This window comes from Gossypium hirsutum, chromosome A11 (assembly GCF_007990345.1).
Source record: "Gossypium hirsutum isolate 1008001.06 chromosome A11, Gossypium_hirsutum_v2.1, whole genome shotgun sequence".
NCBI classification, from domain to species: domain Eukaryota; kingdom Viridiplantae; phylum Streptophyta; class Magnoliopsida; order Malvales; family Malvaceae; genus Gossypium; species Gossypium hirsutum.
In genome coordinates, this window is record NC_053434.1 from 20,121,831 (window position 1) to 20,193,919 (window position 72,089).

Below are 72,089 nucleotides of genomic sequence, written 5' to 3' on the forward strand. Positions count from 1 at the left end.
GTCGTAGTCATAGTCTACGAAATTCTCATGGGTACAAGTACCTTCCAGTCAGATAGTACAATTACATTCAGTCACAGTCTACGAAATTCTCATGGGTACAAGTGCCTTCCAGTCAGATAGTACAATCACATTCAGTGACAATGTTAGTAATTCTCAATCTTTTACAAGTTTCACTTAGTCAAATAGATCAATCAGATACATATGAATGTAGTTGAGTTAAAGACACCCATCCATCCAACTAATACACCTCTCCAGCCCCCATCTCTCCTCAATAGAGCTATTAAGCTCATCCAACCAATCACTCCTTATAGGACCTCGAAAAGCCCCTCTAACCCTACACTCTAAATGATGTCATCTCAGGTTGCCCGGCAACTATGGACATCAGCATTGTCCTTGACCCTCAGGGAATTGGGACTGCCCAGGACCCTCTGGGTATTGGGGCTAACAGTATGTAGATAAATTGCCAGTCACGTATATTACACAGCAAAGCTAGTGTATAAGCTCTACTGTGCAATGCGGTAATCTGCGGTACAGACATGCAGTATAAAATGCCAGATTAGATAGTGGAACGTAGCGTGGCTAACATACATGTGGTATAGTGCAATGTGGTAATCCACTATACCTATAGGTTACAGTAAGACTGCCAGTTCAGTCAATGGTACATCGCGATGCTGACGTATGTATTATACGGTACAGTGCAATAGTCCGCAGTACAGTCAAATTGTCCACAACCCTCAGAGTATTGGGACGGCCCATAACCCTCTAGGTATTAGGGGTTAATAACCAACAGATCAGCTGCCAGTTCAATTCAGTCAATCTTCCATCTCTTCAAAATCCCACCAAAAATAGTTTATATATATGTATGTATATATGCAAATGTATGTATGCAGATGTACCAATTCAGAATTCAATTCCGAACAGTAATTCACAACCAATCAATTAGTTACAGAAGTATATACACCTATACACTCAGATTCAGTACCTAACATATCATACATCCAATCACAACGAAAACATAAACCGAAGTCAGAACAGAGTCATATCCACCCTCAGTAAGCTTAGCTTAGTCGAGGGTTGGAATACACAAAGTTGCAATTATACTTACATTTGACCTAAAATCATTATCTGGCAAGATAGCGCCACACGCCCGTGTGCTCTGACCGTGTGGAGCAACCCAGGCCGTGTGGGGGCCAAACGCCCATGTGAAAGGTAGCACAACACGCCCTTGTGAAGTAGGGACGTGACCATGTGAACAGGCCGTGTAACTCATTACCCAAAATCGCTAAACTAAGGTACAGAAAAGACACGATCGTGTGAGGGTCTCACATACCCGTGTGCTCTGAAGCACACGCCCGTGTAGAATCCTTAATCCCTAAATCAGCCATACAGCCATGTGGCTAGGTCGTGTGACTCCAAATCTCAAATCCTTAATTTCCAAACTCACATGCCCGTGTGCCCAAGGGATACAGCCATGTGAAAATCGAAAACTTTCTCCAAATCGACCACACAGCCGTGTGACACCCAATTTGGCCCGGAACCCTAATTCCTAAATCCTCAGAGTCGTATGCCTCGGCACACTCCTGTGTGGCTGTTAGAGAGGCTACGAAACCACCTCAAATCAGCCCTGAAACTGCCTTTTAAGCCACCATAACAATCCCTAACCTTTGCCTTATCAACATATATCAAAAGGCGATGATTCTCCTCACCTTCATCAACTAAAAACCCAAAATCAATGAGTTATCCTATAGTCAAGACAAGCCGAATAGAGAGTTTGCAATTTAAATAAACAAATAGAAATAGCATAGTTACAGTTCAAATCCCACACCTGTTTGCGATCGGAGAAGACGATAGAGGCGCGAGATTCCCGAATCACCAATAACTCGTTTCCATAGGAAATAATGAGAAAAAAAGTAATAAAAAAAAGGAAAAACCAAAGAGGGAGAGAGAGAACGTATAACTAAAAAATAAAATAAAATAAAACTTCTTAAAAATAATAATAATAATTCAATAAATAATAAATTATTATTATTATTAACCAAAAGCAAAACCAACTAATAAGATTCTCCCATAATGCGCTCCAAAGGGCTTGAACCCAAAACCTTGAACTTAACTAACACTCACACCACCACCAAACCAGTAGGTCCATTATTGTCACTAAAATACACCACTACTCACATAAGTACAGCCTCCTCTCTAACCCTATGCTTAATATCTGAAAACTTCTAGGCCCAAAATTCGGGGCGTTACATTTATAGTGTTCCAATAACTATAAATGAATGAGTGTAATTAATCAAGAGATAAATCTTTTGATCATTGGTCAAAAGTTATATCATTTTATTTTTTGAAAAATAATTATAACAATTCAAATAATATTATTTGAAAATCTGGTATCAGAGCCAATGAGGAGCAAGTATTTCTAAGTTTTAAAAATATTCAATTTGTTTTTTTATATTTTTGAGTTTTGGTTTAACTGTCTTCATTAATGTATTATTATTTTGCTGAGTATTGATACACAGTCCAGTTAGCCATAGGTTAGGGGTGTCAAGGACAAAATATCCCTGTAGGTAACTATAATAATCTGGAAACCCTGATAGTAGAATCTTCTTGTAGGAAGTAAGAAAACAAAAAATATTTCCCTTCCTTAGAAGAACCAACTCTTTTGCAAGCTTTATTTCCAATCGATCCCAAGAGTCCAACCAAACCTCAAACAATACTGTTAATGAACAAGAATAACATTATGAAAATATTCCCCAATGTTTGATAATTGGACTCTTCCAAGAGTTCCAACAAACCAAGTTTACACGAAAACAACTTTTGAAAATTTAAATACTTTTTGCAGTTACGTTATAAAAACAAAATAAATGAGTTTACCTACTCAAAAAGAATATGAAACAATCCAATTATCAGATAAAGTCATCATTAATAAACTCAAAGAACAAAAATTCAAATACGTCCATTTTAGACTAGTCCAAGTTTGTTTCAAACCTCTTACTGTTGAAGCCACTAAAAATACCTTAATTTTAATTATCTTAAGAGACCAAAGACACATCATGTTTAATGACTTATTATTAGGAACTATAGAAACAAGACTATGTATTGGCCCAATACATTTGAATTGTTATCTAAATTTTATGGCTTCTTTGACGGACAAAAATATTTTACAATCTTTGACCCTCCAAATACATACCCATAACTACAAAATGCTTCCTGGCTCGAAAATACTAACTTTATTCTATAGACTCCACTTCAAAGCTATCTATTCTATAGTTAATATAACACCCCAAACCCAGCCTAGACATTATAGCCGAATCTGGCGATGTCACATTGGGTGTTTTTCGTAAAGTGTTATATCGATGAAAACTCGTACTATATATTTAACCTATTTGTGTGTTCCTGAATCACGTCATTCATTTCAAAACTTGTGTCACTAACCAAAAAGTATTTACTTTAAAATCGTTATTCATTTCCAAAAAAATATCATTTTATAGTGGAAGCTTTTTAAAACAGTTGCATACTTGTGTTTACTTTGTTAAAACATTGTTTCTTTTGAAAACCCGCGTCATTTCCTACTTCTAGTAGTTATAAATCAAAGCAATTAAAAATTCCAAAATAAAATCCAAAGAGGCCTTATTACAGTAAAATTACCCAAATTAAAATTACTTCTAAAAGTTAAGCAAATATGATAGTAAATGCGGTTGTGTGGCCGCCTTTGAGTCCTTCGCAGCATCGATCCGCCTAAGCCTGGGGATTACCTGTATAGATAAACAGATAGGTGAGTTTACAAAAACTCAGTATGTAATCCCATATAAGCAACAGTCAAAAAACAAGCATAGTCTGGGCCTATGCCCTTTTTAGCAACAGTCTCAATATCAGTTTGGGCTTTAGCCCATCTCAATACAGAAACAATCATATGTTTAGGCCTTGGCCTATTACAGTAACAATAAATAGTGTAGTAACAGTAATCAGTGTAGTAACAGTTTAAACAGTATACAAATCCTACCCATCCAGCCTCTACACTCCATCTCCGTCCAACCCTACATTCCATGTGGGGATATAATCAACCTACCCATCCCTACACTCCAAAATTAGCACCGGTTGCGGCACTAAACAGTAATATGCAGCTGGGTTGCCAGTAATTTAGGCTCGAAGCCTTTCAGTACACTTCTTCCGATCAGTATAAACCCATCGCCATACAATGCATCATACAGTCATGTCATGTTATATCATAAAATCATACATATATCCATTACAGTTTAAATAACATGCTAAAATACGATCATACATGCACATATATATACATCACATAGGAAAAACAATCATCTTACCATATAAGAGCAAAATAGTCATTTTACCACATAAGGGCAAAACAGTCATTTTACCATATAAGGGCAAAATAGTCATTTTACCACATAAGGGCAAAAACAGCCATTTTACCATATAAGGACAAAATAGTCATTTTACCAATTAAGGGTCTAGGTATGTTTACCGACCCAACAGAAGGTTCACAATTGTCTCAGGTGACCCGTACAACCTTAACAATCAAACAGTGAAAATAGGCCCAAGGCCCATATTACGGGCCCACGTGGGCCCACACGCTCGTGTGGCCTACATAGCCCAGATATGGCCTTAACCGTTTGGATTACATAGCTTGGCCCAATATTTTTCACACGTCTGTGTGGTTTACCTGTTTGGGGCCCACACGACCCATTTCAGCCTATTGTGGCCCCAAAACGGCCTCAGGCCATAAAATCGCTCATGGCGGGCCTTAGCAATCTTACGCCCATGTCTAGGCATTTTTTTTACCATACGAGTGAGCGTAAGCTCGTGTTGCATCGACAGTCACTTATTTCGGTTTTTGCCGATTTACGAGTAGGATAGTGTTTTTACACACCTTGATGCGGAAGTGTGCGAATAGACCACAAGCGCTTCAATCCTAAATTCAACATAATACACCATTATTCCCTTAACAACAGGATTTAACAATCCCTTTCTACAACACTTATCAAAGAGGTTCTAATCACCTACCTTGGTCGATCGACTGAATATCTCACACTTAATCTATTACAAGCGATTGTCTACAAACCCCTTTAGAGATATCCTGCAATACAACTGAGACTTAATAACCTAATCCATTTATTAATCAACCAAAAGTTTGCACCAACACTTACCGAATGCCCCAAACTCAGAATAGGAGAAACAGCAATCGGCCCATACCCCAACGAAACCCAAAAACACACGATTCAACAGGGCAAGGGCTAGCACAACCACACCCCTGAGATGAAGTATATGGCTAACATAGAAGATGAAGAGAGAAGAGAGTCGAGAGAAAGAAAGGAGAGGAAGAGAGGAGGAAAAAAGAATCAAGTACAATAAGGGTAAAAAAAATAGAGGAAATCGATAAATCAAAAGTAACAATCGGTACCAACAATAATGAACAGTCGACAGAGGATTGTGGGAAATGGGAATCCAAAACAAAATTGAGAACTACCAGTTAAGGTTCGGCTAGAGGACCGAGCCAAACACCAATTACACTTCGGCAGTAAAAGAGATCTTGAGAAAAACGAAAGCTATAAATTGGAAAGGAAGAAAGGAAGAAACAACAGAGAAGCACATAGTCACCAAAATTTCCAGAGAAAAAGAAAAGAAAACCAACTAAAGCCGAATTGCCAAAAAAGATTTCGGCTACAGGGGAACAAAGGGGTTTTGCCGTCAGAATTTTGGAAAACTGGGAAGAGGATGCCGAAATTTTGAGAAGGCAGAATTCAAGTCTGGCTCAAACACATCCCACTTCCTCATACTCTCCACCAAATCGACACAACTCTCCTACTAAACTCAAATCCCTTTCTCTTTCTTCCCAAAACGTGATAACATCCTATATCCCACTATTTCCTCCTACAAATTCGGCACTACAATTCGCCATTTAGCACTAATTCTTCTCCAACCACAAATCCCCCACAATTTTCTCCTAAAATCCCTCCATCAATATCTCCTCAATCACCAATTCAAACTCCACTCAACTCAGCAGAGTTTTGGTCAACCTCAACTACTCACTCAGCAAGAGCAGCAAAATAAAACACTTCACTGCCTTCACCGAGATTCGAACCTCAGCCCTCTAGCATAGGTAACATACCATTTACCCCCTAGACCAGCATGCTTTTTATGTCATGCTTCACCCATTTTTATTTAAAAGCCTACTGACTAGAGACAGGGTTTATTCCTTAGAAACAAAATTTTTGTACATACCTAGGTTTGAACCCAAGACTTCTCAGACACTCCCCAGAACACTTAACCACTGAAACAGATATGTACACTTGTGTCATTTTCTTGCACAATTAAACATTTATGTGTAGCCTCATAACTGTTCCCATGCTCAAGACCTAATACTTGTAGGCCCAAATTCAGGGTGTTATAGTTAATACCAGAGCTTTACTTCAAAACCTAAAAGGAGAAACCCTCTTAATAGAAACAGATGCTTTAAGATCTCACACCACAATCCTAAGAATAATACAATGGCATGAAATAAACCTTCTTAATAGGTGGAAACTTGAGGGTGCTATAAACCCTGTGGCACCAACTCCAATAAGAAACACTTCATTAAGTGAAATTTCTCAACACCAAGATGGCACAGTTGAATTAATATTCAACAAGCCATGAAGAATCCCTCCAACATATTCCTTCGAAATAGGAAGTACTAGCACAACTTTAGGAGGTTAAAATTAGAAGAACAGTCAAATCCAGAAACACAAACTGAGGATTTTAAGACAGCTAGAGCCTCTGTCTCTTTTATCCCAACAACATTTAGAACCAATTTACAAGGAATAGATAATTCCTCAAATATAGCTCAACCTATCTATGCCAAATAGGAACAGAGTCCCCAAAATTCACATAATATGTTACCAACATATTCATCAATAACTAATAATGCAAGATAATAAGAAAATTCAGAAATATTTGTTTTAGAAAAAAAATTTGAGATAAATAAGGAATGGTGTAGAAAACACTTCTATTCTAACAAAAATAAGCAAAAAAGAGAAGATTAGTTTAAAAATTATAATGATAAAAAAGAAATCATTCTTCAAGAATATTATGAATTTATGAATACCCATAAAATTCATATAAATTTCTTTGAATGGTTTGAAAAGAATATGTTAATACAATAAAACATAATACTAGATGGCAGACTATAAAGGAAAAGTTGAATCTCAACATCCCCCTTTAATGGATGTTCAATATCTTCACAAAAATACTGGAATAAATGTAAATCATTTAAAAATGAAAGCTCCTGATGCAGGATAATAAATCTCATCAAAAAATAATAAAATGATAGTAGAACAAAACAACTATACAAATATCAATCTTCATACAATAGGAAAATAATTAGATTATATTGAGAATTTGGTAGAAAGTCAACTGATTAGGAAAAAACCAGTAAAAGAGGTAACAGAAAAAAGTTCTAAAGAACCAATATTTACACTTTATGAGATTCCAAAACCTTTCCAAAAATCCCAAAATGATTTCTTAACAGAAATCCAAAATAGACTTGATACTTTGGAAAGTTACAAGTCTGAATTAATTGCACCTGGAACCCCAATGCAAGCCTAACATTCAGTAAATACATTACACCAATCCTCCCAATCTGACTCTGACCAGTCACATGAACAACAAATTAACAAGATGGCTTGGACAGAACTAAAAAGATTATATTATCCAAAAACCACTACACCTGATCTTAATATAGAAGAAAAACCTATTTTCAAAAATAAATATAATGCTAATACAATTTATGAATGGAATACAGACGGAATGTATGAATATAATATTCTTAGTTTATTACAACAAATGACAATGGTTTCAAATGTTTATAAAACCTAAAACCAAAATGGATTAATTAGTGATCATGCTGTAGCCAATCTTTTAGTTACTGGATTTATTGGTCAATTAAAAGGATGGTGGGACCATGCACTCACTAAAACCCAACAAGAAGAAATCTTAAAAGCAATAAAAAAGGATGATTAAGAAAGAATTATTTTAGATGAACAAGGAAGAAAAATCCAAGATGCAGTAGCAACTTTAATTTTATCAATCTCTAAACACTTTATAGGAGATCCTTCTCATCTTAAAGATAGAAATTCAGAATTATTATCAAATTTAAAATGCAAAAAATTAACCAATTTTAAATGGTATAAAGATGTATTTATGACTAGAGTTATGCAAAGATGTGATAACCAGCAACCATTTTAGAAAGAAAAGTTTCTATCAGGACTTCTTACTTTACTAGGAGAAAAAGTTAGAAATCAAATAAGAGAAAATTACAGAGGTATTATTCCATATGAAAAACTTACATATGGTGAACTAATTAGTTTCACCCAAAAAGAAGGATTAAAAATTTGCCAAGATTTAAAATTACAAAAACAACTTAAGATATAAAGATATCAATGTAGAAAGGAATTAGGATAATTCTATCACCAATTTGACATTAGGAATGAATATTCTTCTTCAAAAATATGTTCCCCTGTAAAACCAAAAAATAGGAGAAAGAATATTTCAAAATATTATTAAAAACCCAAATATAGAAAATATAGAAAAGAAAAGAAACAACGAAAAACAAAAAATAAAATAGATAAAATAATAAAATGTTATAGATGTGGAAAACCAGGACACATCTCAAAATATTGCAAAATTAAAAGAAAAATTAAGAATTTAAATCTAAATGAAGAAATAAAACAAAAATTAAATGAGATTCTCTTAGAAACAACTTCTTCTGAAAATAATACATCTACCAAAACAAATGAATTACAAATAGACGAATTACATACAACATCCCAATCTTCTGATGATGAAAATGAACCCTCAATTAATATGTTAACCAAAGACCAAAAATTTATGATTGAAGTTATTGATAAAATTCAAGACGCAGAACTTAAAAGAGAATACCTTTTGAAATTAAAATACTCATTAAAAGATAAACCAAAAAAAGAAAAAAAATTATTTCTAGTCAATCAATATACAAGATATAATATTTCATAAATATGAAAAAATAAAATCCAGACAAATTACAAATTCTGAATTACAGTTAGAAATAAAACAAATTAAATTAGAACTTTCTCAGCTTAAAATGGAACAACAAGAAATGAAAAAACAAACGCAAACCTTAAAACATAAAATTGCAGAAAATAGTTCGTCAAAAACTGAACCCGAACCTGAAGAAAACACACAGGAATATGTGATGGTTCTAACTGAAATATCTATCCAAAGATATTTAATAAAAATAAATATTGTCATAAATAATAAATTTCAATTAGAAACAATAGCCCTTTTTGATACAGGAGCAGACCAAAACTGTATTAGAGAAGAGATAATTCCAATAAAATATTATGACTAAACATCAGAATCTCTTAAAGCTGCAAATGGTAAAAAAACTAAAAATTACTTATAAAATCCCCAATGCAGAAATATGCAACAAAGGTATAAAATATCAAACATGTTTTTTAATGGTAAAAGATATTACCCAAAACTTCATATTAGTAACCCCATTCATATCCTTATTCAAACCATATAAAGTAACAAATAATTCTATCTCACCAAAGTTTTAAACACTAAAGCAGAATTTCCTTTGTAGAAAAACCAAAAATAAGAAATCTAAACTTATTAAAATCTTTATCCATCCATAATGGGCAAATCAATACTTTAATTAATCATAAACAGAAACAAATCTCTTTTCTAAAAGAAGAAATATGTTTTAAAAAATTGACTGAACAATTGGAAAAAAAGAGAAGTACAAAAAAGGATAAATCAAATCAAAGAAGAAATAGAATCAACAATTTGTTCTGACATTCCTAATGTTTTTTGGAATAGGAAAAAACACGAAGTAACATTACCATGTGAAAATAATTTTGATGAAAGACAAATACCCACAAAAGCAAGACCAATACAAATGAACAAAGTAATGGAAGAATTTATTGAAAAAATTTTCATACAATGAACATTCAAATCATATTCACATCAATAACATACATTTCAAGAATTTAAAAATATAATTCAAGTTATATGAACTTACCTCGATACTTGTTCATATACAAAAATCTAATAATCCTGAACTTTTTTTTCCTCGATCTAGCTTCATATTTGAATATTCTGGATCTAAATAAATAAATTTAATCATCAATTTATACATTTCATCTTCATATGTAACATTCTCTACAATTCCACTATTATTTATAGTTCATTCAAAGCTGTCTACTTGAGTCATAGTCACTAAATTATTTATATTTTAAGCTACAAAACTCCAAATTAAGATCTACTAATTTTCTTTGAAACTAGACTCACGTATCTTCTTACCATAAAATTTTTAGAATTTTTTGTTTAATCAATAAGTACAGTTTATTCTTTAAATTCACCCCCCCTGTTCTGCTATCTGATAGTTCCGACCCTTCTTCACTAAAAATTAATTATCTCCTCATACAAGATTCTAATAATCTTCCTATTTTCTTCTATTGAAAAAATACTCATTCATAATTCTAAACATATAAATTTAAGCCCCTAATTATTTTTCTTAAATTTTGATGATTTTTCAAAGTCAAAATAGGGGAACCCGAATTCATTCTAACCTTATCTCACAAAATTTATTATATCTCATGATTTATAATTCCATTGCTTACACTGTTTCTTCTATGAGAAATTAGACTCAATAAGATTTAATTAAATATTTTTTTCATCCTCTAATTCGATTTCCAAAATTTATGGTGATTTTTCAAAGTTAGTCTACTGCTGCTGTCCAAAACTGTTTTAGTGCAAGATGTTTATTACCATTTTTCCCCTAAGCTTTTAATAAATGATAATTTCGTCTCTATTCAATTAACCTCTCAATTAACACTTTATTCTATCACTTTAAACTACATTATAACCTTTGGGAATCAGAATTTTAGCACTAGACTTTAATTCTAAATTTTTTAACAATTAGGTCCTAAAAATCAATTTCTATTGAAATTACCTAATAAAATCATCTCATAAACAAATTAAAAGCTTCAACTTCATGCTATTTCATCATAAACTTACAGCACTCAACCATGGTGACTTTCAAATTCATCCATGAAATCAAAAACTAATGAATTTAATAGTAGGACCTAGTTGTAAATGACTTAAAAACACAAAAATTATAAGAAAAAGGCAAGGATTAACTCCCTTGGTGTGAAAAATTTATGAAATAACAGCTTAAAGAACCCCTCCTATGGTGTTTTGTCAGATGATAATGAAGAGAAATCACAAGAAATCTAGATATTTCCATACTAGTCCTAATTTTATTTAGTTAATTATGCAATATTTCAATTTTGCCCTTAAATCATCTATTTTCTTGTTGATTTCATGCCCTTGCCATCCAGCTCAAATAAATTTTCAGTCTAATTGCCTTTTAAATCTTTTCTCATTAGACACTTAAGCTATTTAATCATTCCAGCCACTTTTACACCTTTTCCAATTTAGTCCTTTTCATTTAATTAACTACCCAAACATAAAAATTTTCTAACGAAATTTTAATACCACATTACTAACATTTCATAAATATTTATAAAAATATTCCCGACTCGGTTTTACGAGGTCGAGGTCTCGATACATTGTTTTTACCCAATTTCTTCAATAATTTCTTTTTCTAACTAACCACTAAATCGGTAAAATTTTTCTATCGATATTTTCATACGATTTTCCTATCATATCAATATTCATGCTAAAATATTAAAATAGATTTATCTTTAAATCGGATTTGTGGCTATGAAACCGCTATTTCGATAACCTTGAATTTAGGCCATTACAGTTACAAAAACTTTGTGATGCAAATATTTTCTCAAAATTTGACATGAAATCTAGATTTTGGCAAATCCAAATAAAAGAAGAAGAAAGATATAAAACGGCATTTACTGTACCATTTGGACAATATGAATGGAATGTAATGCCTTTTGGATTAAAAAATGGTCTATTCGAATTTCAAAGAATAATGAATGATATTTTTTTTACCAATATTTTCAATTCACAATAGTATACATCGATGATATATTAGTGTTTTCAGAAAATTTAGAAAAATACTTCAAACATTTATCCATCTTTATAAAATTCATAAAAAATAATGGTTTAAAATAGTTTCTAAATCCAAGATAAGTTTGTTCCAAACCAAAGTAAGGTTTTTAGGTCATTACATTACCCAAGGAACCATTACCCCAATAAAAAGGTCCACGGAGTTTGCAAGCAAATTCCCAGACCAAATCCTTGATAAAGTCCAATTACAAAGATTCTTAGGAAACCTCAATTATGTCATAGACTTTTATCCAAGTCTTAGCAAATTATGTAAATCATTATATGATAGGCTCAAAAAGAATACACAACCTTGGACAAATGGCAACACCAATATTATCACCCAAATTAAAAAACAAATCATTAAGCTTCATTGTTTATATTTAACTGATCCAAATGCCCCCAAGATTGTAGAAACAGATGCTTCTGAAATAGGATATAGTGGGATCCTAAAACAAGTTAAAGGGGGAAAAGACCAAATATGTCCAGTTTACTTCCAGACATTGGAATCCAACTCAGCAAAATTATAGTACTATTAAAAAAGAAATTTTATTAATTGTTTTATGCATTACAAAATTCCAAATTGATTTATTAAATCAAAAATTTCTTTTACGAATTGGTTGCAAATCAGAAAATAAGTTTTACAAAAGGATGTTCAAAATATTGCCTTAAAACAGATTTTTGCAAGATGGTAGACAATTTTGAACATATTTGATTTTGATATTGAATACATCAAAGGAGAAACTAATTCTTTGCCTGATTTTCTCACTGGAGAGTTTCTTCACAAATGCCACCCAAACTCCAAGACAAAGTGTAACACCCCTTACTTGAGACCGTCGCCGGAGTCAAGCACGAGGCGTTACCAGACTTATCTTACTTGTTCGGGGCATAAAAATTTACTTTTAAAAAAAATTAATTCGCTCACAATCATCAAATATATTACTAAAAAGGGCCCTTGAGGCCCTAAAATATGCAATTGGAATGGTTCGGGACCAAACCAGGAACATTAAAAATTTTTCAATTACTTACACAAATCAAAACAATTTATTTCACTATTCATAATAAAACTGTTCATTTGCGTAATAGTCACTGAATTAATTATAACTCGAGTTACGAAACTTGAAATTAAATTCGTAAATTTTCCCTAAAACTAGACTCATATATCTTCTTACCATAATTTTTCCAGAATTTTTGGTTTGGTCAATTAGTACAGTTTATTCATTAAAGTTTCCCCTATTTTGCAGTTCAGCGAACCTGGTCTCTCTTCACTAAAAATCAATTATCTCATTATATAGAAATCAGATAATGTTTCTGTTTGTTTCTAATGAAAATAACTCACCAAGGAATCTAGAAATATAAATTTGACTTATGATTCTTTTTGTACAATTTCTAGTGATTTTCCAAATTTGGAACAAGAGATCACGAAGCCACTCTGAACCAGTCTTACAGAAATTTAAATATCTCAGAATATAGACCTCTTTTGCTTACTTTGTTTCTTTCTTATAAAAATAGACTCAATAACCTTTAATTCTATATCTTATTCACCATTTAATTCTATTTCTACAATTTTTAGTGATTTTTAAAATCCACGTCACTGCTGTTGTTTCCTAACTGTTCCATGGCCAACTCTTACTCTTTCATAGTTTCTTTGCATCAAACCTCATTTAGGCATACATAATACCAAAACATGTTCTTATTTAGCTATATCATAAGCTAATCATTACCAAGTATTCACATGCCCTTCTTTAATCATATCATAAGGACATACATACAAAATAACCAAGTCTCTATACATGCCATAACTTAAAGTATTTCTAGTCACAAAATACCGAGATAACTCGTTGATAGTGTGAGGCGATCTCCGACGTCCTTACGGTTTTCCGAGTTGGCTTTGCGATACTATAAAAAAGAAAGAAAAGAAAGGAAGTAAGCATAAAGCTTAATAAGTTTGCATGTAAATAAATAATAACATTCTAAATGAATTATCAAGATAACCTGAATCTTTCAAACATGGACTTATCTTACCTTCCCTTTGGCACACTCTTTGAATTTTTCGTTGAACCATTTGGAATACTAAGGATACATGGGTACCTTTCTTTTTTTAAACTTACCATTGTCATGTCTTGACATGGTCTTACGTGGTATCCTTGCCTTATGAACTCACCATGCCATGCCTTGGCATAGTCTTACATGGGATCTTTGTCTTATAGTAGTTTATCAATGTCATGTCTTGAAATGGTCTTAAATGATTTCCTTGCCTTGTAAAACTTACCAATTCCATGCCTTGGCATGGTCTTACTTGGTATCCTTAAACCCTAATGTTATGACATTTGTATCCTACGCATTCTTAAGGTTCAATCGGGACTTTTAAGTATCATTTCTCCGTCAATTCTTACTTAAATCATCAAGGAATAAATTTACAAAATAAATATATATATAGATGCTAAAAATAACATCATTAATTATAAATAACAAAACATTGCATTTATTTACCGCAAACTTACCTCGATCAAAATACGATCAAATATTTTGATTTAATCCACAACCTTTTTCTTTCCTCAGTCTAACCCTGAATTTCGTTCTTCTTGATCTATAATAGCAAATATAACTTATTTAATATTCACATTTATCAAAACATTCCTTAACTCTAACTTTAGAAAAATTATAATTTTACCCCTAAACTTTTACATATTTACACTTTTTTCCCAAGGCTCGGAAATGAAACTTTATCCCTAATTCTTATGTTTTATGACATGCTGGTCATTTATTTACCTATGGCAACATCAAATTCCCACTCTAACATGTACTTATGACCATTAGGTATTTTTACCGATTATGTCATTTTACTCGTTTTCGCTTAAAATTGCTTAGCTCAAGTCATTTAACATAATTTCAAGTTTCATATTCTACCATAAAATATCAAAATAAACACATTTCATGTAACATCCTGATTTTTGGGCCTAGTCGGAACTGTGGTTTTGGGACCAAAAATCTGATGAGGAAAAATTCATTTTTGTTATATTTTTATGGTCTACGATTTCACGGAATGATTTTTTGAAAATTTCGTTCAAAAATTTCGACGTTTGGACACTCAATTTGGTCAAAAGGACTAAATTGTAAAAAGTGCAAAACTTGAGTTCTACATGTTAGAAGTGTCTAATTGTTATGAGTTTTTAAATTAAAGGTCCTTAAATGGTAATTAGACCATTTTGAAGTTTGTGGACAAAAATGGACATGGTATGATAGGTTTTTAAAAGTTTTTTCATTGAGGGCATTTTAGTAAATTGGTAATTAAAATGAATTAAAAATGCCAAAATAAGTCAAATTTGCTCATCTTCTTCCTCATGGCCAAATTTTCATGAAAAACACCATGGCTAGGGTTTTCAAGCATTCCAAGCTCATTTGTAAGTGATCCCGAGCCCCGTTTTTAATGTTCTTTACATTTTTGAAGTCCCGGTAACATGTTCTAGCTATTTCTACCATTATTTTGAGCTAGGATTTGTGTTTAAAAATTTACCCATGAATGATATGCATGTATTTTGATGGTTAATGGTAGAATATGAAGCTTGAAATTGTGTTAAACAACTTTTGCTAAGTGATTTTACGTGAAAACGAGTAAAACGACATAATCGGTAAAAATACCTAATGTTCATAAGTACATGTTAGAGTGAGAATTTGATGTTACCATAGAAGGGGAAAATGGTCAGCATGTCATAAAACATAAGAAAATAGGATGAAGTTTAATTTCCGAACCTTGGGGCAAAAGTGCAAATATGCAAAAGTTTAGGGGTCAAAATGAAAATTTGTAAAAATATGACTTTTGGACCCGTATGAATAATTTGACTAATTATTAGGCTAAATGTGATATTATAGATGAAGGAAATCGAGATTCGGGCTTAAATCGGGAAAATACAAGGTTATGGACTAAAATGGTAAATTGCCGTTTCTGGATCGATGTAAGTTCGTGTGTTAATAATAATGCAATACCGTGCATGAATTGTAATTCTCTATTGATATGGCATAAATTGTATGAGTTAATATGTTTAAGAGAAGTTGATGGATGGTATGTATGATATGGAAAAATGTAATGCTTGTTGTGACATGTGAAATTGAATGGCAAATTATTGTTACATGAATTGAGTGTTAAATTACTATTACCTGGGTTGTATGAATTGCTACACGGTTGTACCTGATGAGATTTAAACAAGTTTGTACGTAAATAATTTATCGATTCTTTTTATTTTATTATATTTTGTTATCATATGAAATGTGGCTGCCTATAGAATGACTATTTGTTGTAAATTGCAAATTGAAAAAGGACTATGAATAAATTTGTAACATGTTGGAAAGTGAGGAATTTCTCGGTTGAGCCTTCGGAATAGAAACGATACGAATGATTTTATTGTGAGGTCGCATGTGTAGTACTAAGTGCAGGCTACTATACGTACCCAATAACTTCGATCACGTATGTAATACTAAGTGCAGGCTACTACGTGTATCAGATGGTTAGGTCAAGTGTGTAGTACTAAGTGCAGGCTACTACGTGTACCGGATAATTGGTCGCATGTTTAGTACTAAGTGCAGGCTACTATGGGTACCAGATAGCTTTGGCTATAAGTGTGAAAATATGTGCAGGCATCTGAGTATCAGTTATTATTCTGAAGAGTTCAACGGGAAAATCGATTAAGTAAAAAATACATATGAACATGATTATATGATGAATAAGTGCAAGTATATGTTTAAGAAAAATTTGAGCAATATGATCGATATTTGAGCGAACTTCGATAAGACAAAATGGATAAAGTGAAATTATGTAAGAGTGAATTTTAGTAGTAAAATAGTGTTGGACAGCAGCAATTGTGTGAATTTGAAAATTTACCAAAAATTGTGTAAGTTGAATTAAATTTCAAATAAATTATGGAATTAAATGTTAATGAGTCTATTTTCATATAAAGGAAACAGGGGGAGCAAAAGAGTTGTATATTATGTGATATTCTAATTTTTGTGAGACAGTGTCAGAATGAATTCGAGATCCCCTGTTCTGACTTGGAAAATTTTTTTAAAATTGTAGAAAACTAATTATGGGTTGTAATCTATATTATTAGAATCTTTGATGAGTCTATTTTTAATAGAAACAAACGGGAACATTATCCGAGTCTTTTACTATGAGTTAAAGAAATTTTAGTGAAGAAAGGTCGAAGCTGTTAAACAGAAAAATAGGGGAGATTTTGAATAATAAACTGTACTTATTGACGAGACCAAAAATTTTGAAAATTTTATGGTGGAAAGATATATGAGTCTAGTTTCTGGGAAAATTTACAGATCTTAATTTTGAGTTCCATAACTCTAGATATAAATAATTTAGTGACTATTACTCAAGAAAGTAGCTTAACCAGAACATGTGTAAATGTACAATTGGGTTAGTTTTACTGTGGAAAGCATGTTAGTAAATTGCTTGTTATTATTTCAAGTGAGCTTACTAAGCATAAAGCTTACCCCCTCCTTTCCATTTCTTTTAGTGTTGTCAGGTTAAGGTTAGCTCAGGGTTGGAGATCGTCGGAGGCAGCATCACACTATCAAGCCAACACCTTGACAGTATATACACATATGCTAGAATTATCAAGTGAGTGGCATGTACAGGGACCTAGTTTTATAACATGTATTATTATAATTTGGCCAAATATATTGGTCTTTAGTGAGCTAATGATTCTGACTTATAAATCTAGCTATTTATGTTATGTTTGATATTGGTGATGTGCATATGCATGGTTGGTAATAAGTTGTTTAAGTTGTTTAATTAATGAATTAAGTCCGTTAATACCTCGTGTTCGACTCTGGAAACGGTCTCAGGTACGGGGCGTTACATTTCACCTATGAGTATTTTTTCAAATATGAACCCTAGGTTAAATTATTGCTAAAATAAGCTAAGTCAAGTAACCTAGACTTAAAAAATGTAAAGAACATTAAAAACGGGGCTTGGAATCACTTACTATAAAGCTTGGAAGCTTGACAAAACCCTAGCTATGAAGAACCCTTGAAATTTCAGCCTAATGAATAAGATGGGCACATTTTGTCTTTTTCTCTTTTTTAATCTTTTAATTACCAAATGACTAAAATACCCTTCATTAAAACTTTAGATATTTTTATCTATGTATGTCCTTTTGTTTCCATGAAAACCTAATGGTCTAATTACCATTTAAGGACCTCTACTTCAATTTAATTCTTTAGCATCTAAAACTCATATTTATCAACTTTTGCAATTAAGCCCTAGTAGGCAAATTAAGCATGCTATCTATAAAATTTTCCATCGATACTCTAACACATGCATCTAATCACTCGGTAAATTATAAAAATTAATCAGAAAAAATTTTGCTATCTCGAATTCGTGGTTTCGTAACCACTGTTCCATTAAATCCTTATTTTGGGATGTTACACAAAGGAAAAGGAAAAATAGGAGAGTTATCCAAAACTCAAATTTCCTCAAAACCAATTAAGTCATGGTGTGAAATTTTCCATGAAGAAGAAAATGAAAGATCATCATCCTCATCAAAATCCTCCAAAAACACAATCGTTCAAAATGCACAAGATTGGTTCTCAAATCAAAAAATGGATTGAGTCCCTTTCTCAATCTCTAGAAGTGGCATTGGCCTTTTCTCAAATGAAAGAGAAAACTCCTCTCAAGCAAATTGCTGGTGAAGCAGCAAAGATTTCAAAAAATAAAGAGATTGTTTTACACAAATCAAAATCTCTCAAAAATATTTTAAAAGAGACATCTCTCCAAGATGTTTTTCTAAAAGAAATAGCAGTGTCTTCACAGACTGCTACACAAAAATCCTCATAATATTTTCCAAACAAATATTTTGAAAAAATTCTTGTTATGGAGGAAGAATTTTCAGAAAAATCAACACATATACTTTCAAAAGAACTTTCCAATGGATGGCATTTCAAGCCATTGGATTCTCAAAAACCCCAACAGTATTCTAAAAACATACTAATTCAAACTGGATCAATACTGTTCAAACACTACACAGACCCAAAAGATCCAAATTTTATTACCCATTCACCAGCCCAAATATTAAAAATTCTTCAACCAAGGGATTGGAGTGAAAATCCAAATTCTCCAAAGAAATTTCCAACCAAATTTACCACCAAAATTGACCACCACCCATATTTCACATATTGGAATTTCCAAATGGCATGGTAAAACGCCTTCTTAATGAAAAACCAACATATGAGACATTCTTGGCTCATATGTTTCAAATAAGGCACCCAATTCAAATTCCCAAACTGGTTCCAAGAATGGTGGAATTGGTATGGACCATCATCCTTCGAGATCCTACCAGAAAAAAATCAAAATTTATGGCCTAAATTCTTTGACAAATTTCAACCTGAACTAGACCAAAAACATATTTACAAAACAATCCATTTTTTTCTCAAAATTGCGCATTTCTTGGATTGTTTCTTGGAATTATTCCTATGAGCAAGATCAATGTACTGGAATTCCATTACTAGTTCGAAACTACAAAACTAAATGGTGGGACAAGTTTAATGATGAAAAATATGATTCAAAATATTTGGATAATTTTTTCAACAAGAATCCGAGATTATGTAAGTCCACAACCCCAGATCAAATCACAGCAAAATTCCTTCAAGCAAAATCGACAGCTAGTGCGATGTTAGCTCAAGCCAAGACAAAGAAGGAATACAGAAAACTCATGGCTGAAATGCTCAGCTCAATGGATTCTGAATCCGAAGATGAGAAATCTTCAGCGTCTTCAATCAAAACGGTGGATCTTGTAGGCGATACCACCTCAGTAACCATTACCAGGACCAAGAAAAATTATGCAAAAGAAAGAAATGAATGAAAAGGAACAGGAAATATTCTCTGGCGTAAACAGTAAATATTCCCTACAAGAAAAGATAAGTGAATAGGAAATATTCTCTAGCGTAAATAGTAAATATTCCCTGGCAAGAACAGTAAGATTCCCTGGCACATGAATAATGAATATTCTCTATAGTTTGTATTTTTGTAACCAGAGAATATATTCTCTAAAAAGTTTCAATTATGTAATGATATAAGGGATTAAATTTCCCGATTCAAATGATGTAAAGAGACAATAGCCCTCTATAAAAGACTATTAGATTTAGAATGAAAGGCACGACTTGAAATACCCATTTCAGAGATCAAAAATCGTTTCTCCAAATTTTTAATTTTTCAAAATTTAAGTTTTAAATTATTTTCCTGTTCAAGATTTATCAAATTTTCAATTTCAACTTACAAATTACGATTACGATTATCACATTTCAAATTCTATCCTCAGATCCTCAGGATAATCTAGTATCATTGGCTATAATATTATTTGAATAGTTATAATATTAAATGAATAATTATATATTTTTAAGACATTATTATTCAGAAAGACACCTATTGAAAGATGTCTCTATGAATAGATATGAAAATTCCTATAAATAGGAATGAGATTTCATTTGGAAATCACACCAACAAGTTCTAAAACTTATTTCTATCCTTCCTCATTTTCTAATATTATTAGATTGTTCTATAAAGAGTTACTGCAGAAATTCTTTATAAAAATTGGGTTTCTTGTGATTCATTGCTCAGTGCTTAGTGGATTATTCTCGTCAGTGCAAAACGCAAATAACCATTGTTTTCATTGTATCATCGAGGTTAATTTGCTTGAAATTCTTTTGCACACTGAATATAGGTGGGGGCGAATATAACCTTAAAGATAGTGGCTTGATACACGTTTTGGAGTCTTATCCTATTTCTTTATTTTCTATTCGAGTTCTATTCTTGTGTTTGGGATTTTCCTCACTAGAGATTTGTGCTAACATGTTTTACAATTTATGTTCGGATTTGTAACTACACCCAGACATTTGTTTGTTTGTATTATACCTTAAATATGAATATTTAAGCAACAATACCAAAGTGCAATAGCAACAATCTTTGTCCTCCTCTGTTGCTACAAACAATGATACCAAAATGCATAATGTTAACAATTTAAGCAATATAATAAATAAATTCGTTGATAGTCAAACACGATTTCATACCATCATTTCTTTTACATCATACGCTTTATGATTTTAATAATCCAAAGTCTCAAGCCCATGAGGCTGTACCCAAACAAACTAAAACTAACGCCAAAGAAGTTGACTTGAATATGGTGGAGGAAGGAAGCCCATATTTTCCTATTCTAAACAACCCTTTCATGAATGGTCGAAAGCATAGCACCACCCATAGGCTACACAAAACCTCACCGAGCCCTACCCCTGATCCTTGCGCATCTTTATGAACTAATGGTCGCAACCCTAAGCAAAGGGAAAGCAGTGCCGTGAGGTGCACCAGCAAAAGGGTCGTGCCCGGTACAAAAATCGGTGACTCATCGAATGTAAACTTTGCGGTGCCGTTTATTTCATCGTCATCTTCATCTTCGGAAGCTTCGTCATTTTTTTGCGTAACATCGAAAACTGTATCAGACAAACCTAAGAGTTTAAGAACGATAGTTAGAACTCCAAATAGATACGCCGAAGTCGCTGTAATTCTTGCCATTCTCATGTTATTCCACCATGCTCGGAAAGACAGGTCTACTTTCAAGTATTCCCTGAGCGTCAGCATGTTGTAAGTCACAAAAATGGCCACTGGAATTAATATAGCCGGGTCCTGGACCTGCATTAATCGTCAATATCTTGTTAATGATGAATTGCTGGAAACACACAAACATAGTATCCAACAGATTTTATCCTCACCTTGGGTAAGAAATGCGAGTTAGCAATGATGCAATATGCAGGCAGAGCAGCATAGCATAGCTCAGGAACAGAGGTAAGCCCCCAAGAAAGCAAATAGATGTAGAATAAGTACAACCTGAACTGGAGGTTTCCGGTCAAGGTGAAAACTATGGGGTTGCTTTTGCTAACAAGGATTTCAAGCAGGCCAGTTGCCCACCTTTTCTGTTGAGTCATCGCTGCTGGGCCACCGGTTGGCGCACATCCTAAAAAGGCCGGTGGGTCTAGGAAATGGAAGTTGGATTTCCACCCTTTCTTATGAATATTTAAGCCAGTTAAGACATCTTCTGTCATGGATCCATATATCCATCCAAACTGAAATGTAAAAAGTAATCAAATTAATACACAAAGTTGATGCTCAAATGTAAATATTTTCTTAGGGTTTTTTCGAATAACCTTTGTTCCCCAGCTGGAACCAAATTCATAGTCGCAAGCTGCAACTTGGAACGATGCCTCGAGATAATCTGAAATGCTTTTTCGAATCCCCTTTTCGCCTTTCAGTGCATGAGTTGCTGATTCCAGAAACTCTTCTGATTTCCCGAACTCTTTCATCGCTTCATAATCTGCTTTTTTTTTGTGTGTGATAAAACAGAATAAGCCATTATGCATGTTCTTTATAATTTTAATTACCATCGGAGTTTTAAGGCTTTTTTAGTAATATATATATATTGAAACTTCTTCAAGAGAAGATCGATAATGGTTCGGAACCTATTTCATTTCAGAGTATTCGTAAATAGAAAATATATTGCTAATTAAAAAGATTTGTTGGTAGTTAGCGATTAGTTTTAAAGTTTGTCTCACGCAGTCGATCGAACCACCAACTGATCGTGCACGAGTTTTATCTTTTACCTTCGTCGAGAGCTGTACAATTTGTGGAAGAAAAGTACTTCGAGGGAACTTTAACTTATGACATGTAGTCACGACATGCCATAGGTGAAGGGTTCAAACTCCACCAAGAGTGAGACGCTCATGTCCCCTTAGTGGGTGGTTATGCACCCACGGATTGCCCATTGCCTCGAGGTGTTTCCCCTTCCGTGAACTGTATATGACTTTCAATGTAGGCGAGGGACAAAATCCTAGCATGACCTAAGGACAATTCCTTCGATTGTTGGAGGTCCAATCGATTACTCGACAAATGATACTTCGAAGACTTCTCTCGAAAAAGTTGCTCTCCCCTCGCTTTTTATTTTTGAGGGAGGTCAACTCCTTTAAGAAAAGTCTTCAAAATATTGTTCATCGTACATGAATGCATGACCCATTGCCTTGAGGTGATCCCCTCCGTACACCATACACGATTTTCGACAGAGATGGGAACAAAATCCTGACATAACTTGAGAATAATACCTTTGATTGTTGGAAGTCCAACCAACTACCTAACAAACAACAGTTTAAAACTTCACCCAAACAAGTTACCTTTCAACATGATTAAAACAAAAATATCTCTACAAATAAATGTTGGTCTAAGGTTCTTTGTAAATAAATTTTGTCTATTTTATTAATTTTTAGTTTAAAATAACGAATTATTCTATAAATAATTATAATTTTGTTTTAAATTCAAAACTCAAAGTAAGTTTAGAAAGGAAGAAGTACAACAGCAAATTTGCAAAATTAAAAATTAAAAATTAAAAATACTGTGAGACTATTTAGATCTTAATTTTAAAAAAAAATGTGAGTGAAAAAATTAGGTAAAAATATGCTTATAAAATATTATAGAAAAAAAATTTATGAAAAGCTTTGGTTGAAATAATAAAATTTTGAGAACTTATTTTATGTTCAAATATTAACATTATGTAGTTGTTCGAATATGTAGTTGTATTTACATGTTATTTGTACTTGTAAAACTTTTTCCTTTAAAAAAAATAAAAGAAGCTCTAACATTTATGGTTTTTTTTTAAATTATTTTAGATGTAAATTATATAATTTTTATTTTATACAAAAATAAAAAACAATTGTTAATTTTTAAATAATTTATTAACTAAATTGATATCAAATTAATATGTGACACCAACTAAAAAAATAAAAGAAAATTTATTTACAATTTTATAAAATTTAAAAGAATTTCATAAATTTTGTGATTAATAATTTAAAGAATTAACAACAAAACTATACTCAAAAGTAACTCTCTCTTTTTTTTTGACAGATACTCGAAGTAACTTTCATGTGAGCATAATAGGGAAACAATATCAGTTGTATTGTAAGTCCAAAAAGTTTAAAATTTAAATATGTATAATGTATGTGAGCATAATATGAAATAACATAGGATTGAATTAAAAAAAGGAATATTACCGTTTATTGATGCAGCGTTATCAGGCCATACACCATAGATGACTTTTCGTCTATGGAAACATCCTGTTCCGGCATATGGAGGTCCTTGGAGTCCTGCTATTCCACGCCCTATATACTAGTACATATATGCAAAGTTCTCCAGTAATGACAAAAACAAAGTATATATGCATGTAAATGTAAAAGCAAAAGTAAAAGTAATGATGACTTACTTCCATCAAAACCACCATCTGGTTGCCATAGGGATCGTCCTTAGTGGCATTGTAGAAACATTGAGGATACTGGATAAATCCCATGTCCCTTTCGCTCTCACGCCCAACAAGCTGACACAATGCTTGACGAACCACTTGTGGATTGTTCACAAACATATCACAGTCTACGTTCAGCATGAGCGGCGCATTCGTCATCAACCCTGACACTCTACTCTGTTTTTCACATTATTATCAATTCAATCCCATTAAAATAAGTAAGATATATATATATTTTTTAATTTTTAATCCCACTTGACTGTTTTTAGTCAAGGAAAATAAATTCTTTTATATAATAATTAAGATTAAGATTTTATGAGGTATAAAATAATCATCTACAAAAATTATCATTAAAACCAATCATTAAGAATATATATATATATGATAGTTTAGGAGATTTTACTTAAACCGCCGTCTCTAAATAACGTTATTAAAGATTTTTCTCACATAATAATTTCAATTAGAGATAAATCTCAAAAAAAAAATTAATGTGTTATTTTATATATCAATTTTGATTTTGTATAATTTTATAAATAAAATTTTAATTTGATCTAATTTTTATAAATTGTTAACATAATTATTGATATAACGTAATTTTATGTTTATACATTACACATATAAATAATTATATTAATCTAATATAAAATAAATCGAGATATTTATTTATTTAAATGTGTGTCACTGGATCAAAATTAAAGTTTAATTGTACATTTAAATCATAATCAAAATTTCATATTAAAATTTATGTATTAAATTGCACACTAAATCAAAATCAAAATATAATTTTGAATTTGTTTATAATATTCCTAAATAATTTCAAGAAGAAATTAAATGAAATATGAGTTCATATTTGTTCTTTGAAATATGTCTAGAAATTTGGTGTTTTATTTTTTCGATTTTAAAATTTAAGTTGTATTGTTATTTTTGTTTACTAAATTTGTTGAAAAAACTCGTTTGTTAGCTTTAATTTTAATAAAATAATTTTAAATCAAAATATCTCTAACATTTTATTTTTCTTATTTTTAGGAAATGGAATATTCTGGACGAAAGTATTTGGGAAGAATGGTCCGACCGAAAGTGTGTGTATTAAAAGAATTACCAGAACGTTCATAGCCCCAGCTTTGAAATGATGTCGATATTTTGGCCGTTTCTCTCTGGAAATATAAACCAAATGCGGCACGTCTTCCTCACAATTCTCGCCTATTATCTACAACACCACAATTCTTAACCATATTATATTTTGTTTCCATTTTAATCATAAAAATATACAACATTTGCCTCTGTTGAAACATAAATGAGTTACCTTTATTATGGTTGGATGGTTGCCGGTTTCAATGTTGGCGAAAACAGCAAAGTCGTGAGTTAGATTACATGGAGCTGATTTTCGGCTTGCTTCCTTTATTTTAAGGCAGAGGTGTTCATACTCGACCTACACCAAATAAAATTGTTGATACAATTTATCAACAGAAATGGAGAGATGGGAAGAGAAATGTCAAGGTAGGACGAGGGTGAAGAAGCAGAGAGATTAGGACCCCCAAATGGTCTGAAGTCTTGTCTTTTTTCATCATGCCAGGTCCGACTCGGGTCGGATCCCGGGTCTGATTATTATATAATAAAAATATAATAATCGTATAACAAAAATATATAAATCCTCTCCCAATTTTGGAATTACGTACGTACCTTAATCTTTTCCCACTCCTCTTTGAATTCGAAATTGGGAGCGGATATGGATATAGGATCCTCCAAGAAGTATCTAAAGGGAGCTCTAACTTGTACTTTGTACTTCTTACAAAACGGAACCCAAAGCTTAGCAAACTTGGAAGATTCCACCAGAGAATAAAAGGTGAGAGCGGAGCAACCGTCGTCGGATACATAGCAAGCTAGCTTGTCCGCTGGATAGTCGACAGCCAGTAAAGAGAGAACGGTGTTGACGGTCATAATAGGCGGTTCTCGCACCGGATCTGCGGTAGTAACGAACATGTCTACCGTGGGAAGCTCCGGAAACCTGACAACAAATTATATGAACTACGTTTATGAGCCACTTATAAGCAATAATACATAATTAATCTTTGGCTGGTTTGTTTGCAATACCTTGGTTCAAGGTTCTGTGGGTAGGTTTTGATATCCACAGGACTCCATTTGGCGTTAACAATGAGAAACCAATAGAAAGTGAACCATGACTCGCATAAGAAAGCAAGGAGCCAGACAAATCCATGGGTTTTAAGAGACAGGAGACGATAGAAGAGGAGGGAAATGAGAAGGAAGAAGAGTGTGGTATCGAGTGCTCTTTGGATAGTGTTTTTACGAGCATTTTTGTGATACAAGGGGAAGGGGATTTCATTCGCCATTCATATACCTACAAGCACTTATGGGTGTTATCTGCTCGCTTCCTACCTTTCTTCTCCTGTTATAAACTGAGTGAGGCCGGCCAAGCTTGGATATGCTTTTCTTTTTTAATTTGTTTTGTCCTTAATTTAATAATATAAATCTGACTTTATCTATAAAATATATAAAAACATTAATAAAATATTTGTCATGTGTGAAATTATAAAGTAAAAATTAAAGGTTAAAATATATTATAAGTGTATATTTGAAACTTGATATTTCTACTTTTATTTTTTAAAATTTTCGTCCCTCTATTTTTTTATATAAAAATTAAGTCTAATTATTATCACCTTTAAAATTATTCTAGTAAATTCTCTAGTGTTACATTTTAAAATTTAAAAAAATATTTTAAAATTCAAAAAATAAACTTGATAGTCATATACTAATAAAAATAGCGTTCAAAATATTAATTAAGATTTTTTTTCTTAAAAACACTCATTCAAATTTGTCATGATAAATTTTTTTTTTCTATTGAGTAACGTTCTTAAGAAAAGTTAACATCAACTTTTTAAATGAAATAGCTAACAATAGTAACTTTTGAGACTAACTAATGACATTAAAAAAGTAAATGAATCAAATTATGTCAATAATAGATTAAATCACGAATTTCAACATAGTTTAAGGGCCAATATTGAAATTTGACTATTATCTTATAATGTTATTTTTCTTAAAAAAAACAAACTTAAAAGAAATGAGAAGTCTTGTGTCAATCTCTAAAATTTTAGGTCATTCAAATTGTCGAAACCATTTTTAAATCGAGTTTTGGAAAATGGGAATCGACTTTAAAAAACGAAAACGGGAGTCGCCACCATTCTTTTTAGGTGTGATTGGATCACCTTTAAAACATTTTGTTTTAAAATCATTAGTTTTGGTCTACGAAATAAAAGAGCGGGTTTGGGAGTCGGTTACGTACGATGAAGGATTAGCACCCTCGTAACGCCCAAAAATTGGTACCTATTTAATTATCAAATGTCTTTAAGGTCGGAAATTTAAGAATTTTAAGATACAATCCTCTTCAAAACATTTTGATTTTGAAAGTTGGGATTCACTTGTATCAAAATATTGACACTAGGTTAGCATTTTGGAAATCCCTATCTCGAAAACAACAAAACGCTATATCTAGTAAGTTAGGACACAACGCTTTGAAATTTCCAAGACAATTGCTCGTATTTTGAAAATCTTTAAAAACTTAGAAGGATACCTGACTATTCGAACTCAACGAGAAAAGTTGCAACCTAATAAGTTAGGGCACTACTTTTCTCGATGCTTCCAAATACCAAGCATTGCCTTTTTATTTTTTGAGAACTTTGAAGTCTCTTTTTTAAAACCGATGCATAAAGGAGCATATTAACATAACATATGAGATAACATATAATTCAACATAAAACATAATACAAAATACATATTTAAAAAGAATAGGTAAAAATTCCTAAACACATAATTCAACGTATATTTAAACACAAATGATGTATGATATACAAAATATATAAAAGAAAAAATAGTAATATAATATCAATGTACATGTTCATAAAATATAACATCAAATAATAATTATAAATTAACATTTAATACATAAATGATATACAAACTATATAAATGAATTAGTATATATAAAAATATATAAAATAAAGTGAGTAATTGTTAACGAAATATACTTATAATACAAATATGATATTTAATAATAATTTTTAAAATAGTATTTAATATACAATACATAATATGTAATAACAAAAAAAATCACAAAAGAATAATAATTATATATAAAATAAAAATATATTGGTTTGAAAAAAAATAATATATAAAATAAAAAGTATGTAAAAGAATTTATAAAAGAATTATATAATATATAAAAATATCAATTTAAAATGAAATAACACATAAGAAATAAATAAATAAATAATATGTGAAATATGTATACAATATGAGTTACAAATATAATTTAATAATAATTTACAAATTTTAAAATTATAAATAATATAATGGATAATATAAAACATAAATAATATAATAGATAATATATGATATAACATATAATATAAAAAAAGGTAATATATAATAAAAATATAATAAAATATAATATAAATATATGTGATAACATTTTTTATATAAATATATAAATAGTACTTTTTAATAATGACATATATATAGTTTTTTTTAAATAAATAAATTATATATATAAAATAACAAAATTTAAAATAATAAAGAAAAGGCTAAAATTAAATTTAAATAAAATTATAAAGCTAATTTGCAAAAGAATAAAAATTCTGGGCCTGATTTGCAAGAATTAAAAAACGACAAAGGACTCACTGGGCAATTACCCCTAATTCTAAAAAACGACGTCGTTTCCCAGAATAAATTTTACTGGCCATTGGGATTAAATTGAATTAAACAGAAAAAGTCAGGACCAATTTGAATAAACATAAAATGAAATTGTAAATATTAAAAAAAAGAAGGATCAATTGGGCAATTTGCCCATTTATCAAAAACACGCGGATCTTCCCCAGGTTATCGGGTCAACGCGCGGATCCTCTGTTGAAACGACGTCGTTTAAATGCTTATTGAATTAAACCGAAACGACGTCGCATTAAAGGGGCTATATAAGTCAAATTTGAGCCCAAAATTCATTTGAAACCCGAGTTTTAAAAAAAAAAAGTTTAAAAACCCTCTGAAATAGGGGAGAGGAGAGGCCCTCCAGGCTCTGGCCTCCGTAGGCTACGCTCCGGTCATCAGTCCTACACGCGCCCACGCGCCATCGTACACGGTGGACTGAGGGTCTAAAACATTCGTCCTTCCACAGGTAACTCTTTTTCTTTTGAACATCAACAGTTTTTGCTAAAACAATTCATATACATGTGTTCAAAAATAAAGAACAAGATACACGATTAAATCACCTTTTTAGAAACTGTTTGTATTTCTCTGAATGAATATATGTAAGTATGTTTTCTATTCTGTCAAAATCCGGTCCCTTTATATTGTTTTGATTTGGGCTTTTATAGCCACTGTTTCTATTACATTTTGGGAAAGAAATTTTTTCTTTCCATATCTATTTCGTTCGTTTGCTGCTGCTTCTTTCCTTCTTTTGCAGGTAACGCCGAAAAATCCGGTGGTGATAGAGGCTCGACGATGGTGGTGACGAACCAGGTACTGACTGCGCACTGACTTTCGGCGCTGATGAAGGGTTGCTGGAACAATGGGAACTGAAGTGGCGTGACTCTTGAGCTGATTGCGATGCTGCGGCGCGAGGGTTTCCCAGTAAACTCTAAGTCTCCTGATTCTTCAAGTTTGGCCTTTGTTGGGCTACTGCTTATTGGGTTTGGGTGTAAACGGGTTTTGGGTAGTTTTGCTGGGTTAAGGGTTAATGGGTTAGTGGGCTATAGTATTGGGTATAAGGTTTAAACAAGTTAATTTTGGGCCTGCGGGCTGTTGTAAATGGACTGTTTTATAAAATAAACATTCATTTATTATTATTACTTTTTAAGGCCCGGGCATTTTTGGGCTATTACAGCTGCCCCTCTTTGCTGATTACTGTGTAACAGGAATCGAGCAAAGACTCATAGAAAAACCAAATTTGACCGGTCTTATCATGGTTCTCAATCTGCTCAATGTAAACTCAAGATTGTCATGTTGATATCTTCGATCTGCCCTCCGCCGAACACAGAGACGCCAAATCTGCTTCTTCGATTTGTTCTCTGACAATACAGAGATGCCAAATCATCTTAGATTTTCTCCAGCATAAGCACGCGAAAACCAAATTAGCTATGTCTTCGATTTGTTCCTTGTAAGCACAAGGATGCCAAATCATCTTGGATCTACTTCAGTATAAACATCTGAAGGTGAGATCTGCTATGTATCTGCTCCCCGTTGAAGTGGAGATGCCAGAATTCGATTTGTTCTCTGACAATACAGAGATGCCAAATCATCTTAGATTTGCTTCATCGTAAACACGTGAAATCCAAATCAGCTACGTCTTCGACTCGCTCCTTGTAAGCACAAGGATGCCAAACCATCTTGGATCTGCTTCAGTATAAACATCTAAAGGCCAGATCTGCTATACTGCGGCCTATTACCCTACTATTTGGGGGATTAAGGCGCGTCGTCTTTGATAACCTGTAGAATGATTATGCCTGATAATTAGGATGCTATGATCGAAGTGAATCGAATGTTCCTAATGTTATAAAGCAAAATGTTGTGAACATGACCCCTATCTTAGACGTCACCACTCATTCCTTCATTTGTCTTTTCAAAGTATTATTCTTACTTAGCCTGTAGGCTTGTACCCTTCCTCCAATGCTACGATCCACTGAGGATGTCTGTAAGAATTGAATCGTTGGTTTTGTCCATTTTCCTTTTGGACTGGAAGAAAGAAATTCCTCGAGTTCCTTCATCCCTTACTTACGTGAATTTCTCGAACAATTGTCATGTTTTAGTTTCTTGTATTATCTAGAAATTCTAGAGTAATGCGTAAAACTTCGTCTCTGAACATATTTAATTCATCTATCATTATTTTAATGCAACATACTTAAAGAATAATGGAAGATGAATAAACTTTTAAGAATAATTGTATTTGAATGAATTATCAAAAAAGATACAAAGAAAATTAATCTGAAAGCCTATCTTTAAGAAGAAATAGAATCTAAAGATAGCAGACAGGATAAAAGTTAGAGGCCCAAGATATCGCCACTTGAGTGTCCCTACACCAGCTCCATGAAGTCTTTCTTGAGCTCAACATGTGTTTTAAAAGATCCAAAGTACTTTGTTGATGCCCCAATATGTAACATGCTTCTTTATTAAATCAAATATAACGAGATTACTGTGAACTCTTCAAAATTTGAGCTGCCCTTTCAGGTTTTCAACTCAAAACCCCTTTGGTCATAAGGTGCCCTTTGCGGGTTTTCACCTTGGCCTCTCTGTTTTTTTAAACCTCAAGGCGCCCTTTGCGGGTTTTCACCTTGGATTCTCTTCTCCTTTAGACAAAGTATTTTTTAACTGAGTCTGAGTTCACTGGATTGGGTAAACTTTTCCCATACATTTCTGTTAAGATCAATGCACCGCCAGAGAAAGCTTTTTTCACGACATACGGCCCCTCCCAATTCGGCATCTATTTCCCCCTAAAGTCTTTTTGAATAGTAAGGATCTTTTTCAGTACAAGGTCTCCCTCATGGAATTCTCTTGGTCGAACTTTCTTATCATAAGCTCGCATCATTCACTTCTGATACATCTGACTATGTCGAATGGCTCTTAGCCTTTTCTCCTCAATCAAATTCAACTGATCATATTGCGATTGAACCCATTCAGCTTCATCTAACCTTATCTCCGTCAAAATTCGAAGAGAAGGTATTTCTACTTCAATAGGTAACACTGCTTCCATCCCATAAACTAACGAGAATGGGGTTGCCCCAGTAGAGGTTCTGACAGATGTTCAATAGGCCAGAAGTGCAAACGATAACTTCTCATGCCAATCTCTATAGGTCTTAGTCATCTTCCCCACTATTTTCTTAAAGTTCTTGTTGGCGGCCTCCACTGCCCCATTTATTTTTGGGCGATAAGGAGAAGAATTGTAATGCTTGATCTTGAACTGGTCACAAACCTCTGCTATCGTTTTGTTGTCCAAGTTCAATGCATTGTCGGATATGATCTTTTCAGGCATTCCATACCGACAAATGATCTCTTTATTTAAGAATCGACTCACAACTGACATAGTAACATTCGCGTAAGAAGTGGCCTCTACCCATTTTTGTAAAGTAGTCAATTACCACGAATATAAACCGATGTCTATTCGAAGCTTTCGGTGATATTGGTCCAATGACATCCATGCCCTACATGGAAAAGGGCCATGGAGAAGTTATAACATGCAAAGGTGAAGGTGGTACATGAATTTTGTCCCCATAAATCTGACACTTATGGCATTTCTTGGTATAGTTGATACAGTCCCCTTCCATAGTGGCCCAATAATAACCAAACCTCATGATTTGCCTTGCCATCGTGAACCCATTTTCATGCATCCCACATACACCTTCATGAACTTTTTCTAAAATAAGCTTAGCTTCCACAGCATCGATGCATCTCAAAAGTACTTGGTCTTTCCTTCTCTTGTACAGGATATCCCCGTCCAAGACATAGTCGCAAGCTAACCTTCTCAAAGTTCGTTTTTCATTTTCATTGGCCTGTTCAGGGTATTTACGATCTCTTACATATCGTAATATATCCTGATACCAAGGGTTATCATCCTTTTCTTCCTTCTCAATGTTGCAACAATGAGTTGGAGCCTCGTAAATGCTCATTTGAACTGGTCTCATCTCTTCCTCTTTATTCGCCTTGATCATTGAGGCCAAGGTTGCTAAAGCATCTGTCATCTGATTATTGTCTCGTGGGAGATAATTGAAGGTGATGTCATCAAACTCCTCAAGTAACCCCAAAACTACCTTTTGATAATTGATCAATTTAGGGTCCCTTGCCTCCCATTCACCTCTAAACTGATAAACTACCAACGCAGAATCTCCATATACTTCTAGGGTTTTTATACCTCGCTCTATAGCTGCTTGAAGTCCCATGATGCATGGTTCATACTCAGCCATATTGTTCGTGCAATCAAAGTCCAACTTGCACGTGAAAGGGTAATGATCGCCATTCGGGGATACCAAAACTGCCCCAATTCCATTTCTGACTGCATTAGAAGCCCCATCAAAATTTAGCTTCCAAGGAGAATCTTCGGACGTTGCTATACACATTAACTCCTAATTTGGAAAATCAAAGTTCAATGGCTCATAATCCTCTAGAGCCCTACTGGCCAAGAAGTCTGCTGCCGTACTTCCTTTTATAGCCTTCTGACTTATGTAGACTATATCAAACTCTGAAAGTAAAATTTGCCATCTCGCCATTCTCCCATTTAGAGCCGTTGACTCCATCATGTATTTCAATGGATCAAGCTTTGAGATGAGCCAAGTAGTATGGTATAGTATGTACTGTCTTAATCTCCGAGTTGCACAGCACAACTTTTCAATCGGTGAATATCTCATTTCACAGTCAGTGAATTTCTTACTGAGATAATAAATTGCCTTCTCCCTTTTCCCTGACTCGTCATGCTGACCAAGCACACATCCCATAGAATTACTGAACACTGACAAGTACAGTATTAATGGTTTGTCTGGGCTTGGTGGAGATAATACCGGAGCATTCAACAAATACTGCTTGACCTTTTCAAAAGCATTCTGACACTCCTCATCCCAAGTACCTTGATTGTGCTTTCTGAGGAAGCGAAAGATAGGATCGCATTTCTCGGTCAGTTGTGAAATGAACCGAGCGATGTAATTCAACCTTCCTAAGAATCCTCGAACTTCCTTCTAAGTACGTAGTGGAGGTAAATCTTGTATTACCCTGACTTTATCTGAATCCACTTCTATTCCTTTTTCACTGACTACGAAACCCAATAGTTTTCCCGATCTAGCTCTAAAGGTACACTTTGCTAGATTGAGCTTCAATTAAAATTTTCTCAATCTCAAGAACAATCTTCTCAATACTTCAATATACTCTTTCTCTGTTCGCGACTTGGCAATCATATCATCAACATATACCTCAATATCCTTATGCATCATGTCGTGGAATAAGTTTACCATGGCTCGTTGGTATGTTGCCCCTGCGTTCTTCAGTCCAAATGGCATTACTTTGTAACAAAAGGTGCCCCACAAGGTTATGAAGGTGGTTTTATCCATGTCCTCTGGATACATCTTTATCTGATTGTATCTTGATAAACCATCCATGAAGGAAAACAACGAATATCCTGCTGTTTTGTCTACCAAAGTGTCAATGTGCGGCAAAGGAAAGTTGTCTTTTGGGCTAGCTTTATTCAAATCTCTGTAATCAACACACATTCGTACCTTCCCATCCTTCTTAGGAACAAGCACAATGTTAGCTACCCATTTGGAGTACTTCACTTCTTGCAAGAATCCTGCATCGAACTGCTTCTTGACTTCATCCTTTATTTTCAGAACAATATCTAGCCGTATTCTCCGCAACTTCTGTTGGACTGGCTTACAATCCTGTCTTATCAGAAGACGATGTACTACAATGTCAGTACTCAATCCGGGCATATCCTGATATGACCAGGCGAAGATATCTTTGAACTCTCGAAGCAATTCGACCAGACTATGCCTTGTGTCCTCAGTAATCAGTGTTCCAATTTTCAACTCCTTCCCCTCCTCTAGGGCTATATTCTCTATTGCCTCTTTCTCATGTGGCATGATTTGTTTCTCCTCCTGCTTTACCATTCTTAACAGATCAAGTGATATGTTACAATCTTGAACATCCTCAAAATCCTGAGGTTCCTCTAAACACATGTCTTGCTCGCAAGAGAAATCAGGAGTTGCAGTATCAGTGCTCATATCATTGATATCTAGGGACCTGTGGGGGTATGAAAGAGTATACAATGAATGAATAAATCTAAGAATGGTTGTTTATGTGCTATGAATAAAAGAATAAGAATTGCCACAATTTAAAGGAATATTGGTTGGTAAAAAATGAAACAACACTCGTTTAAATTGATAAAAGTTATGTTTTATTTAAATAATAATAGATGAACATAAGCCTATTTTCACAAATGTAATCTTACTACTCCTAGGCCCTAGAGTAACAGACATGCTTCGAGAATTACTCTGAAAAATTCCTAAAGACTACAGGAAGATCCTCCGCAGTCCAATTGTTCAGAGAGCTCCCCGGTTCGTAAGGGCGAATGCCCTCGAGGCTTCCTTGCTCCACTCCCTCATCGTGTACAGTATTAATTTGATGACTTTCCTCTACCAGTAATCCACCTGACTTAAAGGATTTGGATATAGGTGGGAATTTCATCGGTTTCCACTCCACTTCTCCTCCGTTCAAACACGCCTTTCTTCTCGCTTGACGCTTCTCAATCTCTTGCCTCTTGTGCTTATGGTCTGGCTTGAAACCCAAACCAAAGCGATCTTTCTTCTCAATCATTTTTGGGATCTGATCCCCTTATTGTAACTGTCTTCCTAGTCCTTTTCCTGGCAATGCTCCCTTCCTCATCATCATTTGCAGGGCCATCCTTGTGGCTCTAGACATTTTGGGTACCGGTACCTCACTTCCTTCCAAAATGAAGGTTGCATTAATAATTTCTAAAGAGCGAAAAGAACACTCAATAGCCTCTTCATTTGCCTCGACATAAGGGGCCTTGCTAGTGACTGTTGCTATAATGTCCTCTTCCGTATTGATGGTTATTAATCGCTCGTCTGTCACTAACTTCAATTTTTGGTGCAATGAGGAGGGCACCGCTCCTGCCGAGTGTATCCATGGTCTTCCCAATAAAAAATTATAGGAGGGCTTGATGTCCATCACCAAGAAATCAATTTCATATGTATTTGGCCTAATTTCCAAAGGGATGTCGATTCGTCCCATCACTTTCCTTCCAGTTCCATCAAAAGCTCTTACCACGTTGTGACATGTTTTCATATATGAACTGTCAATGGGTAATCTGTTCAATGTGGATAATAGAAGGACGTTTAAAGCAGACCTATTATCAACGAGTACGCTTGGCAGCGTGTATCCTTTGCATCGAGTAGTTATGTGCAAGGCTTTGGTTGACCCTATTCCCCCAGGTGGAATTTCATCGTCATTGAAGTAGATGAAATTGTCAGCACTGATATTATTTACCAATCGGTCCAACTTGTTAACGGATATGTCGTGGGTGGCATATGTTTTGTTAAGTACCTTCAACAATGCATCCCGATACACCTCAGTACTCAAAAGTAAGGTTAATACTGATATACGTGCCGGCTGCCTACGCAACTGATCAACCACATTGTACTCGCTATGCTTAAGAAATTTTAGAAACTCCTTAGCTTCATTTTCTTTTACCGGCTCCTTGATAGGCACTTCAACTTCTTTCTTCTTTTCAATGTCAACATCCTTTGTTTTCGTGGGCTCCACTCTGATGCCCCCCATCATAACGCTTCCCACTTCGGGTATGATAACCTTCATTTTGCTCGCTCCTAGATGTACTGGCTATGCTCTCTCCCTCAGGTACTGTTACACTGCAGTCATAGCTCCATGGCACCCTCTTGTCATCCTTGTAAGGGAAAGAAGTGGGTTAATGGATGATGACCTTGGGCCCGATTCGCGCTCCCACTTCATTTTTCCCCGGTAAGGAAATAATAATTCTTGGTCGACTGGTTCCTTGTTGTTCATTTTCCAGCACGCATATTTGTCTTTCACAAGAACTACCTTAAAAAATCTGTAGCTCTTTGTTAAACATAAGGCCTTGCACCATGGCCTTGAACTTCTCACAATTTTGGATCATATGACCCATCTTTCTATGGAATTCACAATAATTCTCTATTCCTCTTCTACCTTTCCTAGAGGTCAACATACCTCTCTTTACCATCTCCTCCCATATTGCTTTCATGGGTGTCTTCACCTCAGCAATATCTTCCTTGATTTTTCCTTCCCTGGTTTCATCAATGGCATTCACTCCTTGATTGCCTTGATTGCCCCATTTTGATAAGCCCTTCCACGACTTTCTTGAATTTGGTGCAATTTTCAATCGAATGCATCGGTATTCCCGCGTGATATTCGTATTTAGCATTTGCATCATACCATTTGGGGTACTGTGGTTGTAGTAGTTTCAAGTGAAATGGAGCAATGGCATATGCATCGTATAAGCTTTGATAAAGCTCATGATACGTCACAGGGATAGGCGTGAATTGCATCCTCTCCGAATTCTGTCTTGTACCCGATTCCTGACTTCGAGTACTTTGTTGCTCGACCGCAGCTGCTTTGGGTTGACCAACTGTGATGGTCCTCGAGTTGAGGCTATTCATATTATTCACCTCGTTGTCCTTTCTCCTTGGGGCCGATCTTTTAGCCATTTCCCCCTCAATTTTACTGCCCCTTACAGCGTTCTCAATCATCTCTTCTACCATAACTATATCTGCGAAACTTTTTGTGGTGTTTACAATCATGTGAGTGATGAATGGAGCCTTCAGAGTGTTGATAAATAACATGGTAGTCTTCTTTTCTAATAGTGGTGGTTATACTTGCATTGCCACCTCCCTCTATCGTTGTGCATATTGCCTAAAACTTTCATTAGGCTTTTTCTCCATGTTTTGAAGTGTGATCCTGTCTAGCATCATATCAGTCACATGGTTGTACTGTTGCATGAAGGCTTGCGCTAGATCTCTCCATGAATCGATTCTTGCGAGGCTCAACTGATTGTACCATCTAGCCGCTGCTCCCACTAAGCTGTCTTGAAAAAAATGGATCAATAATTGATTATTGTTCACATGCCCAGTCATTCTCCTACAAAATAATGTTATGTGTGCCTCTGGGCAAGTAGTCCCGTTGTACTTTTCAAACTCTGGCATCTTAAATTTATGAGGAAGCACTAAATCTGGGACCAAACTTAAGTCTTTGGCATCAATCCCATGATGATTACTAGCGCCTTCCAAAACCCTAAACTTCTCCTCCAACCACTTGCAACGATCCTCCAATTGTTTCGCGGATCCGGTTGCCATTCTTTCCTTCTCCATCAGATCCAGATCAGGAGTGATAGGGTTGATCAGGTTATCACCCAAATTATTTCCCAACCCAGATGGGAAATTCACGGGGATTCCAGCATCAACTGGCCCGTGTTGAGACCTCATAGTGACAGATGGCCTTCTAGGAGGTGCCTCAGTTTGCAGTGGTATATGAGGCAGAGTAAAGCCCGGAAGAGGACCTTCATTCTCCTCTTCAGTGATTGCCATAGGAGCTTTTCCTTTATCATTGGCCCTCAACAGCTGAGCCATTTCAGCCATCATATTCCTCTGAGCCTCTAGCATTTGCTCCCTCATTTCATTCTGCATTTTGGCCAACTGCTCTTGCAATTGGTCTTGCATATCCTTTTGTAATTGCTCGAACCTTTGATCCATACTCTTAGTTTTAGTGCGAGTGCCGTAGGGATGTGTGATTTCCAGATTTTCTTTTCTACCTTCGGAAGTAAACTTTAACTAATTAGGGTCTTTCTATAACTTTGAATGCAAACGATGCGATGAAATGCTATGAGATGCAAATGCATGAATGCAAAAGGATATCGATTCTGGTTCAACTTCATTTAGAAAACTTTATTTAGAAAAATAATATCTTTACATATAAGAGGATTACCAATACGCTTTCGCCTTAATGCCCAAAGTTTTAACTCTATCTAATAAAAGGGCTAACTCTCGGCCTATATCCGACGACAATGAATACATCAGACTCAATACATCAGCTCGTATTGCCAAGTCTTGTACATATTCAGCAACCTCTCGAATTTGGGCTACGACTTCACCAATGACATGATCCCTTTCTCTGACCTGTCCTCTAGACTGATGAAGCTCTCCCTTTAGATAATCTTCTCGCGCCTTGAGCTGCTTAACCCGAAGTTTACCATCATGTAATGCCATTTCCAAATCCTCAACCTTACTTTTTAACTCCTTTAACTCAACCGTAGAATTATGGTTTTGATGCCAACGAAGGGATCTTCCAAGCTCAGTTACCTTGGTCTTCAACCCTTTATTCTCTTCCTCTAATGCCGAATTCTGCAACTGCATTTCTTGGAACTTCCTCTCCCAATACTCGGCTCTAGCCTTTTCCTCTTGGACCTCTTTCTGCAACTGATCTGAAGATCCTCCTACCCTCGCTCTCCTTAAGGATATTTGTGCCTTTTTGTAATGCTCATTTAGATCATCTCGATCTTCCTCTTTTCTTTCCTCTCTTTCTCGACCTCCATCTTTTGAACGTCGATGTCCAAGCTCAAGTACATTTTCTCTTCTTCGAGCTTTGCTACCCTCTTCTCGAACTCCAAGTTCTTTCTCTCGAACTCTTGCTTCATAATTTCTAACTCTGAGGGCATTACTTGCAAATATTCCTCTATCGGTCGAGCTCCTTCCACGCTTGGCTTAGGGATATTATCATTAACCCTTCTGTCTCTCTATTCGACGTATTCTGGTGTCGTAGCAGGGCTAATAGCTACTACTTTCAACCGACAAGTCTTTTTCCAAGCACTAGAAACTTCGCTAACCTTCCTCTTGTAATCGGCTCCTCTATATACAAACTCACTTTGAGCTAAACCCTGAGTCGCTGGTACGAACTGTCTCAATCCATGCTGCCTCAGCACGAGCAAAGGGGCATAACCAATGGCACCCCTAATTCCCAACAGAGGGACCCAATTAAAACTGCCGCATCGGTAAAGAATCTCACCAGGAATCATCCACGGAGCCCTCCACTCAACATCTTTCAACTGAAGGTTCTGAAGTAGCGCTATCCAATTCTCTCTGGAACATCAACTCTCCTAGTTGAAGCTACTATGTCCTTCAACGGTGAATAATCCTCGAAGAAGACCCGACAAACCACTCTATCTATCAATCGAAAATGACTGTAGAACCAAGCTAAAGTAACTGAGCACAACCAACAAACCTGCCTGCACCAGCCCTCTTACATGCGTCTAAGGACCTGAAGTCTCCGCCAAAATCGTAGGGACGGAAGTGACCATTTTTCTGAGTCGATGAAAAAGATCCGTGGTTGCCTCGTCTACATATCCCAAAGCCCTAGGAAAAACCATCAGTCTATACAAACTTAAAGCAAAAACATCTACCTTCTTCGTCTCATCCGGGTGTGTCAGAATCAGATCTTTCAATGCGTCCCACAAAATGCACTTGCACTCACCCTTCTCTTTAATTCTGGCCGTGATCCACTACTTGCTCATCCCTGTAATAGTCATCAATTTCTTCCAAAAGGTAGGGACACAAGCAGCTCGAGAATAGATCCTATCATTCTGAAACCTGGGACAACGAAGTAAGATAGTGTACTCCTCCACAGTAGGTACCAAGTCTACTTCCCCAAAAGTGAAACAACTGTATGCCGGGTTCCAAAACTGAGCAAGGGCTCGGAATAAGTGCTCGTCTGCCTGAACATCGAGCAAGAAAGGTAAGTCTTCGTAATTATCGTAGAATAACTGCTTGGTCTTTTTACCCCACTGATCCCAAATTTCCTTAAGCTCTTGGAGATTATTCTGTGTGACACTAATACGAGTGTAATCTGACAGCTCCGACACATATTCCACAGCTATACTATCTCCCTTTTCTAGTTGAGTTTGCTCAGACCATCTATGGACGTTGGCATTGCCCTCCACTCTATCAAGAAGTCCGTTCTCCATAATAAAACTTCCTAACTTAGAAACTGACCGTGAATCGATACCTTTTAAATGCAAAACGACATGCACAAAACAAAAGAAAAGAAATAGTTAGTATCACATGATATCATAAATCTCAACAATAATTTATAAGGGTAATATCTAAAGTTTTATTCTAACTAAGTTGGGCTCTTACGGTTTTTCTATATGAGGTCGGTTCTAAAGTTTGAGGTACCCGAACCAACAGATTCCTCGATTCTCACCCATTATAGGCTCATTTGAAACGAGTTCAGTTCAGGGGAATACATTTCTCTATGGCTACACGGAGATGAAAATCTCACGAAACCATAGGTACGGATGTATCCCGGAAGTGATCCACTATCCTGCACAGAGGCGAAAACCTCACGAAGGCGTAGTTTCTCACTCCCACTTAAGGGTGTAACCACAACGGTCATGCAAATGCAATGCGAATCAGAATATATAACATATGCAATAATACAAACACATGTAATGCAAAGAGGATTGAATTTTAAAATTTTTCAAATTTTCGACATTAAGACAAAAGGTAATCAACTATACGGCTTGACTCTCTTATTAATCCCCAGTGGAGTCGCCAAGCTGTCGAAACCATTTTTAAATCGAGTTTTGGAAAATGGGAATCGACTTTAAAAAATGAAAACGAGAGTCGCCACCAATCTTTTTAGGTGTGATTGGATCACCTTTAAAATATTTTATTTTAAAATCATTAGTTTTGGTCTACGAAATAAAACAGTGGGTTCGGGAGTCGGTTACGTACGAGGAAGGATTAGCACCCTCGTAACGCCCAAAAATTGGTACCTAATTAATTATCAAATGTCTTTAAGGTCGGAAATTTAAGAATTTTAAGATACAATCCTCTTTAAAACATTTTGATTTTGAAAGTTGAGGTTCACTTGTATCAAAATATTGACACTAAGTTAGCATTTTGGAAATCCCTATCTCGAAAACAACAAAACGCCATATCCAGTAAGTTAGGACACAACGCTTTGAAATTTCCAAGACAATTGCTCGTATTTTGAAAATCTATAAAAACTTAGAAGGGTACCTGACTATTCGACTCAACGAGAAAAGTTGCAACCCAATAAGTTAGGGCACTACTTTTCTCGATGCTTCGAAATATCAAGCATTGCCTTTTTATTTTTTGAGAACTTTGAAGTCTCTTTTTTAAAACCGATGCATAAAGGAGCATATTAACATAACATACGAGATAACATATAATTCAACATAAAACATAATACATATTTAAAAAGAATAGATAAAAATTCCTAAACACATAATTCAACATATATTTAAACACAAATGATATATGATATACAAAATATATAAAAGAAAAAATAGTAATATAATATCAATGTACATGTTCATAAAATATAACATCAAATAATAATTATAAATTAACATTTAATAAATAAATGATATACAAAATATATAAAAGAATTAGTATATATAAAAATATATAAAATAAAGTAGTAATTGTTAACGAAGTATATTTAATAATAATTTTTAAAATAGTATTTAATATACAATACATAATATGTAATAACAAAAAAAAATTCACAAAAGAATAATAATTATATATAAAATAAAAATATATTGGTTTGAAAAAAAATAATATATAAAATAAAAAGTATGTAAAAGAATTTATAAAAGAATTATATAATATATAAAAATATCAATTTAAAATGAAATAACACATAATAAATAAATAATTAATTAATATGTGAAATATGTATATAATATGAGTTACAAATATAATTTAATAATAATTTACAAATTTACAAATTATAAATAATATAATGGATAATATAAAACATAAATAATATAATAGATAATATATGATATAACATATAATATAAAAAAAATAATAGGTAATATATAATAAAATATATAATAAAATATAATATAAATATATGTGATAAATTTTTTTATATAAATATATAAATAGTATTTTTTAATAATGCCATATATATAATTTTTTTAAAATAAAAAAATTATATATATAAAATAAAAAAATTTAAAATAATAAAGAAAGGGCTAAAATTAAATTTAAATAAAATTATAAAGCTAATTTGCAAAAGAATAAAAATTTTGGGCCTGATTTGCAAGAATTAAAAAACGACAAAGGACTCACTGGGCAATTAGCCCTAATCCTAAAAAACGACATCGTTTCCCAGAATAAAGTCTACTGGCCATTGGGATTAAATTGAATTAAACAGAAAAAGTCAAGGCCAATTTGAATAAACATAAAATGAAATTGTAAATATTAAAAAAATGAAGGATCAATTGGGCAATTTGCCCATTTATCAAAAACACGTGGATCCTCTCCGGGTTATCAGGTCAATGAGCGGATCCTCTGTTGAAACGACGTTGTTTAAATGCTTATTGAATTAAACCGAAACGACGTCGCATTAAAGGGGCTATATAAGTCAAATTTCAGCCCAAAATTCATTTGAAACCCGAGTTTTTTTAAAAAAAAAAGTTTAAAAACCCTCTGAAAAAGGGGAGAGGAGAGGCCTTCCAGGCTCTGGCCTCCGTAGGCCACGCTCCGGTCATCAGTCCTACACGCGCCCACGCGCCATCGTACACGGTGGTCTGAGGGTCTAAAACCTTCATCCTTCCACAGGTAACTCTTTTTCTTTTGAACATCAACAGTTTTTTCTAAAACAATTCATATACATGCGTTCAAAAATAAAGAACAAGATACACGATTAAATCACCTTTTTAGAAACTGTTTGTATTTCTCTGAATGAATATATGTAAGTGAGTTTTCTATTCTGTCAAAATCCGGTCCCTTTACATTGTTTTGATGTGGGCTTTTATAGCCACTGTTTCTATTACATTTTGGGAAAGAAATCTTTTCTTTCCATATCTATTTCGTTCGTTTGCTGCTGCTTCTTTCCTTCTTTTGCAGGTAATGTCGAAAAATCCGATGATGGAGGCTCGACGATGGTGGTGACGAACCAGGTACTGACTGCGTACTGACTTTTGGGCTGATTGCGATGCTGCGGCGTGAGGGTTTCCCAGGAAACCCTAAGTCTCCTGATTCTTCAAGTTTGGCCTTTGTTGGGCTACTGCTTATTGGGTTTGGGTGTAAACGGGTTTTGGGTAGTTTTGCTGGGTTAAGGGTTAATGGGTTAGTGGGCTATAATATTGGGTATAAGGTTTAAACAAGTTAATTTTGGGCCTGCGGGCTGTTGTAAATGGACTGTTTTATAAAATAAACATTCATTTATTATTATTACTTTTTAAGGCCCGGGCAGATTTGGGCTATTACACAAATGATATATAATCATATAATATTTTAATAAAAAATTAACGATATTAACTATTTAAACTAATTAATAATATTATAAAAATATAAAGACTAAATTATGTTAGAATTTAAAATATACAAGTTAAATTTCAAATTTAAATATAATAGAATTCAATTATTTATTCAAATGTTAAAAAAGAAAAAAAAAGTGGACACGTAACAGGTGTACAACATGGACACTATTTTTATATAGGTATATAAATAGGAACAATATATATTTCTCAAAAAACGAAAAAAGTCATGTATAAACACATCTTTACTTGGATACAAGAGGTAAACTCAAAATCTACTTGAAAAGATTGAAAACAGGACTCAAAATTTAATTGAAAAGAGGTAGTTAAATCAATCTAAACTCAAAATCTACTTAAAAATTGAAGACTAACGTATCAAAGAGTATAAATTTTCAAATTTAGAATATATGAATTCGAAGTACTTGAAAATTAAAATGGATCTAACTTTAAACAATGCTCTAACTTAACAAAAAAATTCCAAACATTAAAAAACTCAAATCTAATATTAATCTAAACTTCAACCCTAAATTAATATTTAAAAAATTAATCAAAATTTAGTAAAAATTAAATTGATTCAGGGTGGTGCAGAGCCGGAATGGTTGTATCCAACAACCCATGAAAGTGGTAGCGATTTTCAAGATTACACATCTATAGTGGAGCGAGATAGGTGATGTAGCAAAACATGCCAACTTTGGAGTGGTAGTGATCTCGCAACATCCACCCTATTCTACTTCATTGTCATCCCCAATTTTATTCAAATTATTTTTGCTTTTGTTTTTTGATTACTCTTATATTTAGAGTTATTTTAGTATAGGTTTTATAGTATTTTAAGAGGTAATTTTAGCATTTAGATTAGTTTTTATTTCATTCTATAATTTTTTGAATTAATTATACTTTATTTGAATTTTGCTTGTTTTTATCATTTTTAGTGTTAGTTCACTTGCTATTTCTTTTTCTCTATTGTAAATAGGGGTAAGCAAAACTCGATTCTATTCGAAAAAATTAAAAAAAATTTAAAATTCCGAGTTAATTGAATTGAATTATTCGAATTATTTGAGTCAACTAGAATAAGTAATTTGAGTTTCAAGTTCGAATTAAGTTAAATTTTACAATTTGAATAATTTGAATAACAGATTGGTGTAAATACTCTTTTGGTCCATGTCAAGTTTGAAAATGAGCAAATTGGTCTCTCTCAATAAAAATTATAAAAAATTCAAAACAAACATTAAAATTCAAAAAATTTATAAAAAATTTCAAAATTTATATTTTTAAAAAACATATATAAATGTAACATCCCAAAAACTGGGTTAGAAGAAATTGAGTTAACGAAACCAAAAGTGGTTATATCTTGATTTTGAGTTAGGATTTTGAAAATTTTGTAAAACAATTTGATTTGATTCAGTGGTTAAGTGTTTTGAATATGTGCTTGAGGTATTGTGTTCAAATCTCTTCTTTGGAATTTTTGTTAATTTTGTCTTAACCTCTATCCCTGATCGTCTGGTATAAGTAATATTTTCGACCAATTAATGTTAACAATAAGTCTAATGGTTTAGTGGTTAAGTTTTTGTGCACTCTTTACTCTCGTGTTCTAGTCCTTCCGAAAGCCATAAGAAAAATATTTTTAATGGTACCGTGTGAAATTGTTTTATTTTATTCTAGTTGTTTTCTTCTAAAATAACTAAACTCCTTTTCAAAACTTCTTTTTTTAAAGCGTTTGTTCTTTTTCTTCTTCCATTTGTTCTTTTTCTTCTTCTTCTTCTTTTTGCTCTTTTTCTTTTTTCTTTCTAATAACTCCGCAACTGACTTTGTCTAAGAGATTGCATCTTTCGTTGTTTTGACAGAAAGGTTAACAACATAAGTTTGTTGTCAAATTTTTGCTAATGTTCACTCTCCTTCATTATTTGTTAAAATTGAAATTATTTTGCTTGTTTTGTCCAATTTTGTTTTTGAAGGTTCAGTTGGTTCTCTTTCTTAGGTGAGGGGATTGCATATCAAGATTCTTTACTGATTTAAGTACTTGTATTGCAGGATATGAGCGAGGGTAAGCGTTCAAGTTTCAATTTGGGGTTTGTGTCGAATTTCTAAGTTGCCCTACACACCTGTGTGCCAAGCCGTATGATAGGTCGTGTAACTCACTGACTTGTATACAAAGGAACTCTCATATAACACACGACCGTGTCGCCAGGCTGTGTGCTCCACACGGCTAAGTCACATGTTCGTGTCTCAAGCTGTATGGACCCAAATTTGCCTAAAATCAATCCATTTCCTATACCATTTCATGCATGAACATTTAGGTCTTTTGTGCACATTTTCAAGGCACCAAAACCCTATTAAAACATACATATATTGCCATTCCAAAAGTCCTAACTTAACTAACCAATATGCCATCCAAAGGTACCTCAAACGCAATCATCAACACTTACCTAAACATGTCAATTTTACCAAATTTCAACGATCAAATTCTAGGTCAATACTATCTAAAACATTCCATAACTTGACATAATCATACCAATTCAAAACATACCATATAAGCCATTCAAAACATGCATCATAAGATAACCAAAATGACACCATCTAGCATGACATCAAATAATGCCAACAAAGTTAACTTACACATGCCAATTCACCAACTAACCATTTAATTACAATTCAACCTATACATGTCATTATAACATTGGCCAAAACATTCAAAAACTACTGATATTTATGCTGGATAGTATGATAGATCTTCAACGAGCTTCTAAACTGATCGAGCTTCCGATAATCTATAAAACATAGGAAAGAAACTACGTAAGCAATTAATGCTTAGTAAGCTCGTATAACTTAAACACAACTTACCATTTCATTTGCATAATGTAAATAGCATAAGTGTAATACCAACTAAAACCATAAGTTTGGCATAATGTGTAATGACCCGATAGTTACGGGTATCAGAAAGTCTATTTTTGGGTCTTCATTTTTGTAAAACGAATTCATAAATATTTCTTAAAAATATTTACGGAGTTAGTAGTGTGGTTGATTAAGTTTTGGTTAGATGAATTAGCTTGAATTATTGGTAATTAGGTATAAGTACTGGATTGTATATAGGGTAAAAGTTAAAATATAGAATAGAGAAAAGTGAAGGGACTAAATAAGCGATTAAGCCAAAAGTTGACAAGTGGATGGTGATGATGAAGACATGTGTAAAATTTATATATATTTATTAAATACTTACTTAACATTTAAGCATAAGTATTTATACATATTATTTCATATTATATTATATTATATTAGTTTATATTAGTTTATATTAGTTTAATAATAATAAAACAAATAAAGAAAGAAAAAGAAGGCCAAATTGAAACGAAAAACAGAAAAGAAAAAGAAGGAAAGAAAGAAAAGAAAGAAAGAAGGAGAAATTAGGGTTTAAGGTTCAAAGTTTAATTGGTAAGCCAATTTAGTCATTTTCTTGTAATTTTTATGTTTTTGAAATTCAAGTATTAAATACTACTTAACCTATGTTAAAATTCTTGAAATTATTGTTCGTGTTGAATAATTTGTGTAACACCCCAAACCCGGCCGGGACGTTATGGCCAGATCGGGCGATGTCACATGGTAGTGTGTTTGAAAACCGTAACTTTGCTTACAATAATTTTCGTTTAGAAACTTTTTATTATTACTCATTAGTTCGAAAATCGTGATATTTTATCAGTCGAAAGTTTTCAAAATGTTTCTTCAATGCGGAAGCTTTTAAAACGGTTTGCATACTTGTGAGTATCTTGTTAAAACGTTCATTTCTTTTGAAAACCCGAGTTTTCCTAATAGTTGCAGTTATAAACCATAACCAATAAAAATCTCAAATCAAAATAAAAATCTGTAGAGGCCATATTTACAAAAAAAATACCCAAATAAAATCTAAAAGCGTAAATAAGTGCAAAACAGTGTAAAAGAAGTCGTGTGGCCACCATCGAGTCCTCCGCTGCACCGATCCGTCAAATCTAGGGGTTACCTATATAGATTAAATCGAAAGGGTAAGTTTACTTCAACTCAATGAGTAATCCCCATGCAAATAAACAGGCAAACACAGTCTAGGCTTAAGCCCTTTTCCAGTATCGGTATCACTCCGGTTTGGGCCTTATCCCGTCTCAGTACAGAATCAATCATGCAGTAAGGCCTTAGCCCATTATAGTAATAGTAGCAGTATCAGATATGGAGTCACAAAACCCTACCCAACCAGCCTCTACACAGCATCTCCATCCAACCCTATACTCCATGTGGGGATATAATCAACCCACCCATCTCTACACTCCAAATAGTACCGAATTCAGCACTAGACAGTAATATGCAACTGTGTTGCCAGTAATTTAGGCTCGAAGCCTTTCAGTACACTTCTTCCGATCAATACAACCCATCCCCATGCAATGCATCATACAGTAATGTCATGCCAAATCATGGTATCTTGCATATATTTAGTACAGTATTAATAGCATTCTCAGTTTACATCATACATATATACACATATCATATATGGATACTTCAGTCATTCAGTTATTTCATTCAGTTAGGGGTTTAGGTAAGTTTACTGACCCTACAAAAAGTTCACAGTCATCTCAGGCGACCCGTGCAACCTTAGCTACAAATCAGTGGAAATGGGCTCACACGCCTATGTTATATGTTTGTATGGACTTACACACTCGTACGACCCTCACGACCCAAATTAGCCTTGACCGCGTGGATCACATTTCCTGGCCCAAAATCTCACACGCCCGTGTAATTTACCCATGTGGACCCACACGCCTGTGTGGCCCATACAGCCCAATAGGTCGAGCCCGTGTGTCGCACACGGCCTCGCCAGACCATTACACGGCAGTGTTATACGCCCGTATCATACGCGCACGGCTTGGTTTGTCGAACACACACCCGTGTTTCGTCACTCGGCCTACCACACAAACGAGCACACGCCCGTGTGGCGTCGATAGAGAGCTTTTTCTGCGTTTCAGTTACACACCTGGTTCAATTTCGATGCATAAACACTCTCGAGTACTCTAGAACCTATACTCAACAATAGAAAGCCCAATTTCAGTCACTTATTCCAAATTGCTACGAACAGACAATTCTTAAAAACCATCGACAACCTTACCTCCCTTAAGCAACCCTAATTTCGCATAACCATAGCATTAATTGAGATCCACCAACCCCTTAATTTGTGCCTAAATAGCAAAAGAACTCACTTATCACTTACCGAATAACACACGAAAAGTAGAGACATGAAACAACGACGGAAACAAGGTAAAGATTGAGTCTGGAAAATAAGAAAATAGTGTGAAAACAGGAAAAAAATGGCAACAATAGGGAATTTTGGCTACAGCAAAAAGAAAAAATGAAAGACAAGGCATCAGTCCAATTGAACGGTACACCATTATGTAGCAGCTTAATCAAGGGTGTCGCAATTAACGAAAACCCTTATACAAAACGTCGATAATACCCTGCCAATCCTAGAAAACTTCTAATCTTAGATATAGTCTTAGGCTGCTTCTAATCTAAGACAGCCTCAATCTTTCGAGAATCGACTCTAATCCCCTTAGTAGAAGCCACATGTCCTAGAAACACTACTTCACGTAACCAGAACTCACATTTACTGAACTTAGCGTACAGTTGGTTCTCTCACAGAATCTGTAGAACCACTCTGAAATTTTCATCATGTTCATTATCAGTCTTCGAATATACTAGTATGTCATCAAAAAATACCACCATGAACCGATCTAGATAGGCTGAAACACTCGATTCATCAGATTCATAAAAGCTGCTGATGCATTAGTCTGTCCAAATGGCATTACTAAGGACTCGTAGTGTCCATAACGAGTTCTAAAAGCCGTCTTATGCACATCAGTCTCCTTAAATCTCAACTTGTGATACCCTGATCGGGTATCAATCTCAGAGAAAACTGAAGCTCCTCGGAACTGGTCGAATAGATCATCAATCCTCGGTGGGGGTACTTATTATTTATGGTCAACTTGTTCAATTGTCAGTAATTAATACACATATGCATAGATCCATCCTTCTCTTTCATGAATAGAACCGGTGCTCCCCACGGAGATACACTAGAATGGATGAACCCACGATCCAATAATTCTTGAATCTGAGCCTTAAGCTCCACGAGCAACTTTGGTGCCATTCTATAAGGGGCGATGGACACTAGGACTGTACTAGGAAGAAGCTCAATTCCAAATTCTACTTAACAATTCAAAGGTAAACTAGGTAGCTCTTTAGGAAAAACGTCTGGAAAGTCCTTAACCGTTCTGATATCTTTAACCAAAGAATCTTTAGAATCTAAAACTTACGAACCAACTTTTCTGCCCTCAATACAAAAATTACATTCGACAAGTAGTTTTGATGTTCCCTAATTACGAATACCTCATTATCCTCCTCAGTTCTCAATACAACCCTTTTTGTGGCACAATCCAAGCTCACTCTGTGTTTTACTAACCAGTCTATCTCCAGTATCAGGTCAAATTCTCCAAATTACAGTTCTATCAGATCAGCCGGAAAAATAACCCGTTGAACCTCTAGAGGAACGTCTCTAAATAACTTATCTACCCTTACTGATTGTACCAACGGAGTCAGTACAGTCACCTCACTTGCAGTACTCTTAACCAAGATATCCAAGTTCTCAGACACAGTACAAGCTATATAGGAGTGAGTGGATCCTATATCTATCAGTATAGTATAAGGTATATTATAAATAAAGAACATACCATAACGTCCGGAGTATCTCCATCCTCTCGGCGATATGCAATATAAACTAGAGTCGGCTGCCTCACCTCAATATGCCCAGCACCTATGCCCAGTGCTCTCTGACTACTGTCCAAACCATTCCCACCTCTGGCCTAACCACGGCTTTTCGATGGCTGCTGAAATACTCTCGGTGGTGGTGCAGTATCAGTACTCGAAACTTGCATCTGATCGAACCCTTGTGGACACTCTCTAATATGGTGCTCTAATAAACCGCACCTCAAACAAGCCCCAGTTCTTTTTCAACACTCGTCCTGGTGGCATTTACCACAGTCAGTACATGGCAGTTGTCCAGTAGCGGTAATAGAAGCCCCAACTCTGACCAGCCCATCCACTCTAGCATTTTTCTTAGGCCTCTGAACGGAATTCGAGGGCTCCGAATCCCTCTTGCTCCCACCTCTCTCTCGATTCTGGCGCTCAGTGCGCTTCACTTTCTTAGTGATCTTCACTTTATCAACCAGTGCAGCAAAGTCTTGCTCTCTCTGTGGAGCTATCAAAACTCTCAGATTATCCCTAAGGCTATCCTCGAGGTGAACACATCGCTTATACTCAATCGCCATTATACCTCGCGCATAGTGGTTCAGTCTAAAAAATTCGGCCTCATACCCGGCCACTAATCTATCCCCCTAAGTCAAACTCAAGAACTCTCTCCTACGGGCATCCACATAACAAGCCCCCACATATTTCCCCTAAAAAGAGATCTTAAAGAACTCATAGGTCAGTCGATCGGGATGAGTGCCATCCTTAGCAGTGAGCCATTACTGATATGCCTTATCACAAAGCAACAATATAACACCCTTTAATTTTTGCTCGGGGGTGCAGTCTAAATCGTCCATAATTCTCTCTGTGGCTTCAATATAGTATTCAACCACATTAGAGGTGACTCCAGCAATACCCCTAAAAAGCTCAGCTTCGTTAGACCGTAGTCGTTCCGTAACTGACCCTCGCCTCCAGCTCCAGTATTGGGCTCAGCGACCTCTCTAGAATCCGTAGCATGGCTTGGGACAGAGCGTAGTCCCCAGCCACTTAATCATGAGACCTAACCCCAAACCTAGTCTTTGTAACAGGTGACACTGGTGTTTTGCTAGTGCCTAAATTTGGCATACCGCCTAGTGATGAGGACTCAGCTTGAGCCCCTCTACGGTCTCTACCACGACTTCTTGTAACTTTTTCGTGAGTACCTCGTGTGCTCATTATCTTATCGTGTTTATCTGTGTTAATAATTTTATGTATCAGTTTACAATTTCAGTAATTATTAACAAAATTTTTATACAGAATAGTATTAATAATTTGGAGTTTGTTTTTGTACAACGCAGTGTCTATCAGTTTAACTACAGTCTGAATGTACACTATTTTAGGTGTTTTCAGTACAGACTATCTATAGTAGTCTATGCATATACTACCTGTAGCAGTTTCAGGATATACTATCAAAAACAGTTTCAGAAAATTTAATGGATCAGAGCCGAAAACTCGATGTACCACACTTCCAGTAACAACATTTAGAAATCAGTTCTCAGAAAATCACATCTTAAAAACCCACATCCACAGCTGAGTTTTGTAACCTAGCTCTGATACCATTAAATGTAACACCCCAAACCCGATCGGGATGTTATGGCCGGATCGGGCGATGTCACATGGTAGGGTGTTTGAAAATCGTAACTTTGCTTAAAATAATTTCCGTTTAGAAACTTTTTATTATTACTCATTAATTTTAAAATCGTGATATTTTATCAGTCGAAAGTTTTCAAAACATTTCTTCAATACGAAAGCTTTTAAAACGGTTTGCATATTTGTGAGTATCTTGTTAAAACATTCGTTTCTTTTGAAAACTGGAGTTTTCTTAATACTAGCAGTTATAAACCGTAACCAATAAAAATCCTAAATCAAAATAAAAATCCGTAGAGGCCATATTTACAATAAAACACCCAAATAAAATCTAAAAGCGTAAATAAGTGTGAAACAGTGTAAAAGAGGTCGTGTGGCCACCATCGAGTCCTCCGTTGCACCGATTTGTCAAATCTGGGGATTATCTGTACAGATTAAACCGAAAGGGTGAGTTTACATAAACTCAGTGAGTAATCCCCATGCAAATAAACAGGCAAACACAGTCTAGGCTTAAACCCTTTTCCAATATCGGTATCAATCTGGTTTGGGCCTTAGCCCGTCTTAGTACAGAATCAGTCATGCAGTAGAGCCTTAGCCCATCAGAGTAACAGTAGTAGTATCAGATATGCAGTCACAAAATTTTACCCAATCAGCCTCTACACACCATCTCCGTCCAACCCTACACTCTATATGGGGATATAATCAACCCACTCATCCCTACACTCCAAAGAGTATCGAATTCGAAACTAGACAGTAATATGCAGCTGTGCTACCAGCAATTTAGGCTCAAAGCCTTTCAGTACACTTCCTCCGATCAATACAACCCATCCCCATGCAATGCATCATACAGTAATGTTATGCCAAATCATGGTATCATGCATATATTCAATACAGTATTAACAGCATGTTCAGTATACAGTCATACATATATACACATATCATATATGGATATTTCAGTCATTCAGTTATTTCATTCAGTTATGGGTTTAAGTAAGTTACCGACCCTACAGAAGGTTCACAATCGTCTCGGGCAACCTATGCAACCTTAGCTACAAATTAGTGGAAATGAGCTCACACGCCCATGTTGTATGCCTGTGTGGGCAACCTGTGCAACCTTAGCTACAAATCAGTGGAAATGAGCTCACACGCCCATGTTGTATGCCTGTGTGGGCCCATAGGTCCGTGTGGCCCACACGCCCATACGGCCCACACGGCCCGGCCTAAAATCTCACAGGCCCGTATGATTTACCCGTGTGGTACCACACCCTAGTGCGGACTACACGGCCCAATAGGTCGAGCCCGTATGTAGCACACAGCCGTGTTATAGGCCCGTGTCATGTGCGCACGGCCTGGTTCGTCTAACACACACCCATGTTCAGTCACACGGCCTACAACACTGGTGACCACACGCCTGTATGGCGTCGATAGAGAGCTTTTTTGGCTTTTCACCGAGTCATGTTTTCTGCATTTCAGTTACACAACTGGTTTGATTTCGACGCGTAAACACTTCTGAGAACTCCAGAACCTATACTCAACAATAGAAAGCCCAATTTTAGTCATTTAATCCGAATTGCACGAATAGACAATTTTCAAAAACCATCGACAACCTTACCTTGCTTAAGCAACCCCAATTTCGCACAACCACAACGTCAATTGGGATCCACCAACCCCTTAATCTATGCCTAAATAACAAGTAACTCTCGTCAAACAAATATTCATTGAATAAATAAAAAAGAACTCACTTATCACTTACCGAATAACATACAAAAAGAAGAGATGTGAAACGACGACGGGAACAAGGTAAAGATCGAGTTTGGAGAATAAGAAAATAGTGTGAAAACAGGAAAAAGAAGGCAGCAATGGGGAATTTCGGCTACAGCAAATAGAAAAAATGGAAGAAAATGTGTCAATTTCTTTCTCCAGAGAGAATTTTGGTGCTCCCGTGTTTCCACAAACCTCTACTATTTCCAAAACCCTTAATTTTCTCCATCAAATTCTACTAACCACCCACCATTCGGAGTCCACTAATAGCACAACTCTAGCCGAACCTTGAGCAGAAATAATACTACTTGCCATCACAGAGAATCAAACACAAGACCTCCAGCATGCTAACCCTCACTTAACCACTAGACCAACAGGCCCATTCTGTTATATTTTCACACAGTTATCCTTATAAGCCTACTGGTTAGAGATAAGGATTATTCATATAAAAACAAAAATTTATTCAAGACAAGGCTTGAACCCAAGACTTCTCAGACACTCCTAGACTCATAACCACTGATGCAGATGGTATTTTGTGACACAAACATACAGAAATAAATATAAGGTATTTTTGGGGGCTTTACAATTTGAGAATTAGGGTTAAAGTGATAGAATTTTAGGTTAGAAATAAAAAGGGGATTGAATTGTAGAATAAATTATAAGTTTTGAGTATTAGGGACTAAATTGTAAAAAAATTGAAATTTAAGGATTCAAGTGAAATTAGAAGTTGAATTTAGTCTAAAGTGGATATTGAATGAAAATATGGAATTAGTTCTTAAGAAATAAAGTTAGTCTCGATTTAGGGACTAAATTGAAATTTGGGCAAAAGTTGAATAAAAAATTGAAATATTCAATGTGAAATGTGTTGTATTGAGGATTTTTAATTGTTTAATTTCCGTAGCTAACATTGTGTCGGAAACTTAGGCTAAGAAAAGAAAGGAAAAAGTCGACGAGGAGTAGCCCGTAAATTCTGGTTTGTATTTCTATAATCTGAATTTAATTATTAATTGTTGTATTTTGATTTAAATGTTTATGGTAATTAAATAAGGTAAGTGTTAGCATTTTTTTATATTGAATTGGATGTATGTGAATTTGTGATTAATGTGATGATTGAATATTGAATAATTGTGGCATTTGAAAAGTGAATTGAAACCTATTAACTGTATCGGGCTGAGTCAGATATAATTGGCATCCCATAGGATTGGAAGAGTTTAGGGATACTTTGACTTCAAGTCAATGAGACACTGAGTGTCAAATTATTACTTCGGATAAATTCGATGAGGTGCTAGGTACCAATTTACTTCGACATAGTCGATAAGACACTGTGTGTCAACTTATTTCTTCGAATTATCTAATAAGGCACTAGGTGCTAAACTGGTGTGTTTTGGTTGGATCCGTATATCCGTCCAAATTCAAGTCATATTAATAGAGATAATTGAATGAAATGATATTACGATTGGAAATGGAAAGAATTGAAAATGAAATGCAAATTGTGATATATGTATTTTGGTAAGTAATAATATTGTGTATAAACATATAGATTAATATTATAAGATATATCATACAAAATTAAATGTTTATTAAACTTTTTATCTATATTTTTATAAAAAGAAACATTCAACATTATAATTATTTTATTTATAAAAAAACATTATAATTATTTTTAATTGGTAAAAATTTAATAAAATTAAAAATAAGCAATTAAAATAAGATAAAATTGAATAATAATTAAAGAAGCTTTGCCTGTTAAAAGAACAGAGGAATTATAGGCTGCATTTGTTGTGTTGGTTTTATTTTTATTCCCATTTTCTATGATAAAAGAGATTAAAGAAATGAGATAAGCAGTGATGTTTTCTGCGATTGACGTTTCAGACAAAATACGACAAATACTAAAATAATAAAAATTGGCACAGTCTAAGATGTGTGTCGAGATTACTTTAGCCAACTTGGGCCTACCCCGCATCTTTGTTCTACTTATTTTAGCAATTCCATTCTTAGGAGTTTGAGTATACTTAAATATTAAGATAGGTTTGAAATTGGTTGATTGTGGTTGTAGTAGATGGTTTAATCAATTGATTTTATTAATTGATTTGATTAATTATTTATTTAAAATTATTAATGAAAATTTAGTTGATAGTTGAAAGTTGATATGTGTAAAATGATAAATAAGGGCATCACACATTTTATTGTTAAATATTTATTTGTTTATAATATTTTAATCTTTATTGAGTGAAATTATTGAAATAAAATACTATTTTCAGGGAATTAAAACATCCATTATGAAATTAATTAGTGAATACTTTTGAAATTTTAAATAAAAAAATTTCTTAAGTTCCTTATTTGTAAATATTAACATTGTGAAAATGATAAATATTAATAGTATATCATTATAATTGTAAACTATATTCTTGGTGATAATTATGTCTTGTTCTTAGCATGTAAATTAGTGATAATTATGTCACACTCTGAATAAATCTGTCAAGAAGCATATTTCAATTAATGTAAAGTTGCATAAGAAATCATTTTACACAAGTAAATTGAAAATAAATTAAGAGTACATAAATATTTAAGAAATAGATAAATATTAGGTTTGAGAGCATGTGGCAAATGGAGTAATCTTTTAGCAAGCATGGTCAGATATGCCATTCCACATCTCATTTACAATCAAATGTGAAAAAAAATTGAACATCTCTGCCTTTTTTTGTTTTGGAGGTTTTAGCTCAACAAGCTCTTACAAACCTCCATTTACTAAACACTACAATTAGAGGATTTGACTACCCAATCCTTAATTTGTGCCCAAATCAGCTAAAAAAGACCTAAAACTCTGTTTACCAAACACTCCCTAATATTTTTAATATTAGACTACATTTAATGTCATTAAATTATAGTAAATATACATTTTGGTTACTTAACTTCAAAAAGTTACAAAATGATCATTGAACTATTCAAAAGTTTTCATTTAAGTCATTGGACTGTTAAAATCACCTACACTAATTGAACACACTCCTTCGCCTTCACTTCTACAAGTTAAGTGTTTTTTTTCCCATAAAACAGTTTTGAACATTGTGAATTTGCAAATCAAAATCCAAATAACTTTCTTTTCTAATCTTCGACATTAATTGTTAGACTAACTTAGATCCAAGATATGTTCTTCTATTCGTCAATAGACACTGATCCATCACACCGATCATCAAATTGTTGCTTTGAATTCACTAGTCAGAGTTTTAAAAGAAAAAGTTAACAGCCCAATGACTTAAATAACAACTTTTGAATAACTCGGAGACTTAAGTGTAAGCTTTTGAATGATTTAATGACTATTTTGTAACTTTTTGAAATTAAGTGACCAAAACATAAACTTACTATTAGTTTAGTAACCTTATGCATAGTTTATCCATTCTTTAATTTCATTAGTTAAAGTTTAAAAAATACTTTATTCTATAAATTGATACTTAAATTATATCATTTTTCAATTTTAGTATTTAAACATTTTTTTTACTAAAGGTGGTACCTTATTAGTTCAACTATTAAGTATATTTAAAAAAGATAACCAATTAAAATCGGGACAGGAAAAGACAAAAATGTATTATTTTTTCTTTATATATATATACACATATATATATATATTTTTTCTTTTTCTTTTTCTTCCTTCTTCCTCTTATATTTTTGCTTCTTCTACAAGTTTGAGCATTTTGGCTTCATGGTTTTGATTAAGTTTTTTAGACCTTGACTGATGACTAAACTAGTATGGCCACCAATTTCTGGTTTGATTAATTCATTTAGTTTGATCAAATAAATTATTAAAAAATCATAAAAATATTTTAAAATACAGAAAATTGATTCAATTGATTTTTTAGCTTGGTTCAATTGGTTTTTATCGGTTCACGTTCAACCCTCTATCTTTGAACCAGTACCTCAATTGATTCTTGATCCAAGCGGTTGGTCTAGTCTGATTTTGAAAACACTAGATTTGATCAATGAAAGAACTTTTTCAATCCTGTCAGGTTGAGAAAGCAAGCATTGAAGTTTAGGTACTAATTTGAGGGTTAAGCCTTTAAATTCTATGAGTAATTTAAGAAATTTATAAAAGAATCTTAAAAAAAATTACTTTGTCTAAAGGGTCAAAATAATCTTCAGTAACATATCAAAAAATTAATTCCATGAAAAGCTAACTTATGCTACATCACATGGATAAGTATACTGATTACCAAAAAAATTAAAATTAAAAAATCTAAAATATTATTTAACAAATTAATAAAATTCATAATAAAGGTAGACAAATGGAGGTCCAAGTTTATTTAAAGTCGGAGATATATTTGTCTAGATTCATTATGGGTGATAAAATATTACAATAATTATTGAAAACTTTTAACAATTATATATATCATTATTTTATTTTTTAAAATATGAAATAAATAATTTAACTAATTTTTCGTTTATAAATTAAATTATCATATAGATTTTTCTACCATATCATTTTGGGTGTGTTTGGTTCATCAAAAATTAAATTACGTTCTGTAATAGGATTATTAGAATGTAAGATTACGGATGAAACGTGGGCCTTGTTTGGTTCATTTGGTTGGAATGTAAGATTCACGGTTGACTGGATCTAAGTGTAGCATCTTGAATTTCTAATTAAAAAAGTTGTAAAATTATAGCAAAAATGATTTATTGGTTTAATGATTAAGATTTAGTGAATTTGACATTGAAACCCAAGTTCAATTCCCCATTCTTGTTTAATTTTTATTTACTAAACTTTTGCCCAGAAAACCCTAGGTTTCGCCCCCTAGTTTAACCTAGCTATAAATATTATTTTTACTCCTATTTGTCAAAATTTTCCCACTTTCTGCTTCCCCTTGTTGTCCCCTACATTTTCCCTTACTGTTTCTCTAAATTTTTCTTCCTTTTCTTCCTCTTTGTGTTGCCCCATTAATCATCAACTTCCCTTGCCTCGTATTTTATTTTGCTGCTATCTTTTTATTGCCATTATCTCACCCTTGTAGCCTATTTTCTCCTCCATTTTTGTCGTCCCAGTAAGCCACCATCTTTGCCACCCTTTTGATTCTCTTCCTCTACTCTTCGTTATTTCTTTTGTCGTCACGGTTCTGAACAAGTGAAGTAAGTGTAGAATTTTCACTTTAATTCTTTTAGATCTAAGTTTTTTTTTCCTTCTTTTCATATTCTAATATGGCTGATTGATTTTTGGCATGGCCGAATCTTTCAAGTTACTTTTTCTTTGGTGTTTGAATGTTCAAGATCTAGATCCAAACCATATGGATCAGCCATAACGTTGGGAAGACTGTTTGCAAACTCATCGTAAGTCAGTTAAGGTAAGCATTAATTTTCCACTTCAAATCTGAAGTTTTCAATTAAAATTTGTTGCTTGGTCAAACCCTATGGGGGCAATAGGGGGCTGGTTGTTAATGATTAAAACTTTATTGGGTACAGATCTGAGTGGGAGCTATTTAGATCTCAAGCCTAAGAGTTGTGAGAAAGCGATAGAATTCAGATTAGCGTTAAAACGTGTGAGTTTTCCCCTATGCCTAATTAACTTGAATATCATATAATATATATTGAAATGGTAAATTTGCTTGCTGGTTTTGGTTTGTCTGAATGGCTTAAGTGCAAATAAGTGAGGTGCCGAGCAAGGTACGTAAACAATTAGAAAGCCTATTTCTTAAAGGTCCTGTTTGGGTGATGAAATTGTGAATTGAATGTATGTATAGCATGCTAGATTTTGAAACACTGATTGAGGTGCATGTTTTATGCCATGATTGACATTGACTGTATGAAACCATGTTAGCATGCCATCGTTACCGTTAAATGAAAAGTATGTGAAGCACATATTTACATTGAATATTGACTTGCATGTTAAACATGCTATTGTACTAAAACAATTACTGAAAGCATGATGTGCTTACTGATTATATGACATGTTTCATCTGTATAGGGTGGGTATTTTTGGTTGATGGAGGAGTTTCGTGGAGTACTGGCAGCATTTAAAGTCTGCAATATTGTTATCAGTGCACTGCACCGGAGTACCGATGATATTGGGTGATTTATAGCATTTTACTGGCAGTTTTATCTACGTTCTATCACCGGTGGTTTTAACCACACCGAACTTTGGCTTTTACAGTTTTGGAGTTTGGATGATGGGTTATGGGGAACTCGTGGTTTGTAGAGGATGGTTGGGTAGGATTATTGCACTATATCATTGAGCATGCCATATTCATATGTTGTAATGCCATGATATTTGAAATGTTATAATAATTGTGTGCCTATTTGACTGATTAAATGCTTATATTGCTTAGACTCGCCCCTAATTTACTCCTTACAAATAACCATCAAAACTAGGGTCATATTCGGCGTATAAGTCCTTATATAAGATTTTTACCTAATAAAGTTTATTTCGGATTTGAAAGGTTACATTTGGTGGTATTAGAGCCCGATTTCTAGTAACTTAGCCTAAAAGAAACTGAATCTGCATGCATATTTTTTAAAGGGGTGTAACAGGCCATTTTTACTTGGGCCCAAACCAAACCAAATAAAAAAAATTAACTGTCCAAGTCCAATTACAAAAGAAGCCCAAATGACCCAAAATAAAAGAAAACCTTAACGGCCCAGTGGCCCAAAACACTTAAACATTTTCAGTAAAACAAAAAACCCTAGACCCTTTGGCGCTGTTCCTTAGGCCATATCAGCATGCTTCTCGTCTTGAGGCCTGACGCATGTCTGCCGCCTTGTACCAAAACGGCAAAGGGCGCATCTTCTCTCCCCTTCGTTGACTCTAGAAATGCCTACAAATACAGAAAAGCAAGAACAACAAACACACAATGCCAGCAAGAACAGTAGAAAAAATAAAAAAATAACATTGTAAAACGACTATAAAAAGCCTAAAAAAAACAGATTGTAACCCCTCTCTTTTTTTTCTAAAAAATTGAAATAAAAAAAACAAAGTAATAAAAAAATTCAAAGGTGATCTCTTTTTATTTTTTCTTTTTTTTTCTTTGAACCTATTATTATATATACAAAAAATAAAATAAAAAGAAAAGAAAACTCACATGGTGTTCGGTTTCTGCCGTCGGAAGCCGAAGGGCTCTTTTCCTTTTTGGCGATTTTTTGGCCAGCTTCTAAAAAACCGACCCTAGATTCTGGCTCAGGGAGTCGAAACAACCAAAATGGAGGTTTTTATTATGTTTTTTCGGCCACCATGGACAGCAAAGCCGTCGCCAGAGACCGGCGGCAGTCACGGCGGTGACTCACTGGAACCAAGGCTGACCGAAGAAGGCTGGAGAGAAAAAAAAGAGAATGAAGAGAATTTTTTTTTAAAACTGGTGTGAAATGATTTTTTTTTGGATTTTTTTTTACTTATATAGGCTTCCAAAACGACACCGTTTTGGGAGTGATCTTAGACGCCCAAAATAACGTCGTTTTGGTGCGACCCTTGGCCTGGCTCGATCCACCTCTGGGATCCGCATGTTTTTCTTAAAAGGGGATATTTGTAGTTTTAATCCTTTTGCTTTTTAAATACCTTCAATTTAGTCCTATTTTCAACCTTTTTTTTCTCTTTTAAATTTATCTACTTAATTTTTTTTTATTTTAGTCCCCTAGAATTGTGCGTTTAGAGAATAAGGGGATAATTTTCTAGTTAGTCCCTCCTCCTTTTCGCGCATTTCACTTTGGTCCTTTATTTTTTTACTATTTAATTTATTTATTTCATTATGATTTATACTTGCAATTCAGTCCCTTATTTATTTAATCTTAGCCTTTCATGAAATTTATTATTATTCTTATTATTTACTTATTTATTTATTATTGCAATTTCAGTCATGCATTTTTTTATTTGCTATTATTTACTTATTTATTTATTATTGTCTTACTTTTTATTTTAAAATTTATGTTGTTCATATTTTTATATATTTTTCACTCACTATTTATATTTTTACTTTTTTTGCTCGTTATTTATTTATATTTTTTTTACATATATACATATTATTTATATTTACATTCGTTATTAAGCATCTTTCATTTTTATTTTTTACCTGTTTTAAATCACTTTATTTAGTTTATTATTATTACGATTTGATTAATAATAATAATAATAATAATATTATTATTATTATTATAGTATTCCCTTATTCATTTATTATATATCATTGTAATATTCTACCCATATAGCCATTTTATATTATCTCATCATCACTACATCGTACATTATGTTTAAATATAATTGGCCGCTTTTATATTATACCCCAAATAAAATAAATACATATTGTTTTAAATGTTACATTTGTTATTACTTAATGAAGGAAATTTTAAAATTAAGTCAATGTCTCGTATTTGGAGATTCGAGAAGTCGTGCCCTAACTTACAGGGTTCGACTTTCTCCTTGAATCTAGATAACTAGACATCCCTTTTAAAATTAAAACACATGAGATTTAAATAGTAATTAAATAAAGAGCAAGCTTATTTTCGAGGATTTGAGATGTCGTGTCCTAACTTAATGGATATGACTTTTTTGTTACTTCGAGATAAGAGGCCTTTTACACATGTTTAGATTTATTCAAGTGATTTTAATTAAAAATAACGTTATGCAAAATGAGATAATGTTTTTTTTATTTTTTTTTAAATTCACTTCAAATTTTCAATTCCTGACACTAAGACATCAAGTAATCAACTAGGTACCAAGTTTGAGTGTCACGAGGCTACTAATCCTTCCTCGTGCATAACCGACTCTTGAACCTATTTTCTAAATTTTGTAGACCAAAATTTATTATTTTAGTAAATCAAAGCTTTTATTAAAACGATCAAATTACAAGGTGGTCCGATCACACCTTATAAAAAAGGATTGGTAGTGACTCCATTTTCGTTTGTTTCAAAATAAAAGTCGACTTTCAAAAAAGGGTTTCGACAAGGGGTATTTCGGGGAAAAACTTGTCACAGTGTTTTATTTGAAAAGTTTTCCAAAAAAAAATTTCTTAAACTCCGAGACTCCGATGCCAACTTCATTAAATACTATTAATATCACACTGTAGACAAACACTATGATTGAATTGCACAAAATTTTAAGACTTTAAAAATTGAAAATATCTAGTGTTTATGTCTCTATGAAACTGTAGATGATATCTAAAAAACGTAAACTGAGATGGTATAATGAGTACCCACGGAGCACGAGCTTGTGGAATGTGAGGTTGTGGGGGCGTCATCGAGTGGTTCAAGCTCAGTCACCCTCTCTGGGAAACATGCCCAATCTTGAGACTAGTGAAACTACTGAAATGTCTATCAGTGAGGGTAATAATCAGGAAATTGGGGATGATATTGTATCCTAAGCGATGTTAAGGATATTACAGAGGGTCATTAGGTCCCAAACTGGTACTGGGAATCATGGGCCTACTATTGAAAGGCTCCGATCTAATGGGGCTGAGTTGTTTAGGGGTGTTTCTAGAACAACCCCTACAGTGGCCAAATATTGGATGGAAACTAACGAGAGAATTCTGAAGGATATGAATTGCACTCCAGAACAAAAGCTTGAGGGTGTTGTGTCCTTATTGAGGGATGAAGCTTATCATTGGTGGAAACCGTTAGTTAGGGTTACCATGGCTGAGCACATTACTTGGACTTATTTTCAAGAGGCCTTTTAAAAGAAATGTGTGGGTATTAGGTATATGGAGGCCCATCGGTTAGATTTTTATGAACTCAATAGACATGTCTGTGTCTAAATATAAGGTAGAATTTCTGAGGTTGAATCGCTATACTCTAGGTATGGTGGCAACTCAAAAGGACAAGAGTCTGCATTTTGAGGAGGGCCTTAGGTATTTTTTTCAAGTGGCCCCGTATCAAGAGAGAGTATTTGAGAACTTAGTTGAGAAGGCTAAAATCATTGAAGAGGTTAAGCGTGGAAAGAGGGATAAAGCAAAGGTTTAGAATAAGAGGGAGTATGGTTCCACTGGCCCAAATTTGCGACCTGTGAAGTAGGCTAGAGAACTCAAGCCATAACAGAGTGATATAATAGTAGGTATTGGGGTTCGTGGGATTCCGTTGTGCAGGTTCTGTGGTAAGCACCATTCGGGCGAGTGTTAGAAGAGGTTGGGTGCATGTTTGAGTTGTGGTTCGATAGAGCACTGAGTTAATGACTGTTTTAACCAAGTTAATTAGATGCAAGCTCTGGTACAAAATAAGTTACAAAAATTGAGGGTTGGGTCGATACCTCAGAGGTGCCGTGGTTTGAATAAGAATGGTAATGATGGGTAGGACTAGCGAGCACCGGTTCAGGGTACAAACAAAAAAGAGGCTAGCCAGCCTATTCTAATTTATGCTGTAAGGTGCAGAGAGGACTGAGATACGACCGAGGTCATAAAAGGTACCTTTACTATCCATTCTCTACCTTACTTTGCTTTAGTTGACATTGGATCTATACACTCCTATATTGCATGTAATGTATCTAAAAAACTGGAATTGAGGTAGAAAATACTACTAGTACTGTTACTATAGTAATCCCTTTAGCACAATTTGTGGTAGTAGATATGATTTATAAAAGGTGCTCGTTGGAAGTTCAAGAGGCTATTTTTTGCGCTAATTTGATGGAACTGTCGTTTGACGAATTTGACTTGATATTGGGTATGGACTGGTTGGTTGAATATCAAGTCAAATTGGACTGTACTACTAAGAAGGTAACATTGAAGACTTTTGATGGTAAATAGATCATCATGGTTGGGGAGCATCGGGATTATCTATCAAATTTGATCTTTGTTATGGTAGCAGAGAAATTGGTCTAAAAATGGTGTGAGGTATTTTTGGCCTATGTTCGAAATGAAAGTGTTATTGGTCTAGTTGTGGAGAATATACGAACTATTAATGAGTTTTTAGACGTTTTTGTCAAGGAACTTCTAAGGTTACCTCCGGTCGTGAGGTTCAGTTTGGAATTGAATTGTTACTTGAAACAACACCGATGTACATTGCTCCCTACTGTATGGCACCAGAAGAACTCAAACAGTTAAAGATCTAACTACGAGAGCTTTTGGATCGCGATTTTATAAGACCTAATATTTCGCCATGGGATACTCCGGTTATTTTTGTTAAGAAGAATGATAGTTCTCAGAGATTGTGCATCGATTATAGGCAGATGAATAAGTTGATAGTGAAGAATAATATCCTCTGCCTAAGATTGATGATTTGTTTGATTAGTTTCGAGGGATAACAATTTTCTCTAAGATAAACTTGAGATCTGGGTATTACCAGTTTAAATTGAAAGAATCAGATGTGCTTAAAACTACATTTAGGACTCGATATGGCCATTTCGAATTCCTGGTTATGCCTTTCAGCTTTACAAATGCTTCAGATGCAAATTCTTCGTGAGAAGAAATTTTTTGCTAAATTGAGTAAATACGAGTTTTGGCTAAAAGAGGTAATATTTTTGGGTCATGTGGTATATGCTGAGGGTGGTATATGCTGAGGGTATTCGTATGGATCTAGAAAAGATAGAAGACATTCTGGAATGAAAGCAGCCTAAGAATGTTTCAGAGATTCGAATCTTCTTTGGTTTAGCAGGGTACTATCAGAGGTTTGTTGAGGGTTTCTCCTTGATAGCTGCTCCCTTAACTAAGCTATTAAGGAAGAACATATCTTTTAAGTGGTCAGATGATCAGTAAGCAATCTTTGAGAAGTTAAAATTCGTGTTGGCTCAAGCTCTAGTTTTAATTTAGCCGAAATCTAGGAAAGACTATGTTGTATACAATGATGCATCTCACACCAATCTCAATTGTGTATTGATGCAAGATGGAAAAATAGTAGCTTATACTTCGAGACAACTTAAGCTACATGAGTGCAATTATTTGACTCATGATATGGAGTTGGCGACTGTGGTGTTTTCTTTGAAGATATAGAGACATTACCTTTATGGTGAGAAGTGTACTATCTACATGGATCACAAAAGTATCAAATATCTCCTTACCTAGAAGGAGTTAAATTTAAGACAAAGGAGATGGATTGAGCTGTTGAAGGACAATGACTATACTATAGAATACTATCCTGGTAAATCTAATGTTATCACTGATGCTCTAAGTAGAAGATCAATGATTAAGCTTAAGCCTATGTTTGCAAGATTGAGTTCGTATGAGGATGGCGGTTTTTCGGCTGAGTTGCAAGTTAAGCTTAAGTGGGTAAGTGAGATTAAGATTAAGCAACCTTTAGTGTATCCTTGTTGCCTCGGTTTAAACAAATTGAATACGGTAAGCTTGAGGATTTCAGGTTGATGTCTCAGGGTATTATGTGTTTCAAAGAAAGATAATATGTGTCGAATGATCTAGATTTTAGACAGTCCATCCTTCGGGAAGTGCATAATAGCCCTTTATGCTATATATCCTGAGGGTAATAAAGTGTATCGTGACTTGAGGAAGTTGCATTGGTGGCCCAGACTGAAGTAGGAGGTGATATATTTTGTATTTAAGTGCTTAACTTGTCAGTAGGTAAAGGCTGAGTATCGGTTTCCTTTTGGGTTTTTGTAACCAATTAAAATTTCGTAGGGGAATTAAGAGAGAGTCACTATGGACTTTATTAGTGGGTTGCCCTTAACACTTACTAAGAATGATTCGATATGGGTTATGGTTGATAAATTGACAAAGTTGGCTCACTTCCTACCGATTCACACTAACTATTTCCTAAAGAAGCTAGCTAAGCTTTATATATTCGAAATAGTAAGATTGTATAGGGTTCATGTGTCAATTATTTCAAATCGAGATCCACGTTTCACATCTCGATTCTAGAAGAAGCTTTATGAGGCACTGGGTATTCAGTTAGATTTTAGTACGGCATTTCATCCGTAGACAGACGGACAGTCCTGTCGGGTTATCCAGGTTTTGGAGAATATGTTAAGGAGTTGTGTGATTGAATTTTAGGGTAGTTGGAAAGAGCATCTACCGTTAGTAGTATTCGCTTGCAACAACAATTTTCAATCTAGTATATAGATGGAACCTTACGAGGCTTTGTATAGTTGTAGGTGTCGCACTCCTTTATGTTGGACTGAGTTGGGTGAAATAAAAGTTTGGAGTTTGGAGTTGGTTTAAGAGACCGAGGGTAATGTCAAACTAATTTGGGATAGATTGAAAGCAGCCTAGGATAGGTAAAAGTCCTATGCCGATCTGAAGCGGAAGGTAATTGAGTTGAGTGTCTGCTATCAGGTTTTCTTAAAAGTATCTTCGTGAGAAAAGGTATTGAGGTTTGGGTGAAAGGTCAAATTGAGCCTTAGGTTTATTGGATCGTATTGAATTCTTAAGAGAATTGATTGGTGACTTATCAGCTTGAGTTGCCTCCCGAGCTGGATCGTATTCATGGAGTGTTCCATGTATCGATGTTGAGATAATATTGATCAGACCCTTTTTACATTATCCCGATTGAGGAGATTGAGGTTAGACCAGACTTGTCCTTTGAGGAGAAGCCTATGCAGATTTTGGATAGGGGGTAAAATTTCTTAGAAGAAAACATATCCCATTAGTTGAAGTTCTTTGGCGGAACTATGGCACCAAGAAAGCCACTTGGGAGCCAGAAGAGTCGATTCGTCAACTGTATCTTCACCAGTTCAAATCAGGTAAATTTCGAGGCTGAAATTTCTTTTAAGGGGGTAAAGTTGTCACATCCGAAATTTCTAATTGAAAATGTTGTAAAATTATAAAAAAACATGAGTTATTGGTTAGGAGTTAATGAATTTGAACTTGAAACCCAAATTTGGTTCTCCTCTTTCGTATAATTTTTATTTACTGATTTTATGCCAAAAAACCCTAGCTGTCGCCTCCTAGTTTAACCTAGATATAAATATAATTTTTACTCTCATTTGTCAAAAATTTTCCCAACTTTCTGATTCCCCTTGTCATCCCCTGCCTTTTCCCTCACTATTTCTCTGTAATTTTTTTTCTTTCTTTTCTTCCTCTTTGTGCCACCCCTTTAATCATCAACTTTCTTTGCCTCCTATTTTACTTTGTTATTTTTCTATTGCCACTATTGCACCTCTACAACCCCTTTTTCTCGTCTATTATCGTTGTTCTAGTAAGCCACTATCTTTTTCACTACCACCATTTTGGTTCTTTTCCTCTACTCTTCGTTATTTTTTCTATCGTCACAGATCTAAGCAAGTAAAGTAAGTGCAGAAATTTTACTTTAATTCTTTCAGATCTAAGTTTTTTCTCTTATTTTCATATTTCGATATGGCTAATTGATTTTTGGCATGACCAAATCATACAAGTTACCTTTTCTTTGGTGTTTGAATGTTCAAGGTCTAGATCCAAACCTTACGAATTAGCCGTAGCATTGGGAAGACTATTTGCATAGTCATCATAAGTCAGTTAAGGTAAGCATTAATTTTCTACTTCAGATCTGACATTTTCGGTTAAAATTTATTGCTTGGCCAAACCCTATGAGGCTAAAAGGGGCTGATTATTAATGATTAAAACTTTATTGGGTACAGATTTGAGTGGGAGCTATCTAAATCTCAAACATAAGAGTTGTGAGAAAGTGATAGAGTTTAGATTAGCACTAATAGGTGTGAGTCTTCCTATATGTCTAATTAACTTGAAAATCATATAATTTATATTTAAATGATAAATTTTCTTGCTAGTTTTGGTTTGGCCTAATTGCCTAAGTGCAAATAAGTGGTGTGGTGAGCAAGTTACGTAATTAATTAGAAAGCCTGTTTATTAAAGGTCTTATTTAGGTGATGAAATTTTGAATTTAGTGCATTTATAGCTTGCTAGATTTTGAAACACTGATTAAGATGCATGTCTTATGCCATGATTGATATTGACTATATGAAACCATGTGAGCATGCAATCATTACCATTAAATGAAAAACATGCAAAGCATACATTGACACCGAATATTGACTTGCATGTTAAACATGCCATTGTACTGAAATAGTTATTAAAAGCATGATGTGCTTACCGATTGTATGACATATTGCATCTGCATAGGGTGGGTATTTGTGGTTGACAGAGGTGTTCCATGGAGTACCGACGACATTTAAAGTCAACAATATTGTTTTCAATACACTACACTAGAGTACTGAGGAGATTGGATGATTTATTGCATTTTACTGGCAGCTTTATTTGCATACTATTATTGGTAGTTTTAACCACATTGAGCTTCGGTTCTTACTGTTTTAGAGTTCGGATGACGATTTATGTGGAACTCATGGCGTGTAGAGGATGGTTGGGTAGGATTATTGTACTGTATTATTAAGAATGCCTTTTCATATGTTGTAATGCCATGATAAATTGTTTGATACGTTATAATAATTGTGTGCCTATTTGACAGATTGAATGTTTATATTGCTTAGCTCACCCCATTAATTTACTCCTTACAGATAACCCTCAAGACTAGGGTCGGGTTCTACGTATGGAGGTTTCATATCGTATTTTTACCTAATAAAGTATTCTGAATTTTGCTTTATTTATTCTGGTATTATTATTTTGGGACTGTAATTTTTATTTAAGTATGGACTGTGGTATGATACATTTTTAACTTGGATTTTGCTTGCATGAGTTTTTTAATGAAAATTAAACAAATTATAAAACTGACTTATATGACTTAAAAATATGGATTTTTCTATGAAAATCAAATGCAATACTTTTTCTGCCGTGTAATGGTAAAACAAAGGTTTTAAAAGAGTTTTCCAATGAAATCAACTAAGTTTTATTTCAAATGACACGGCCTTTTAATAAATTAAAGTTAACAATAGATGACAGCTTTATTTGCATGATGTGCTTACCGATTGTATGAGTGCTTACCGATTTTATGACATATTGCATCTGCATAGGGTGGGTATTTGTGGTTGACAGAGGTGTTCTATGGAGTACCGACGACATTTAAAGTCAACAATATTGATTTCAATACACTACACTAGAGTACTGAGGAGATTGGATGATTTATTGCATTTTACTGGCAGCTTTATTTGCATACTGTTATTGGTAGTTTTAACCACATTGAGCTTCGGTTCTTACTGTTTTAGAGTTCGGATGACGATTTATGGGGAACTCATGGCGTGTAGAGGATGGTTGGGTAGGATTATTGTACTGTATTATTAAGAATGCCTTTTCATATGTTGTAATGCCATGATAAATTGTTTGATATGTTATAATAATTGTGCGCCTATTTGACATATTGAATGCTTATATTGCTTAGCTCATCCCATTAATTTACTCCTTACAAATAACCCTCAAGACTAGGGTCGGGTTTTTCAATTAGACCCTTATGCGACCAAGCTAAGTTTTCTAAAAAATCAAACAAAATAATGGTTTTTCAATTAGACGTTTTTACTTAGCCACTTTGGTGGCTAATATAACCTTCGGGATTTGGTTATAACATTTAAGCCGGGTTTGGAAGGTTACACTAAGATTACTTAAGGCACATTTGACTTAATTTTCCTTGTTATAGATTTTTTTTAATAGGTTTAATTTCTTTAATATTTTTTAGTCTCAATTTTCGTAATTTTTTTTACAATTTTTACTTTTTTATTACAATTTATATATTAATAAATAAATGTATGAGGTTGAAATAAAATTATAAATCATAATTATAATAATTCATGAAAAGTAATTATAACATCAACCATAATTATAATTGTACCCATAATGAATATATTAATAAATAAATTATTAAATAAAATATAATAATTGTAATGGTTTACTATTAAGAATAAATATTTTTTTTATTTTTAATTAGTCTTAAACTTTATTTAAAAAAATTAACTTAATTAAAATAATAAAAACAAAAAATAAATTTAATCAAAATTTAAAATTACGCTTATAATTTAAAATAACTTAAGAAATGAACCGTAATAAAATTACACTTTATATTAAACCATCTTAATACTATTTTATAATGTGAGCTTATGGATAATTGAAATCTAAATAATGCATCTTGATGATATTTAAGTTGAATTCAATGTCTTTTTTAACCACACAAATAACAAAAGAAAAAGCCAAATAGCCAAACCGTAGCCATCGGAGATGAGATGAGATGAGACAGTCTTTTTCATCATTTGATTGGTGGACGTGATCTTTGTGGGCTAATTACACTTTCCAAAGCACTAAGGTTGATTTGTGACTTGTCTTTTTCATACCGATAGCATTTGAGTTGATTGGCTACTACAAAATTTGTTTTTTTCTTTAACGGAAAACTTACGTAACTTTTCCTATTTGTCTTTTCCGTAGCACTTAGGTTGATTGACTATATATAGAAAATCAACTTTTTGTTGATGTGGTGAGCGAGTCACCCAACCATTCAAAAACACATGCGGTGAAGGTGTCACCCAGTCATTTAAACAACAACCTACACAATCTAGACCAAAATGACCCAAAAAAATAATTATGCAAATTATGCAAGTTAAAAAAAATTAACCTAAATAACTTGAAATAAATAGTAAATTTGGGTGAGGGACTTAAATGGCCGGTACTACATCAATTTTTGTCTCAATCATTACTAGATAATTTGTCAGGTATTAAAATAATGTTTTTTGGGGTTGGGGATCCAAATGGTCGGCGCCCTCGTATTTTTTCCACTTGTATCATATTGATATACTTTACACCAGTATTTGAAAAAAAATTGGGCTGGAGGACCTTGATGGCCAACACCACTTTTACAAATAAAAGAATAATTTTTTTTGGGTGTTG

At 34.0% G+C, this 72,089-nt stretch overlaps 1 protein-coding gene and 1 long non-coding RNA gene across 2 annotated transcripts; one reads left to right on the forward strand and one right to left on the reverse strand.

The window, feature by feature from the left end:
* Positions 1 to 21,089: 21,089 nt before the first annotated feature.
* LOC107924700 (cellulose synthase-like protein B4) lies at positions 21,090 to 26,863 on the reverse strand. The gene is made up of 9 exons (XM_016855258.2): positions 26,484 to 26,863; positions 26,073 to 26,397; positions 25,696 to 25,821; positions 25,492 to 25,599; positions 24,357 to 24,569; positions 24,148 to 24,262; positions 22,258 to 22,424; positions 21,826 to 22,176; positions 21,090 to 21,745 (listed from the first exon to the last, which is right to left on the reverse strand). Exons 1-9 carry the CDS (start codon positions 26,738 to 26,740, stop codon positions 21,179 to 21,181), a joined length of 2,229 nt encoding a protein of 742 aa, XP_016710747.1. The 5' UTR covers positions 26,741 to 26,863; the 3' UTR covers positions 21,090 to 21,178.
* A 32,421-nt stretch (positions 26,864 to 59,284) lies between these two features.
* LOC107923796 (uncharacterized) lies at positions 59,285 to 60,693 on the forward strand. Its single transcript, XR_001691643.2, has 4 exons — positions 59,285 to 59,550; positions 59,658 to 59,762; positions 59,881 to 59,957; positions 60,383 to 60,693. It is a non-coding gene; the product is annotated as an uncharacterized lncRNA (long non-coding RNA).
* The last annotated feature ends 11,396 nt before the right edge of the window (positions 60,694 to 72,089 follow it).

What these genes read in the sequence shown, in the direction of transcription:
- LOC107924700 (XM_016855258.2), bottom strand. Translation starts at nt 26,740, where the DNA reads ATGGCGAATGAAATCCCCTTCCCCTTGTATCACAAAAATGCTCGTAAA. An exon ending in ACCATCCAACCATAATAAAG is followed by an intron (nt 25,600 to 25,695) that starts GTAACTCATTTA and finishes GTGGTGTTGTAG; the next exon opens with ATAATAGGCGAGAATTGTGA. An exon ending in CTGGGGCTATGAACGTTCTG is followed by an intron (nt 24,570 to 25,491) that starts GTAATTCTTTTA and finishes TGTGAAAAACAG; the next exon opens with AGTAGAGTGTCAGGGTTGAT.